The sequence below is a fragment of the Schistocerca serialis genome, chromosome 10 (genome assembly GCF_023864345.2).
Source record: "Schistocerca serialis cubense isolate TAMUIC-IGC-003099 chromosome 10, iqSchSeri2.2, whole genome shotgun sequence".
Taxonomy (NCBI): Eukaryota; Metazoa; Arthropoda; class Insecta; order Orthoptera; family Acrididae; genus Schistocerca; species Schistocerca serialis.
Window position 1 is genome coordinate 105,489,325 of NC_064647.1, and position 72,089 is coordinate 105,561,413.

Here is a 72,089-nt window from a genome sequence, read left to right on the forward strand (position 1 = left end):
TGTTAATCCTGATCCATTTATTCTTCCTCATAAAGTTATTGCATCTCCTTTCGTTTATTCCGTAGGTGAAATTCCCATTTATGTTAAATTTATTTCTTAGAATCATCATTCCTTTCTGAAATTGATGAACAAAGATTAATGTCTTGCATTTAAATCCTGTACCCACTAAATAATGACTGGTTTATGGTGACACAATTAACCATACAGCATAACATGACAGAAAACGTAATATGTCCAAGACATTGACAGTGTTCGGATGCAAAAAAATGTACACAGAATAATACAATGCAGTAGCAAAAAAATGTGAAACAGTCACGATGTTGAGATGTCATAAGGCAAAAAAAAAATGTCAAAGTCGACTGGTGTGTGTTATATCTTAACTATTTCATAGTGCATACAAACAAAACTGGAGTACAGTCATATACACAAAAAAATGGAAAATGTGCACGGTCTGATGTGTAACGACAAGAAAAGCGACCTGCTAACCTTACCTTGCCGGGCACTTGCCAAGAAAAAAAATACGATAATCATCAATAAGTAGTCACATAAATATAATTGCAGAAATAGTCGTAAATGTGTAAATTCATCTGGAAAAATATGCACGGTCTGATGTGTAACGACAAGAAGAGCGACCTGCTAACCTTACCTTGCCGGGCACTTGCCAAGAAAAAAAAATACGATAATCATCAATAAGTAGTCAGGTGAATTAATTGCATTAGTAAATGGCATCATAGTGTGTTGAATCATACAGTGGTTTCACTCAATAAACGGTTTAATGTTTGAGATATGGTGATTGCCTTTCGATTTTCTAGTTCTCAAAGTTTCGACATGTACAACATTGGGGTGACGGATGCTGCGAATCCGATATGGACCTGCGTATAGAAGTTCAAATTTACTGCACTTACCTTTTAATTTACTGGATAAATAGTGTGTACGTACTAGTATCTTCTGTCCAACGTGAAAGTCGCGGCGTGTACAAACCTGTTTTTGCTGTCTTCTCCGGCGCTCTGCGGCACGTTTGATGTTGTTCAGCGCAATGTCAATTATTTCGTGGTGTCGTAGGCGACGATTTTTGGGGAATTCTATTAATTCTTTAATTTTGTTCAGTGGTTCAACGTTTTTCAGTATAACAGTCGGAGATAGCATAGTGGATTCATTTGGAATGGAATTAATTACATCTTGGAATGAGAGTATGTGTGTATCCCAATCAATATGTCTTTTGTGGCAGTATATTCTGCACAGCTTACCAATTTCCTTCATTAATCTTTCACAAGGGTTCGAAGAAGCGTGGTACTTGGATATATAGATCGGAGAAATGTTTCTAGCTCGTAACATGCGTGTCCATACACTACTACGAAATTGAGATCCATTATCAGAAATTACTTTCATTACATGCCCTACATGAAATAGAAAATGTTTTATAAATGCATTTGAAACAGTTTTAGCAGTAGCTTTGCGTAACGGAGTGAAAGTAACAAATTTTGAAGTGAGCTCAACAGCGACAAAAATGTAGCAAAAACCTCTGTTAGTTCTCGGAATCGGACCAAAAATATCTACTGCGGCCATGTGTCTTAATTTCACAGGTATAATGGGATATAAAGGAGGAATATGTGAAGTGGTGTCTGATTTAGCTTTCTGGCAAATTTTACAAGACGCTAAAACTCGTCGTATACGTTTTTCCATGTTGGTAAAATAACAGTTCTGTCTCAGTATAAGAAAACATTTTCGTGCTCCGTAATGTGCGTAACTTAAATGAGTGTACCAAATTAGTTTGTTAACCAGTTCGTCAGGAATGCATAATAACCAAATGTTGCTGTCAGGATGAGAGCGGCGAAACAGAATGTCATTGCGTACAGTGTAGTGGTTCCTAATCGTAACATTTTTCCTATCTTGCCAAAGGTGTTTAATTTCTTTCCACACATTGTCCTTATTTTGTTCTTGTGCTATGTCCTGTAATGACGATGAAATAAAATTTTCAAATGCAACCTGCTGAATGTACATGACACTGAAATTTGTTTCACAGAAGTTGGTTGCTACGTCTTGCAGATTGTTGCCGAGAGAACGCGATAGTGCGTCTGCTATAACATTTTGCGTACCGGGAATGTGAACTATTGTAAAATTAAATTCCTGTAAATATAGTTTCCATCTGCTTAACCTGTCGTGAGTGAATTTAGCTGAAAGTAAAAATTGTATCGCTCTATGGTCTGTGTAGACGGTGGTATGTCTGCCGTAAAGAAAGTGCCTAAATCTCGTGAAAGCCCATACAACACATAATGTTTCAAGTTCTGTGACGGAATAATTTCGTTCAGCAGGTGACAAAATGCGACTTGCAAATGCGATGTTTTTAATTACTGTAGAACCATCTTCTTCTATTTCCTGGAAAATGTGTACGCCTAAAGCCGTGTTGGAACTGTCGGTAGCAATGGAAAAATTTCTAGTAAGATCTGGATGCGATAAAAGTGGTGCATTCAACAAAGCATGTTTCAGGTTCATGAATTCAGAGTGTGCTTGCTTATCCCAAGACCAAATACTGTTTTTACCTGTTAATTGGCATAGTCTAGGCGTGTCTAAAGCAGAATGATGAATAAATTTACGAAAAAAGTTAATTAAGCCCAAAAAACTGCGTAATTGCTTCTTCGTCGTAGGAACAGTAATGTCACGTAGAGCTTGAAGTTTTTCCGGATCAGGTGCAATGCCTTCTGCTGAAATTACGTGTCCAAGAAATTTTATAGAAGTTTTGCCAAAGTGCGATTTACTGAGGTTAACTGTGAGTCCTTGTGCATGAAAAGTTTGTAACAGTTGTTCAAAAATCATATTGTGTTCAGACCAGTTAGCTTCTGCGATAAGAATATCGTCTACATACGTCGTAATTCTGTCTTTAAGTTCTGTCGGAAGTATTGTGTTCAAACCGCGAATAAAAGCTGCAGAAGAAATAGTTAAGCCGAACGGTAGTTTGCAAAATTGATAACAGTCGCCGAAACAGAGAAAAGCTGTATATTTTCTACAATTCGGATGAAGTTGAATTTGCCAAAATCCCGATTTCAAATCTAATGTGGAATAAATAGCTGTACCGTGAAATTTCTGTAAAAGTTCCTCTAATGTCTGTGGTCGATCTGTTTCATTAATAATAATGTCATTAATGTGACGTGAATCAAGTACAAGGCGAAGTGAGCCATCTTTTTTCTTAACAATATGTAGCGGGTTTATGTACGGACTAACTGCTGGTTCTATAATTCCTTGGTCGAGCATATCCTGCAATTCTTTTTTAACCTGTTCTCTGTGAATGTATGGAATAGGATAATGCTTTGCTTTAAATGTGTCATGCGGTTTGACTTGAAATTCATACATAAAGCCGGACATAGTACCAGGAATGTTGTCAAAAACTGGAGCTTGCTGTAAAAGAATTTTGTGTAATTGCGTTCGTTCGTCGTCTGTAATTGCACTACTCTCTTTAACTTTATCGGAAATCATTTGTATTACGTCGTAGTCCATTTCGTCTGGAGTATTATAGTTGTGTACGTACGTATCCGTTAACAATGTGGGATTACAGTCTATGTCACGTGTTGCGGAAATGACCTCTGTGCGGTTAATTGTTTGTTCTTCCGCAGATAATGAGTGCTGAAATTCTAAAGCAAGTTGTACATTTTCATCCTTTAGCATTAAATAAGAATTCTGAAAATCAATGACTGCTTCGTGTTGTACCAGAAAATTCGTGCCTAAAATAACGTCTGTTGTCAATAAAGGAACAATCCAAAAATTAGAGTGAAACGTGTGACCTGCGATACAAAATGATAAATGTGTCTGTAATTTAACGTCTACTCCTTTACTCGATACTGCTCCTTTCACTTTTGTTTTGCCTAAAGGTAATGTCGGATAAGTATTCCCTTTGTTGCACTCATTAAAAGTCTCCTCATTTATTACTGATATAGGTGATCCGGAATCAATTACTGCTGAGAATTTCGATGAACCAATTTTAATTTCGATAACAGGATGTGAAATGGTTTTCTGAATAACTGGTCTTTCCTGTAAAAGAGTGTCTCTGATGTCGTCAAAAGTAATTACATTTTCGTGAACAACATTTTGCGTGTCTAAGGTAGTGCTTGTATTATTGCAAGATGCGTCCTGTACATTATCTAGTCAGATTCTATCTGACGTGTTATTATTATTAGGAGGATTCTGTGGCATTTCGACTATTTGAACTGTCCTATTACTTCTTCCAGGCGTGTTACGCTCTGGATGGTACCTACTGTCGGGTTCATTCATGAGAATATGTTCTTGCGTATGATTTTGCTGTTGGTATGACCGACTGTTGTTAGACGTTCGCTGAAAATTGTCTTCATTATTTTTACGTCTGTCGTAATAGTCATTCCTATACGGTGCATTACGATAGGAATTGAAATACTGTCTTCTTTGTACGTAGTTGTTTCCTTGCTGACGTACGTTACTATTTGTTGGACCAGGGACTATGCGTCCACGCGGCGAAACATTAAAGCCTGGTTGACCTTGTGTATTCCATTGTTGGTTAGGTATCCTAATCGGCTGGTTTTGATGTTGTTGTTGTGAAACACCTCTATTGTTACTAAAGTGTTGTTCCTGTTGCTGAAAATTTTGACGGTATTGATAATTAGAATTTTGCCTGTTATTAAATTTCTGGTAGTTATCGTTCCTAAAGCGTCTGTTATCTTTCCGATTGAAATTACGTCCCTGATCATAATTGCAGTACTGTTGTTGACCTTGGTTGTTATTCGAAAAGTTTTTGTTTACAAAAGAATAATCGGATTGCTGTACTTCCAAGAGCTGTAAAAGATCTCTGAATGCTGAAATGTTTTCTTTTTGCTGGCCCGTTAGAAGTGACACTCGTAATGACCGTGGTAATTTAGAGATGCATAGTTGTATAAGTGCGGATTCACTGTACGGTTCACTTAGGTACTGGTTTTGTTGTACCATGTGCTCAAAAAATTGCGTTACACTGGGAAAATTTGAGTTTTCATAGTTTGGCAAACTAATTAGTTGATCTTTAATTCCGCGCTGTGTCGTCTTCGACCAGTACGCTGACAGAAAAGCATTCTGAAATTCCTCTACCGAGTAACACTGTCTCGCGATCGGTCTCATACGAGTTGCCGGTTCGCCTTCCAAAAAACTGCAAATAAATTCAAGTTTATGTGTTACAGGCCAAGTCGGTGGAAGAGCAAAGCTAAACTGTTGAATCCAATCCAGTGGGTGAATCTGCGTTCTATCGTTTTTAAATATTTTGAACTTTCTTACTGACAGAAAATGTTTATAGTCGAAATTATCATCTCTGTGTAATGAAACAGGTTCAGGATCGTAAGAGAATCTATTGAACTGCGGTTGATCGGAATCTAAGTCCCGTACTCTCTGTAGATTACCCAAATTATACGCGCTGCGTGAGTCTGACACATGTTCATAAAGTGGCGTCTGTTGTGGTATGTTATTAACTGACATGTTTTTCATCTCTGTTACTTCTTGTTGTAAATTTGATAACTTCCGACGTAACGTGTTGTTAGATGAATCAATTTCATTAATTGTCAGCTGTAAATTTTGAAATTCAGGTGTTTGGATAAAAGAAACCGGTGCAGTGTCGTCTGATTTATTGTCATTAGTATTTTCGATAACATCAATACGACTGGCCAATTCATCACATTTTTCAGTCAGTATTTTAACCTGATCATCGGTTTTAGAATCAGACGCATTAATCTGTTTTTGCAACTTGCGCGTAGTTTCGCTCAGTTTTTTAACATCAGCTTTGATGACATCGCAATCCTGTGTTAGATCTAGTTGTTCGAATCTATCTGCCACTGTTTGAATATTTACTGTGTGTGTATCCGTTTTTGCTTTAAGATCAGAAATTTCATCCCGTAATTCCGCGTTCAATTGTTCTATGGTATTAATCTTGTCGGACACTGTAGTAATATTTTTGTCTACATACGTCTTCGCTTTCGCGAATATTTTACGTTTGTCCTCTTGTCTCTGTGCAGTGATTGTTTCCATGACTTGTCGTTTTACTTTGTTTTGATCTTGAATAAATCTGCGGAAACGCGTATCACTGTTCTGTATGTGCTGACTAAAGCGCTCGTTAATCTGAGTGTTCTGCTGTTCGAATGTCGCGTCTATCTTTGCGTCCATAGTGCGCGAAAGTTCTACCGTCATTGCTTTAAACTCGTCCCGTAATTGTGCAGCTTTTTCAGAGCATTGTTTAGCGACTCCGCTAATTTCGTCTCTGAGTGTTTCTGTTGCGGCTGTTTGCATTTCTCTTAATTCTTGCGCAACAGACTTAATTTCTTCGCTATTTTTTTGAGAACAAGCCTCAATTTCCACGCGCAATTGTTCCTTAGTGTCATGGCACTGCGCGGCAACGTCTCTAATTTGTTCACTAAGCTGTCTGTTATCTTCCCTAAGTTGTTTGAAATTTTCACTCTGTTGTTTATTATCTTCCCTAAGTTGTTTGAAATTTTCGTTCTGTTCACTAAATTGTTGTTTGAACTCTTTACTTTGCTGTTGTATCAAACTTGTCATAATTCGTACCAAGTCAAAATTAGCGTTTATATTCTCTGTGCTGTTTAGTGGTGGATCTAGAACTCTCTCGCTTTCTGTAACCATTTGGTCATTCTGAAATTTACAAAAAGGTTTGTCAGTCAAATGTATACTATCAGTCATTGTTTCGGAATTAAATACATCTGTCCTACTTTGTGTGATCTGTTCATTTTCATTAGACAGATTTGACTGTACATTACTTGAATTTTCCAAATCGGGTGTGTTAAGCTCTACAGCGCTCATTACCATAGAGCATTCTGCGTCATCAATTGTCGTCAAGTTAACAGACGAGACAATTGAGTTCGTTTGTTCATCATTAAGGTGAAAGTCATCATTAGTGGTTGGAATGCACTGATTGTTAGTGAACGCAGGATTGTCATCATTACGTTGCGTATCACAATTACTATCGGTCACGTTGTTTAAGTCGGTAATTTCATTCACAATACTTCGCGATACACTATTCACAGTCTTTCGCGGCATTTTTACAATAGTCAAAATTTTTCACAAAACAAATAAGCACAATGCAAAAGCAACACACAAATACAACAAAGCAGCAAATTGCCGTTGACCTGTAGAAAGAAAGTCACAATATTATTAAAAGCGTTGCGCCAAATCCTAATTATCTAAGCAAATAAGAGCAGATATCTGACTGTCGCTCAAAAGACTCTCAACGAAATACGATCCTGGACTGGGTGTCGCCAAGTGTAACCTCCCCACCGCAATTTTTAAAAGAAGATGTAGCAATACTTAATAGAAATGGGAGCCAAGTGTAACCTCCCCACAAAAATTTTAAAAGAAAATAACGATACTAATTAGAAATGCTGATGGACATGGCTCTATGCGTAACCTGCCCACAATGAAATGTATTGACAATGGCAACAAAAATGTGAAATACGCAATCTGACTCAAATATAAATCCTTCAAAAAATTAAAGTCCATTCAGTGACAAGAAAATTCAATTAAACCGAAATATCGGTCTTTGGCCCTGTGTAAAACAATCAGAATTAAAGTCTTACCTCAGAATAAATGGATGTCACATATCTGCTCTTGTTGTTGCGCACCGCTTGGAGGAACTGCATTGCAAATAATAATATTCTCTTTTTTTGTGATTTTAGTGGAATTTTTCTTCAAAAGAAGTGGAATGAAATGGGAAGTGCACCGAAATCTTGAGTTCAATAAAAAATTAAATTTTTGACAAAATGCTTTTGAAATAAAAAATTATTATTGAGGGACTTGTTGGAGAATAATTACAATAAATAAAATTTTTCATTATCTAATGATTATATTAATTAACAGTATACCTTATTCCTCATCTTGACCATTGTTGCCGACCGCTCTGCATGACGACTACAGACTGAGTACTGCTCTCAACTAGACAGAGCTACAGACTCGCAACGACTGACTGACTGCTACTCTGCATAGCGACAACTAACTCGCAAAGACAACTACTGACTGAGAACCGCTCGCAACACTCGCGCGGTCAAGCGCATACTCTCTGGTCACAGATGCTACAATGCCTCGCCATCGCTGCTGCGTTACATACGTGTTTCAAAGTCAGACTCGGTAGATACATGCAATGTAATGCTAATGGCGCCTTGCTAGGTCGTAGCCATGGACTTAGCTGAAGGCTATTCTATCTCTCGGCAAATGAGAGAAAGGCTTCGTCAGTGTAGTCGCTAGCAAAGTCGTCCGTACAACTGGGGCGAGTGCTAGTCCGTATCTCGAGACCTGCCTTGTGGTGGCGCTCGGTCTGCGATCACTGACAGTGGCGACACGCGGGTCCGACATGTACTAATGGACCGCGGTCGATTTAAAGCTACCACCTAGCAAGTGTGGTGTCTGGCGGTGACACCACATTCCTCCGCCGCAAATCGGCGAACGGTCGTGTTATAAGGCTTCCGCCCGCCGTGGGGAGGACCCCATGTTGACGTATGCGATGAGGTGGGGAGCCTAACAACAGGTGAGGCTGTGCCACCCGCACCCGGCCATTCGGTCCGAGGGGAGCTAGGAAACGCCTGAAAACCTAGTCCAGGGTGCACGTCAACATGCGGTGTATGCGCCCGTAAAGAGACAGGAGGGGCCGAAGGGTCGACCTCCATTGCGTCGGGGTACCCTACGCGCGAAGACGCCATGTGGTCCGGAGTGGGCAAGAGTTCCATGGCGGAGGACAGCTGGTCACGGGAAGCAATCGGCGGCGCGTGACCCAGGGAGGCGCTTGGCGGTTGCAGCGAAGCGTCCACTGCGGGCGTCGCCGGCGGGAGAACAGGCGGCGGCGGCGGCGCGTCGCCATGGGGCAAAATGGAAGGCAGCGTCGGTAACACCTGGGGATGAGGCGAGCCAGTAGATGGGTCCCCAGGGCGCTGACCGGACGGCACTGTCGCTGAAAGCAGACGGGGAGCGGCAAAACCCGTGCGACGACAGAGGCGCAGCTGATTGAGATGCCGACGCACCTCACCAGAGGCCCCCAAAACCAAATACATCGCGCGGCCGAGGCAGCGAAGAATGCGCCCTGCGAGCCAACGCCGTGAACCTCGATAGTTGCGATAGAATACAACGTCGCCTGGAGCAAAAGCAGGAGTCTGCCGCTGCACAGGAACCTGATGTGGCGGATGCAGCAAAGACATCAAGGTTCGATGAGGACCACCGTGGAGCAACTCAGCCGGCGAGCGACCATCTCCGGGCTGAGAGCGATACGAAGACAAAAAAAGCAACAACGCGTCCTCCCGAGAATGCGACTCTTTTAACTTCAACATCTGTGACTTGAAAGTCCGGACCAATCGTTCAGCGCCACCGTTTGACTGAGGAGAAAACGGCGCGGATGTCAGATGTTGAATACCATTGGCCTTACAGAATGACTGAAATTCTGCGGACATGAATTGTGGGCCATTGTCGGAAACAATAGTGTGTGGAAGACCTTCTATGCAAAAGATAGCAGACAACGCTTGGATGGTGGCAGTTGACGTCGTGGAAGACATCCGGACAACAAAAGGAAAATTACTGAAAGAATCCACCACAACCAACCATCGAGCATTTCAGAATGAACCAGCAAAATCGATGTGCAAGCGTTGCCAAGGGGAAGTGGCTTTCGGCCATGCAAAGAATTTCCGCGGCGGTGCGGATTGTTGTTCGGCACACGCCATGCAAGAAGAGCACATATTCGTAATCGCAGCATCGATTCCGAACCAAGTACAGTGCTGACGAGCAAGTTGTTTCGTTCGCACTATACCCCAATGTCCTTGGTGGAGAAGCTTTAAGACAGATGACTGTAACGAACGTGGGACCACGACCCTGGACTAATCATTATCAGAACGCAACAACAAAACACCACGTCGTACAAAAAGCCTCTCCTTGTGAGCAAAAAATCGGCGAACCAGCGGATCCTCAATCCACGACTTCGACAAGGGCCATTGAGTAGCAACAAAACGCAAAACGGTAGCAAGGACAGGGTCAGCAGCTGTGGCGGTAGTTACACGACGAAAATCAATCGGAAACGATTCGACCACGTCATCAGTTTCCGAATCAATGAACATGCAAGCAAGTTCGGAAGAATCGAATGCTCTATCCTCAGCAACAGGCAAACGGGACAACGCATCGGCGTTTCCGTGCTGAGCAGTGGACCGATACAAGATATCGTAGCGGTACTGCGAGAGGAAAATAGACCAGCGAATGAATTTCTGCGCTGTACGCGGAGGTACAGGCTTGTTCGGATGAAAAAGCGACGTCAAAGGTTTGTGGTCTGTGATGATGGTAAAGTGACGACCATACAAGAAATCATGGAACTTAGTAACACCAAATACGAGAGCCAAAGCTTCTTTCTCGGTCTGTGAATAGTTTCTTTGCGCAGACGAGAGCAATTTGGACGCAAAGGCAATAGGGCGATCATGCGATCCATCTTTGTGCGCAAGCACAGCACCGATCCCGAAATCCGATGCATCTACCATCAACAAAAGGGGTTTCTGGGGATCGAATGGCGTAAGGTAAGTATTTGAAAGCAACGCCGATTTCAACTGGCGAAAAGCGCGTTCGCATTCCGTCGTCCAGACGAACGGAACACCTTTACGGCGTAAGCGATGAAGCGGAGCTGAAATGGAAGAGGCATGGGGAACAAAGATATGATAATAGTTAATTTTTCCCAGCACACTCTGTAGCCGCTTCAAATTCTGCGGCGAAGGCAAGTCTTGTATGGCACGGAGGTGCTCTGGACTCCGATGTATGCCTTGGGCATTGATTACAGGTCCCAGATATGGTAAGTCACGAGCAAAAAACACACATTTGTCCTTCCGCAAGCGAAGACCATTTTGTCGCAATACCTGAAATAATGTTCGAAGATTGGCTAAATGTTCATCTTCTGTCTTTCCGGAGATCACAATATCGTCCAGATAGTTCGCTGCAGTAGGGACCGACGCACAAACAGTTTGTAAATATTGCTGAAACAATGCAGGGGCAGATGCACACCCGAATGGCAGTCTTTTGAATCGGTACAAACCCAGATGCGTGTTAACCACTAAGACGCCCTGGGATTCGTCGTCCACTGGTATTTGCAAGTACGCATCTGCTAGGTCCAACTTCGAAAAGTATTTACCCGGGCACAGTTTATCAAAAAGATCTTCCGGGCGAGGTAAGGGAAAAGTTGCAATCACTAGTTGTGGATTCACAGTTGCCTTGAAGTCCACACAAAGTCTCAGTTTCCCGGAAGGTTTTGGCAAAATTACTAAGGGTGAGGCCCAGAGAGAAGCCTGCACACGTTCAATCACACCTTGTGATTCTAAATCGTTTAATGTTCTTGCGACGTCATCACGCAATGCGTGGGGAACATTGAGCGCTCTGAAAAATTTCGGTTGCGCGTTTACTTTCAGTTCCAAATGTGCTTCATAGTTCTTAGGGCAACCAAGGCCCGGTGCAAAAATGTCTGCAAATTCTTCACATAGACGAGGAACACTGGCGGAAGGCACAGTCTGATTCACTGATAGGACCTGATTTACGATAGACATGTTAAACAACTGAAATAAATCTAAACCAAACACGTTCACTGCAGAAGAAGAACGAAGGACGTAAAATAACACAAGTTTTGTTTGTCCCTAGTATGTTGCAAGAAGGCTGCACTGTCCTAACACAGGGATATTCTGACCGGAATAGCTAGTTAACTGAACATTTGCGGCACGCAACGGAGGTTTGCCCAGCTGTTTGTACGTGTCGTGATTGATCAATGAAACTGCAGCGCCGGTATCGAGCTGGAATGTTATCATGTGGCCATGAATGTCCAAATCTACAAAAAGTTTATTGTCCTGTTGATGACAAGAGCGACTGTCTCGTGCAATTGGAACTGATACTGGTACAGAAGCACTCGCGACTTGACGGGATTTCCGGCGACGTCGACGCACACTAGTTGTGGGACGAACACAGGCTCTGTTAGAGAAAGTGGCACTGGACGGAGTGGAATTAACTACATGAATGTCCATGGGTGAAGGTTCACGAGCCTGAGTATTCTTGGTTCGATTCCGGCGCGAAGCAAAGGGCCTGGAATCGTTGTGAGTGTCCGATCTGAGCTTTTTCTGGCAAACACTTTGAACATATCCTTTTTTATTACAGAAAAAGCAAATAGCTTGGCGTGACGGGCAATTCTCACGCGAATGTCTAGTTGCACACCGCGGGCATGATTGCACTGCATTTGTATGCTGGCGCGGCACACCTGGTTTAGAGCGTAGCGGCAGCTGCGAGGACGTGCGCGAGGGCTGTTTACCGTTCCGTGCAGCGCGCCCGGCGGGCCGGTTAATGTGACACACGGCCAGCGAAGTTGCAAATGATTCCCGAGCAAAGTCAAGTGTGTCTTGCCTATCCAATATGTCTATCACTTGTTGAAGGGAGGGATTGACTAGTTTCAAAATCTGTTCCCGTATACGAACATCAGAAACATTCTGTGCTATTGCATCACGTACCATAGTATCTGAATAAGGGAGTCCACATTCACACTCAAAAGCACAATCCCGAGTAAGGCCTTGCAATGTTGCAACCCACTCCCTATTAGTCTGACCGGCCGTACGTTTTGTACGAAAGAACGTATACCTTTCTGCAACGACATTGACTGTTTCTTTGAAATAGGCATCTAATGCAGACAAAATTTCTTCGTAGGACAGAGTTGCTACGTCGCGTCGGGGAAACAATTTCACTATCACACGCTAGGTGGACACACCGACACAGTATAATAAGTGAGGCTGCCGCTCTTTACCTTGAATTCTATAGGCGGCGAGATGGAATCCAAATTGGCGTGACCACTCCGTCCAGGATTCCAGTGCAGCATCAAAAGGACGAAAAGGCGGTGCAACAGCATGTTGTGGCCGCGGTAGCGGTGAAGCGGCGGCTGCCGCATCGCTTTGCATTGCACGTTGACCCTGGACGAGCTGTCCAAGGGCATCCAATAACGCCTGCGTCTGCTGATTCTGCAAGCGATAAAATTCGAACAGTACATCTGGAGATTGTGGCGAAGCCATGACACAAGTAAATTAGGGCAATACGAACGCTAATTCCTCTTTTGAGACCCGTCGCCAAATATGTGTAGTGTCGGCAGACTTGCCAACACTACGTACACTAATAGAAAGAGGCGGTCAAGATGCACGCGCTAACTCACGCAGGGTGGCGTGAGGTCTGAAACAGAATACGTAATGAATGCTATAAAGAAAAGTACGTAGCTGCTGGAATACTTAACTTTAATCCATCATTTGTACATCGCTCTTGACGATACAAGTGAGACTCTGTAGATACATGCAATGTAATGCTAATGGCGCCTTGCTAGGTCATAGCCATGGACTTAGCTGAAGGCTATTCTAACTATCTCTCGGCAAATGAGAGAAAGGCTTCGTCAGTGTAGTCGCTAGCAAAGTCGTCCGTACAACTGGGGCGAGTGCTAGTCCGTATCTCGAGACCTGCCTTGTGGTGGCGCTCGGTCTGCGATCACTGACAGTGGCGACACGCGGGTCCGACATGTACTAATGGACCGCGGCCGATTTAAAGCTACCACCTAGCAAGTGTGGTGTCTGGCGGTGACACCACATAACTGCCATCTGGTTTCTGTACAAATTGTAAATAGCCTTTCGCTCCCTGTATTTTACCCCTGCCACCTTCAGAATTTGAAAGAGAGTATTCCAGTCAACGTTGTCAAAAGCTTTCTCTAAGTCTACAAATCTAGAAACGTAGGTTTGCCTTTTCTTAATCTTTCTTCTAAGATAAGTCGTAAGGTTAGTATTGCCTCACGTGTTCCAACATTTCTACGGAATCCAAACTGATCTTCTGCCAGTTTTTCCATTCGTCTGTAAAGAATTCGCGTTAGTATTTTGCAGCCGTGACTTATTAAATTGATAGTTCGGTAATTTTTACATCTGTGAACACCTGCTTTCTTTGGGATTGGAATAATTATATTCTTCTTGAAGTCTGAGGGTATTTCACCTGTCTCATACATCTTGCTCACCAGATGGTAGAGTTTTGTCGTGACTGGCGCTCCCAAGGCCATCAGTAGTTCTAATGGAATGTTGTCTACTCCCGGGGCCTTGTTTCGACTCAGGTCTTTCAGTGCTCTGTCAAACTCTTCACGCAGCATAATATCTCCCATTTCGTCTTCATATACATCCTCTTTCATTTCCATAATATTACCCTCAAGAACATCGCACCTGTATAGACCCTCTATATACTCCTTCCACCTTTCTGCTTTCCCTTCTTTGCTAAGAACTGGGTTTCCATCTGAGCTCTGATATTCATGCAAGTGGTTCTCTTTTCTCCAAAGGTCTCTTTAATTTTCCTGTAGGCAGTATCTATCTTACCCCTAGTGAGATAGGCCTCTACATCCTTACATTTGTCCTCTAGCCATCCCTGCTTAGCCATTTTGCACTTCCTGCCGATCTCATTTTTGAGACGTTTGTATTCCTTTTTGTCTGCTTCACTTATTGCATTTTTGTATTTTCTCCTTTCATCAATTAAATTCAGTATCTCTTCTGTTACCCAAGGATTTCTACTAGCCCTAATCTTTTTACCTACTCGATCCTCTGCTGCCTTCACTATTTCATTCCTCAAAGCTACCCATCCTTCTTCTACTGTATTTCTTTCGCCCATTCCTGTCAATTGTTCCCCTATGCTCTCCATGAAACTCTCTACAACCTCTGGTTTAGTCAGTTTATCCAGGTCCCATCTCCTTAAATTCCCACCTTTTTGCAGTTTCTTCAGTTTTCATCTACAGTTCATAACCAATAGATTGCGGTCAGAGTCCACATCTGCTCCTGGAAATGTCTTGCAATTTAAAATCTGGTTCCTAAATCTCTGTCTTACCATTATATAATCTATCTGAAACCTTCTAGTATCTCCAGGGTTCTTCCATTTATGCAACCTTCTTTCATGAATCTTGAACCAAGTGTTAGCTATGATTAAGTTATGCTCTGTGCAAAATTCTACCAGGCGGCTTCCTCTTTCATTTCTTAGCCCCAATCCATATTCACCTACTACATTTCCTTCTCTTCCTTTTCCTACTGTCGAATTCCAGTCACCCATGACTATTAAATTTTCGTCTCCCTTCACTACCTGAATAATATCTTTTATCTCACCATACATTTCATTAATTTCTTCATCATCTGCAGAGGTAGTTGGCATATAAATTTGTACTACTGTAGTAGGCGTGGGCTTCGTGTCTATCTTGGTCACAAAAATGCGTTCGCTATGCTGTTTGTAGTAGCTTACCCGCATTCCTATTTTTTTATTCATTATTATACCTAGTCCTGCATTACCTCTATTTGATTTTGTATTTATAATCCTGTATTCACCTGACCAAAAGTCTTGTTCCTCCTGCCTCCAAACTTCACGAATTCCCACTATATCTAACTTTAACCTATCCATTTCCCTTTTTAAATTTTCTAACTTACCTGCCCGATTAAGGGATCTGATAATTCACGCTCCGATCCGTAGAACACCAGTTTTCTTTCTCCTAATAACGACGTCCTCTTGAGTAGTCCGCGCCCGGAGATCCGAATGGGGGACTATTTTACCTCCGGAATATTTTACCCAAGAGGACGCCATCATCATTTAATCATAAATACATTGGTAAGGGTCGCTTTTATAATATTAGTTGTTTTCTTATACAAACCCATTTCTTCCAGGACTGATAATAGAGATTCTCTATCAATCGAATCATATGCTTTTTTGAAATCAATGAAGGAGATTACGTATGTCTTTGCCCTTGATTTTTGGTATGCTATGATGTTTTTGAGGTTTAGTATTTGTTCCGAACATGACCTACCCTTTCTAAAACCTTCCCGGGATTCCCCGATTTGCGGGTCCAATGGCGGCTCTGCCCTGTTCAAAAGGACTTCAGAAAGAATCTCGTATGTTATATACAGCAGTGATATTCCTCTGTAAGGAACGTAATTGCATTTTTGCACCTGTTTTCCATACTTCGGTCACTGTTTGGTTTGCTCCGGACGCTTTGTTTTTTTTTTTAAGTTCTGAAATGACCTTTTGTAGTTCTTCAGTCGTCGGTGGTTTTGAATGCGGCTTCTCACGGTTATTATATATACGAACGGTAAGTTGAGTAAACGTCAATAATAATCTAATATACACTGTGTGGCGCGTGCCCCCGGACTCCAACCGCGTGCTGATGTAGTCGACGCCGTGGGGCTGCTACTGCCACAGCTCTCGCGGCAGAGTAGAGACACGATGCGATGTAACGTCAGTCACCGTAGATCAACGGGAGAAAAAACCTGAAAAACTTCCGAAAAGACGTTCCTCGCGTAGTCGTTGTATCGCAATTACTAGTCCGCAGCGTTTCCACTTAAGCGAACTGGTATAACTGATGCTTTTTATTATTAATATTGTATTGTTAATTGTCCGGATTTGCAGTAGTTATTAATTCTTCTCTTGTTCGCATAGCACACACAACTGATTGCGAGGAAATATTTTAGTTAACGGTTTTTTCTGACGCTGTTGTCTCTTTGCTATGGAATTGTTGTGCTGGTATGCAGCGAGATCCAGAGATACTCTTTGATTCAGTCTTTGTAAGATTGCGTTGCAATACGAAAATGTTTTAAAGTTCACTTCTCAACTAATGACGTGAGTATTTGCACTTCAATTAAATAGTCTTTCATGAGTAGTCGTCGATTTAGTAATTTATCAAACTATTTAATGATGTATTGCACACCGGGTATTTAACTGGTAACGAACAGTTTATTATTATTTTGTCACTAAATACTTATAACTCCCGCACCACACGCACACGGAATAGCTTAGTTAAGTCAGACCGATTGAGTTATAGTTTCTTGGCAATTACCACAACTCAACACTTTAGCGTAATTGTTTTATCTTCATGATGTCGTGTACTTGGGTCCTACTCAAGACTAATTGCGTGTATTCTTTCATAGAATGTTCACTTCTCCTTAAGATCCAACTAATGTAAAGTCAAGTCCAATGTTCACTAATTCCGTTATTAGATTTCAATTAACCCGTAGTGCACGGTTAAATGAGTCTATCTGTTCCTGTCTCAGCTCATAAAATCAGTTTCTTGAGCCGTGAATCCCGTCACGCAACAAACACTTCTAAACTCGAAAACAGTCTCGTCACGATTCGCAATCTCAATAATTCAGATCAGAACTGCTCTCGTACGTCTGCACTGGATGAGTTCTAGCAAGCGACTTCTTCTGTGGAAGAGCATTGTAGGCGCATTTAATTTCTTCGTTGCGCTTACAACTCTCTTCCACATAAAAGTTATCTCTGATGACATTACTTTGGACTTAACTTTTGAGATATTAATTTCACATTTGTCACACGGATATTTGTCCATTGCTGAAATACGATGTTTCTTCTTTCTCTTTCGCTAACAAGTATGCTCAGTGGTGTACAATGTAGTTGTTGACAAAACTCTTTGGTGTTAGCTCATCGGCAAAGATGTCGTAACTGCCAAGATAACTTTCCCTACCTCATGTTCTTTCTTAATTGACTTTAAGGCGGTCGTTGGGGCGTTACAACTGATCAGCCAGAACATTACGACCACCGATTGTAACCATCGACCTACTATCGATATAAACCCATCCAGGAGATAGCAGCGTCACCTGGCGAGGAATGAATGATAGTCAAACACACGCACGGTGCATGTAGTACCAGTGAGCGTGCTGTAGAAAGGGGAAGGCGAGCGATCTGTCTGAGTCTGACCGAGGGCGGGTTGTGATGGCCAGGAGGCTCGTCGCGAGCATTTCGGAAACTGCTCGACTCTTCGGGTGACCGAGGAGTGCTGTGGTGTCTTTAGCACGTGGCGAAACCAGCGTGGAACCACGTCCAGACGTCGTGGGGCGGCCATCCCTCATTACAGATGTCGGACGTTGGACGCAGGGCCGACTGCGTTTATACTCCGCAAGCCACCCAACCGTGTGTGGCGGAGGGCACTTTACGTGCCACTGTCATTACCTCCCTTTCCTGTATGGTTCGCGGGAAGAACGACTGCCGGATAGCCGCCGTGGCTCTCGAGTCTCTCTAATTTCACATTCGTGATCTCCTCGGGAGGTATAAGCAGGGGGAAGCAATATATTCGATACCTCATCCAGAAACGCACCCTCTCGAAATCTGGACAGCAAGCTACACCACGATGCAGAGCGCCTCTCTTGCAGACTCTGCCAGTTGAGTTTGCTAAACATATGCGTAACGCTATCAAGCTTACCAAATAACCCTGTGACGAAATGCGCCGCTCTTCTTCGGATCTTCTCTATCTCCTCCGTCAACCCGACCTGGTACGGATCCCACACTGATGAGCAATACTCAAGTATAGGTCTAACGAGTGTTTTGTAAGCCACCTCCTTTGTTGATGGACTACATTTTCTAAGGACTCTCCCAATGAATCTCAACCTGGTACCCGCCTTACCAACAATTAATTTTATATGATCATTCCACTTCAAATCGTTCCGCACGCATACTCCCAGATATTTTACAGACGTAACTACTACCAGTGTTTGTTCTGCTATCATGTAATCATACAATAAAGGATCCTTCTTTCTATGTATTCGCAATACATTACATTTGTCTACTGCAGATCTTCCTGCATTTCGCTACAATTTTCTAATGCTGCAATTTCTCTGTATACTACAGCATTATCCGCGAAAAGCCGCATGGAACTTCCGACACTATCTACTAGGTCATTTATACAGGATGTTACAAAAAGGTACGGCCAAACTTTCAGGCCGGGATGGTTCCTTTGAAAGGGCACGGCCGATTTCCTTCCCAATCCTTCCCGAACCCGAGCTTGCGCTCCGTCTCTAATGACCCCGTTGTCGACGGGACGTTAAACACTAACCACCACCACCACCACCAAACTTTCAGGAAACATTCCTCACACACAAATAAAGAAAAGATGTTATGTGGACATGTGTCCGGAAACGCTTAATTTCCATGTTAGAGCTCATTTTAGTTTCGTCAGTATGTACTGTACTTCCTCGATTCACCGCCAGTTGGCCCAATTGAAGGAAGGTAATGTTGACTTCGGTGCTTGTGTTGACATGCGACTCATTGCTCTACAGTACTAGCATCAAGCACATCAGTACGTAGCATCAACAGGTTAGTGTTCATCACGAACGTGGTTTTGCAGTCAGTGCAATGTTTGCAAATGCGGAGTTGGCAGATGCCCATTTGATGTATGGATTAGCACGGGGCAATAGCCGTGGCGCGGTACGTTTGTATCGAGACAGATTTCCAGAACGAAGGTGTTCCGACAGGAAGACGTTCGAAGCAATGGATCGGCGTCTTAGGGAGCACGGAACATTCCAGCCTATGACTCGCGACGACGACACGTGCAATGGACGAGGCAATTCGCGCAGTTGACGATAACCCTAATGTCAGCATCAGAGAAGTTGCTGCTGTACAAGGTAACGTTGACCACGTCACTGTGCGGAGAGTGCTACGGAAGAACCAGTTGTTTCCGTACCATGTACAGCGTGTGCAGGCACTACCAGCAGCTGATTGGCCTCCACGGGTACTCTTCTGTGAATGGTTCATCCAACAATGTGTCAATCCTCATTTCAGTGCAAATGTTCTCTTTACGGATGAGGCTTCATTCCAACGTGATCAAATTGTAAATTTTCACAATCAACATGTGTGGGCTGACGAGAATCCGCACGCAATTGTGCAATCACGTGATCAACACAGATTTTCTGTGAACGTTTTGGCAGGCATTGTTGGTGATATCTTGATTGGGCCCCTTGTTCTTCCACCTACGCTCAATGGAGCACGTTATCATGATTTCATACGGGATACTCTACCTGTGCTGCTACAACATGTGCCTTTACAAGTACGACACAACATGTGCTTCATGCACGATGGAGCTCCTGCACATTTCAGTCGAAGTGTTCGTACGCTTCTCAACAATAGATTCGGTGACCGATGGATTGGTAGAGGCGGACCAATTCCATGGCCTCCACGCTCTCCTGACCTCAACCCTCTTGACTTTCATTTATGGGGGCATTTGAAAGCTCTTGTCTACGCAACCCCGGTACCAAATTTAGAGACTCTTCGTGCTCGTATTGTGGACGGCTGTGATACAATACGCCATTCTCCAGGGCTGTATCAGCGCATCAGGGATTCCATGCGACGGAGGGTGGATGCATGTATCCTCGCTGACGGAGGACGTTTTGAACATTTCCTGTAACAAAGTGTTTGAAGTCACGCTGGTACGTTCTGTTGCAGTGCGTTTCCATTGTGTGTTTCATTCCATGATTAATGTGATTTGAAGAGAAGTAATAAAATGAGCTCTAACATGTAAAGTAAGCGTTTCCGGACACATGTCGACATAACATATTTTCTTTCTTTGTGTGTGAGGAATGTTTCCTGAAAGTTTGGCCGTACCTTTTTGTAACACCCTGTATAATACAACAAGGGTCTGCCGCTGTTGTTAGATCCGTTACTCTTGCTGCAATGCCAGGTTGTGAAGATTTAAGTGAGTTTGAACGTAGTGTTATAGTCGGCACACGAGCGATGGGACACAGCATCTCCGAAGTAGCGATGAAGTGGGGATTTTCCCGTACGACCATTTCACGAGTGTACCGTGAATATCAGGAATCCAGTAAAACATCAAATCTCCGACATCGCTGCGGGCGGAAAAAGATCCTGCAAGAACGGGACCAACGACGACTGAAGAGAATCGTTCAACATCACAAAAGTGCAACACTTCCGCAAATTGCTGCAGATTTCAATGGTGGGCCATCAATAAGTGTCAGCATGCGAAGCATTCAACGAAACGTCATCTATGTTGGCTTTCGTAGCCGAAGGCCCAACATTGATGACTGCACGACAGAAAGCTTTACGCCTCACCTGGGCCCGGCTACACCGACATTGGACTCTTGAGGACAGGAAACTTGTTGCATGGTCGGACGAGTCTCGTTTCAGATTGTATCGAGTGGATGGATGTGTACGGGTATGGGGATAACCTCATGAATCCATGGAAATATTTTTAAGCTGGTGGTGGCTCTGTAATGGTGTGGGGCGGGTGAAGTTGGAGTGATATTGTTGTGTACATAGTTCCACGTAGTCAGCGTGTACACAACTTTCCCATTAGAGCGCAGGCGCAGCGCTCGTCCGTCTCCGCACTACGAGATGGCGCTGTGTTAGAGACGGACCAAATTCTGCTTCCGCTGATCCGCGTATTAATATGTAACGCAGCCAATGAGATTGCTGCTAACGTAGAACCTTCTCTCCTCGCGGATCACACTCGCGCAGTGATACATGAACGCGCAAGGTATTAAAACAAGTGTACAGACCTCCGATTACTCAGTCTGCATTAGTCTTCATTAGTCTGTAGTCAAGTTTCAGTCTGCGCCTAATAAGATTACCGTATTCCTGTACATAGCCATGAAGATAAATGAATAGACACTTTGTCAAGTATCAGAGATGTGTGAGAGTAAGATTAACGTACCAAGACCAAAGGAACTTCAGATTGTCAATTGTAAATAGCATCCAGAATCAAGTTAAGTAATGTTTATGCTTTTTATTATTTTAATAAATGTGTGTGAAAATTAATCAAGTTCTGTTTAAAAGTTGGTCACCGTCAATCTGCTACTCTAAGCGTGCAAGTGGCATTTCTATCGTCTGACCTAACGGCAGAAGATAAACGCGTCACGATAAGACCACGAGACATATAGCCACACTCGCCTACTTCGTTAGAGCGATAAGTCAAATAATCTGATGGTGTGTGTACTGAAGATCTTACAGTACGCACACCACAGATATGGAACCCCCGATACTTCTAGATAATACTCGTACTACACGTACGTAAGCATCCTGTCTGATCACCTCCATCCATTCACGTCCATTGTGCATTCCGACGGACTGGGCCATTCCAGCAGAACAATGCGACATCTCGCACGTCCAGAATTGCTACAGAGTGGCTCCAGGAATAGTTTATGTGGTTGAACACTTTCGCTGGCCACCAAACTACCCGGACATGAATATTATTCAGCATATCTGTGATGCCTTGCAACATGCTGTTCAGAAGAGACCTCCACCCTGTCGTACTCTTACAGATTTATGGATAGCCCTATAGGATTCATGGTGCCAATTCCTTCCAGCACTACTTCAGACATTAATCAAATCCATGACACGTCGTCTTGCGGCGCTCCTGAGTGCTCGCGGGGAGCCTACACGATATTAGGTAGCTGTACCAGTTTCTTTGGCTCTTTAGGGTATGTTAGTTATGCTATTATGAGTGACGCTTTTTCTAAGTTAGTGATTTGAAATTACAACCTCATACAATAAAATAAAGCATATCCAACGAATTAGGAAATAAATCTAGAAAAATTTCACAACAAATATATTTGCAGTCTTATACCAACAACGTCATGTTGACGCCGAAAAGTCAAAGTGAAAAACTGAAATATACTAAAAGTTAACAAGCCAAATATGGCTGTCATTAATACTCCCAAAAATGACAGAAGAAATAAACTTTTACAAAATCGCTTATACATCTCTGTTCTCAAGCATAATACTATGTCTGCTTGTAAAAATTTAGGTCAGAGCGTGTTTCCGAATTTATTGGTTTAACTTTACGCCTTCCATTTCTTAATGTTATTCAGCACGGTTAAACAAAATATGTTATGAAGGCTACATTTTCGGATCGCTTCCCTCATTTGTGATATGAATGTGACGAACTTCACGGCATCACACTCACGCATCTGAGTTTACAGCCTAGGCCAAGACCAAGACGGTCTGTGTCTCCTCAGTTTGGGAAGTGATTGCACAGCAGTGCCAAACACAGTTCGCTGCTCGTAGATATGCGACACCATGTTACGCTATGTTGCGCACCACAGAATTCAAGAAGATGTCAACTACTGGAGTGGACATGTTTTCAACCTTGAAATTATATTCTTTTCTTCTCTTTTTAGCGTAAAAATTATTTTTTTCTCTTTGCGACTGTCGTACACTGGTAGAAAAAATCGCAACATGTAAAAGTAATTAATTTAAAGTAATTTCGGGAATACGGTTGTCTAGGTAACATATTTAAATAATTAACATTGCAAAATCACAGTGTAATACATTGATTATTCCTTGCTACTGTGAAACGTCCCCTTTGAAGAATTATACACGACTGTCCTTAAACTGACATACAATATTTTTAGCGCAACGCAATCTGACTTTCAAAAATCCATGCAAAAGAATGGCCCTGACTAACATTAACCTATACCTTTCAGAAATCACTTACCTGACAAAAATCTTCATTACTCGAACTACTGCAGTACAGCGAGCGCCACTACTGCCAGCTAAATAAAAGATTCAAACTACGAAAGGCACTAACTACTGATAGGGATAGTTCGCAAATGAAAGATATTAATAGAGAACAAACAATGTATTTACCTTGATATCATCATATATAAATATAGCAGTTCATGACAAATTTCAAAACTCCCCCATCTCTCTCCCCACATCCACCACTGCTGGCGGCTCACCTCCAACTGCGCAACGCTACGCGCTGGTCACATCCAGCTGCCGCTGCCCAACACTACAATGGCAGACAACAATGCAAACTAGACACAGACTGCACACAGCACAGCCAGTGATTTTTATACAGAGGTGGCGTTACCAATAAAAAAAACTAAACAGCCTACTTACAACTGTAGTGTTATATTAAAGCTGTGAGAAAGGAGGATAGGCACTCCAAGGCGCGGAAGCAGAGACGATGCTGATGGCAGGCGAAACTAGGAGAGATATTGTTACATGAAGTAAACAGTAAGGGGAGAGCCTTGCGAAAATGCAGACGCCCCCAGATGCGGTCCCAAGTCGCTAGTTACTCTTCGAAGAATTAACATGTAACTTCATATGTCGTCTAGACGCTATGGTAGGTTGCCACCGTAGAACTTTTTTATCAACAGGCACGTACTGGCGTATAAAGCCAGCTTGATACCAGCCCTGAGAACAGCAACGTCAATAGGCTCAAGAGGGTTACAAAGAGAGCGAAACCGCCAAAAACTGTTGACTTAGCAGTCCCTACTCCTGGGATCCCGTGGTGCGAGGCTAAATGACGTATAACAATAATGCTGCAAGCCTTGTTTGGCAGAGCAGTTACGTTTAGCTTTCAGCTGAACAATGTTGACACCAAATACGGACTTAGTGCAACTGCATTAACATCCCCACCGTAGGCGCAGTGGAGGAGACCTAACTAAATCGTGATTGGCAGGCGCCTGCAAGATACCTGCGGGATTGGCTGGGTGGATTTAAGTGGGAAGACAGTGTCCCACGCGACTCTTTAAGACCCCTAGATTGCGCATTTTGGCGGAGTTCTCAGTCAGACGATCTGGGCGCCGAATCCGCGTCAGTCGACTCCAGCCTCGGTCCAGCTCCGCGTAAGTCTGCTCTCTCACTTGGAGTGCCTCAGTGAACAGTGTCACACTCAGTATGTTTTGTTTTGCAACTAAGTTGTTGCCGTAAGATGCTGCTAGTGTTTGCTACTGTTGTTACCATCCACTCCGGGGACTTCTGCACTGGCTTCTGTTGTAACCCCGTTATTCATGCTTTTTCTAACTCTAGAACTAGCCTCCAGTGTATTAGTTAGTCCTGTCTGGAATAGACAACTATTTCAAAACCCTGTTTGTCCAAGAGTCTCCACAACGAGTTCCCTACCAAGTCTCACCACCTGCATTTCTAGTAAACGCCTGTACCAGGGTTGGCTCAGACAGAAGAAAACAATCAAATGCCTACACCGTGAATTGTCCTTCTGCCTTCTGTTCTGTACCGCTCGGGAGCGCAGACTGACCAGTAACTCCTTTTTTCCCTCTCCCACTTATGACAGGGCACGACAACAGGTTAATGTAAGCGTAAGATAAGCCATTGAAAATGTGAAATGCTGGTAGATCAATAACCAATGTAACAACCAGTATATTGAACGCAATCATGCAAACTCGCATACATTGTCACGGTATATTGATAATTTTTACTTATGTACCGTCTGACAGCAACTGAATAAAACACAATTTTAGTGCCATAAGCGTTTCGCCTTTATTTTCTGCAAGGCATCATCAGTGGCCTGGAATATATACATATATTTACATTTTTGTCACTGTGCCTATAGGTTATAAACAGTTCTGGTGGTTGGTATTTCCTATTAAGTAGTGATGTTTCGAACTGTACTTACATGTTGCGTGGACAATTTCTTACATATTACGCTCCTGTTGCATTTTTGGTGTTGTTCTTCTTCTTATGAATACCAACTTGCGTTTTTTTCCCGACATTCCACAGCACTATGAACTGAACGCTTGTTTCAATGCAATGCTTTGGTTTCTGTTGCCGACTGTCAAATATTTTTGCCAAAGATCGAATGTTATTGCCAAACGTTCGAGTGTAATTATTGAAGTATCTGTGATCTGTTCGTGTATGCATTTGTGTGTGCGTTTGTGTATGTGTGTGTTTTGGTGTGATATAATTTTTTTGTGCTGCGTGTGCGTGTTTGTGTGTGTGTGTTATGGTATGGTTTTTTTTTCTTTTTTTGCTCTGCTTATGTGCGTGTGTGTGTGTGTGTGTGTGTGTGAGTATTTTGGTGTGGTATATTTTTTTGTGGTGTGTGTGTGTGTGTGTGTGTGTGTGTGTGTGTGTGTGTGTGTGTGTGTGTGTATGTGTGTGTGTCCAGATGTGTGGGAAAGAGCTTTTTTTATCTTATCATTTCCTTTATTAAGTGTAGTAGGGAGCCTGTGCTGATGTGTGTTTGCTCATTTATCACATGTTTGTTTTCTGCTATGGCTTTCTGGATATGGAAGTTTTCTAGCATTTGTATAAGATGTTTGTCATAGTTGCTTATTCTCATTAATTTCATTTCTTGTTCCATGTTTGTAGGATGATGGTTATGGTGGTTTAACCACATAAGCAGAGCCAAAAAAAATATACCACACACACATAGCGCAAAAAATTATATCACACCAAAACACACACAGACACACAAACGCACACACAAATGCATACACGAACAGATCATAGATACTTCAATAATTACACTCGAAAGTTTGGCAATAACAATCGATCTTTGGCAAAAACATTTGACAGTCGGCAACAGAAACCAAAGCATTGCATTGAAACAAGCGTTCAGTTCATAGTGCTGTGGAATGTCGGGAAAAAAACGCAAATTGGTATTCATAAGAAGAAGAACAACACCAAAAATGCCACAGGAGCGTAATATGTAAGAAATTGTCCACGCAACCTGTAAGTACAGATCAAAACATTACTAAATAGCCGGCCGGAGTGGCCGAGCGGTTCTAGGCGCTACAGTCTGGAGCCGCGCGACCGCTACGGTCGCAGGTTCGAATCCTGCCTCGGGCATGGATGTGTGTGATGTCCTTAGGTTGGTTAGGTTTAACTGGTTCTGAGTTCTAGGGGACTGATGACCTCAGAAGTTAAGTCCCATAGTACTCAGAGCCATTTGAACCATTACTAATTAATAGGAAATACCAACCACCAGAACTGTCTATAACCCATAGGCACGGAGACAAAAATGTAAATTAAATAGCTAACACACGTACATATTCCAGGCCACTGATGATGCCTTGCAGAAAATAAAGGCAAAACGCGTATGGCACTAAAATTGTGTTTTATTCAGCTGCTGTCAGACGGTCCATAAGTAAAAATTATCAATATACCGTGATATTACACGCAACTGAGGAAGACAGGACTACAAATGTTGAAGATGTCGCGTACATTGTGTTGTACAGGTGCCAGACGTCATGTTGTGGGATGGAGTTCGATGCCTGTTGCACTTAGTCGCTCAATAAAGGGATGGATAATGCAGTTTGTGGATGACGCCGAGTTGTCGTCCGATGAGTCCCATATGTACTCGACTGGTGACAGATCTGGCGATCGAGCAGGCCAAGGAAACGTGTCGACAGTCCGTAGAGCATGTTAGTTTACAACAGCGGTACGTGGAGGAGCATTATCGTATAGGGATACACGACCTTGAATGCTGTTCACGAATGGCAGTACAACAGGCCGAATCACCAGACTGACGTACAAATTTGCAACTAGGGTGCGTGGGATAACTGTCATATGAAATCGCACGCCCGACCGTAACTCCAGGTGTAGGTCCATTGTGTCTAGCAAGCAGACAGGTTCGCTGCAGACGCTCAACTAGCCTACTCGTAACCGACACACGCTACTCACCGGTAACGAGGCAGAAGCAGCTTGCAGCAGAAAACTCAACAGACCTCCACCATGCCCTGCAATGAGCTCTCGCTTGACACCATTGAAGTCACTAAAGGTGGTGGTTTGGGATCAGGGCTTATGGCTCGAAGTATTCCATGAAGTAACCGATTTCTAACAGTTTGTTGTATCACTCTGGTGCCTGAAATGTGTATTCTTATAGGACAACTATCCAAGGAGTTCCACCCAATAATATCCAAACAGCAGACTCTGTACACAATTTATTAAATTGCCAAGTCTAAACTCTTTTAAATAACAACAAATTGATATAACTTACAAAACTTAACAAATGGTTAAAGAGTGAGCTTTAAAAACAATACCGGCGGCTTGCCACCATAAAATCAAGAACCTTTTACAATAGTGCTTTTAGAGTTTACCCAAAAGACAAAATCCAATAATACGATAACTTGGAATTACAATTTAAAATGGTTTATATAAAAACTTTCAGAAGGATAGTGGCATTGGCACCATAAAATGAAAGATGCGCAACACACAACCAATAAATATAATAACGAAGTAATAATTTGATACAGCCAAAAGGCGAGGGCAACTCCCAACGCAATCACAGACGAGCGAGCTCTCAACACTTGGGAGCCTTCCCACTAGAAACGGTCCCCCAAATAAACCGCTGAGAGCTCCCCGACATGCCTCCCACAACTGCCTATCACTTACGCACCTTGGTTATGTTCTGCAACACACAACAGATAATATCATCACAAGATAAAATTCAGAAATACAATATAACATCCCGACAGCACATGATAACCACGGAGCCGTTAACTCGGGCGCTCTTAACAAGTGCCGGAAGCCAACAGACACAAATGTCAAACCATTCTCGCTTCCTAAAACGAAACAATAAAAGCCAAGCGCACATGAATAGTCAAACCACAGCCTTACAAGTGCCTTAACGACAGCAAACGCGACTATTCCACCAAGTTAATAATAACTCAGTAAAAAAAAAAAAAAAATGCAGAACATACCACTAAATGCTGTTACACAGCCAAACTGACGAGATCGTGTTGTTTAGGTCCCAGAAAACCACATATACCAAGCAGCTGTAATTCGCTGTGTATATACTGTACAAAAGCGCCCTTCTTAGGCAGACTCTACCTAACACATCGACTGCCAAATGTACCATACTTGAACGCAACTCTGGGCAGTACTCCAGTTGCGCAAATAAATTAGTACCAACAAATATCGTAACAAGCCACAGAAACAGCAAAAAAGTTCCAACAACAGCGTCCCACATCACAAAAGTTCACAAACCGCCGCTGGAGCTTCCAGGGGAAAATCTGAAGAGCCAACCGAGCACACACCCTAACTTGGCAGACGACTCCAAAATTCAGCAACTAGTTGTCTCCGGGTCAGAGTATCACAGGACCTCACTGGACCTCCACATCAGACAGACAGGCAGAACGAGTACGCCGATTCCAATCAATCACCACCGCATGGCCAGCACAGCGGCGAGTCGCCTCCGCCCCAGACCACTCTGCTCATATTGCGAGGCACAACCACCTTGGCGCTAGTCACTAGCAGGTCAGGCAGAGCGAACTTCACGTTCCGTGCAGTTCCCGGAAAAACCGACTACCCTCTCGCTTTCCGCCGGCCACCGCAAACACACGCCAGCGACGTCATAGCAAATCGCCACCGGAGCGCCACCCGCACCAGGACAGCCAACTATAATGGATTACAGTGCGCGCTCTGAACGAGATAACAGGATAGCGGCGCGCGCCATACCAGTGCCCCTTGGCGGTCCTGAGCCCGGTCTTTTTGCGACCGTACATACTCGCGACCACCGCTGCGAACAGTCATGTACAGTTGCTACATTCCTTCCAAAGTCTTTGTGCCATACCGCAGAAGAAACATCCAGCTTTCGTAGCCCTATTACACGGCCTTGTTTAAACTCAGTGAGGTGTTGATAATGGCCTTTAAGGCATTCTTCACTAACATCGACTCACCACGACAAACGCTGTGGCCGAGAGTTTCTAGGCGCTTCAGTCCGGAACCGCGCTGCTGCTACGGTTGCAGGTTCGAATCCTGCCTCGGGCATGTATCTGTGTGATGTCCTTAGCTTAGTGCATTACTGCTGGTTTATTGTAACCCTTGGACATTCACATTGGCGATGCAACACAGAGATTGCATCGGCATTGAATACAAAGGCAGAATGCCGACTTCTTTCCAGAGGAGTAACGCTTCAAACCGTCTGTGCTTTGAACCTTTCCTGGGAGACCAGTACTAGATTCCAATGCACAACTGGAGGTTTACTGTAACTCTTGGACCTTCACATTGACGATGGAACACAGAAATTGTATCGGGATTGAATGCAAAAGGCACAATGCAGACTTATGTCTAGGGGGAGTATCGCCTCAAACAGTCTGTGTTTTGAATATTCCTTGGCAGTCCAGTAGTAGATTCCGATGCAACACGGCAGGTTTACTTTAAGCCTTGGACCTTCACACTGACAATGCAACACACAAATAAATCGGGATTGAATACAAAAGGTACATTGCCCGCATCCGTCCTGGGGGAGTACGCTTCAAAGAGTCTGTGCTAGGAACCTTTCCTGGGAGACCAGTTGTACTTTCCGATTCACCACGGCAGGTTTACTGTAACCCTTGGACCTTCACATTGACAATGAAACACAGAAATTGCATCAGAATTAAATAAAAAAGGCACAAGGCCGACTTCTGTTCAGGGGGAGTAACGCATCAAACAGTCCGTGGTTTGATCCTTTCCTCGGAGTCCAGTATTATATTACGATGCACCACTGCATGTTTACTGTAACCCTTGGACCTTCGCATTGACGATGAATCACAGAAATTCCATCGGGATAGAATAGAAAAGGCACAATGCCGACTTCTGTCCAGGGGAGAAACGCTTCAAACAGTCTGCGCTTTGATCCATTCCTTAGTGTCCAGTAGTACATTCCGATGCACCACTGCAGGTTAATTGTAACCAATGCACCTTCAATTTGACGATGAAACACTGAAACTGCATCGGGATTGAATAAAAAAGGCACAATGCCGACTTCTGTCCGGGGGAAGTAACTCTCCACACAGTCTGTGCTTTGAACCTTTGCTGAGAGATCAGTACTAGATTCCAATACACAACTGCAGGTTTACTGTAACCCTTGGACATTCACATTGACGATTAACGATGAAACACAAATTGTATCTGGATTATATACGAAACGCACAATACCGCCTTTTGTCCGGGGGGAGTAACTCTTCACACAGTCTGGGTTTTGAACCTTTACTGGCAGTCCGGTAGTAGATTCAGATGCAATACTGCAGGTTTACTGTAACCCTTGGACCTTCACATTAACGGTGAAACACAGAAATGACATCAGGATTGAATACAAAAGGCACAATGCCGGCATATGGCCAGGGGGGGGGGGGGGTGAGGCTTCAAAAAGTCTGTGCTTGGAAACTCTCCTGGGAGACCAGTAATAGTTTCCGATGAGACACGGCATGTATGCTGTAACCCTTGGACTTTCACATTGACGATGAAATACAGTAATTGCCTCTTGATTCAATACAAATGCCACAATGCCAACTTTTGTCCTGGGGGAGTAACGCCTCAAACAGCCTGTGCTGGATACTTTCCTGGGAGACCAGTATTAGATTCGAATGCTCCACTACAGGTTTGCTATAACTCTAGGACCTTAACATTGACGATGAAACCCAGACATTGCATCAGCATTGAATAGAAAAAGCACAATGCGCGCTTCTGTCCCGGGGGGTAACGCATCAAACAGTCTGTGCTTTGACCCTTTACTTTGAGTACAGTAGTAGCTTCCAATCAACCACTGCAGGTTTACTGTAACCCTTGGACCTTTACATTGACGATGAAACACTCAAATGTATCGGGACTGAACACAAAAGGCACAATGACGACTTCTCTCCAGGGAGAGTAATGCTTTAAGCAGTCACTGCTTTGTCCCTTTCCTGGGAGCCCGGTAGTAGATTCCGATACATTACGGCTGGTTTGCCATAACCTTTGGAACTTCACATTGACGATAAAAAAAATGGTTCAAATGGCTCTGAGCACTATGGGACTCAACTACTGTGGTCATAAGCCCCCTAGAACTTAGAACTACTTAAACCGAACTAACCTAAAGACATCACACACATCCATGCCCGAGGCAGGATTCGAACCTGCGACCGTAGCATGACGATAAAACTTAGAAATTTTATCGGGATTGAATACAAAACACACAATACCGCCTTTTGTCCGGGGGGAGTAACTCTTCACACAGTCTGGGTTTTGAACCTTTACTGGCAGTCCGGTAGTAGATTCAGATGCAATACTGCAGGTTAACTGTGCCCTTTGACCTTCACATTAACGATGAAACATAAAAATGACATCAGGATTGAATAAAAAAGGCACAACACCGACATATGGCCAGGGGGCGTGAGGCTTCAAAATGTCTGTGCTTGGAAACTTTCCTGGGAGACCAGTAATAGTTTCCGATGTGCCACAGCATGTTTACTGTACCTCTTGGACCTTCACATTGACAATGAAACACAGAAAATGCATCGGGATTAAATAGAAAAGGGACAATGCCGACTTCTGTCCAGGGGGAGAAACGCATGAAACACTCTGCACTTTGAACCAATCCTTGGTGTCCAGTAGTACATTCCGATGCACCACTGCAGGTTAATTGTAACCAATGCACCTTCAAATAGACGATGAAACACTGAAACTGCATTGGGATTGAATATAAAAGGCACAATGCCCACTTCTGTCCAGGGGCAGTAACGCATCAAACAGTCTGTGCTTTGGCCCTTGGCTGGGAGCCCAGTAATAGATTCCGATGCATTACGGCTGGTTTACCATAACCCTTGGAACTTCACATTGACGATGAAACATAGAAATTTTATCGGTATTGAATACAAAACGCACAATACCGCCTTTTGTCCGGGGGGGGGGGGGGGGGAGTAACTCTTCACACAATCTGTGATTTGAACCTTTACTGGCAGTCCGGTAGTATATTCAGATGCACCACGGCAGGTTTAGTGTAACCGTTCTACCATGACACTGACAATGAAACACTGAAATTGCACCGGGATTGAATACAAAAGGCACAATGCCCCCTTCTGTCCTTGGGGGAGTAACGCATCGGACAGTCTGTGTTGGAACCCTTCCTGGGATTCCAGAAGTAGTTTCCGATGCACCGCTGCAGGTTTACTGTAACACTTCGACATTCACATTGGCCGGCCGGTGTGGCCGTGCTGTTCTAGGCGCTTCAGTTTGGAACCGCGCTGCTGCTACGGTCGCAGGTTCGAAACCTGCCTCGGGCATGGATGTCTATGATGTCCCTAGGTTAGGTTGAAGTAGTTCTAACTTGTAGGGGCTGAAGACCTCAGATGTTAAGTCCCATATTGCTCAGAGCCATTTGCAGCAACCATAGTGCTCAGAGCCATTTCAACCATTTGAACGTTCACATTGACCATGAAACACGGAAATTACATCGGGATTGAATACAAAAGGCACAATGCCCCCTTCTGTCCTTGGGGGAGTAACGCTTCGGACAGTCTGTGTTGGAACCTTTCCTGGGATTCCAGAAGTAGTTTCCGATGCACCGCTGCAGGTTTACTGTAACACTTGGACATTCACATTGCCTGGCCGGTGTGGCCGTGCGGTTCTAGGCACTTCAGTTTGGAACCGCGCTGCTGCTACGGTCGCAGGTTCGAAACCTGCCTCGGGGATGGATGTGTGTGATGTCCTTAGGTTAGTTAGGTTTAAGTAGTTCTAAGTTTTAGGGGACTGAAGACCTCAGATGTCAATTCCCATAGTGCCGAGAGCCATTTGAACCATTTGAACATTCACATTGACCATGAAACACGAAAATTACATTGGGATTGAATACAAAATGCACAATGCCGACTTCTGTCCAGGGAGAGTAACGCTTCAAACAGTCTCTGTTGGAACCTTTCCTGGCAGACCAGAAGCCAGACATTGCATCGGGATTGAATACAAAAGGCACAACGCCGAATTCTGTCCAGGGGGAGTAACGCTTCAAACAGTGGGTGCTTTGAACTTTCCTGGGAATCCAGTAATAGATTCCGATGCACCACGGCAGTTTATTGTAACCATTGGACCTTCACATTGACGATGAAACACAGAAATTCCATCGGGATAGAATAGAAAAGGCACAATGCCGACTTCTGTCCAGAGGGAGAAACGCTTCAAACATTCTGCACTTTGAACCATTCTTTGGTGTCCGGTACTACATTCCGATGCACCACTGCAGGTTAATTGTAACCAATGCACCTTCAAATTGACGATGAAATACTGAAACTGCATCGGGATTGAATATAAAAGGCACAATGCCGACTTCTGTCCGGGGGGAGAAACTCTTCACACAGTCTGTGCTTTGGGGCTTGCCTGGGAGCCCAGTAGTAGATTCCGATGCATACGGCTGGTTTACCATAACCGTTAGAACTTCACATTGACGATGAAACAGAAATTATGTCGGGATGGAGTACAAAGCGCACAATACCGCCTTTTGTCCGGGGGGAGTAACTCTTCACACAGTCTGAGCTTGGAACTATTCATGGGAGACCAGAAGTAGCTTCCGATGCATCACGGCAGGTTTACTGTAATCCTTGGACCTTCACATTGACGATGAAACATTGAAATTGCATCGGGACTGAACACAAAAGGCACAATGCCGACTTCTGTCCAGGGAGAGTAATGCTTCAAGCAATCTGTGTTTTGACCCTTTCCGGGGAGTCCAGTAGTAGATTCCGATGCATTACGGCTGGTTTACCATAACCCTTGGACCTTCACATTAACGATGAAACATAGAAATGATATCAGGATTGAATACAAAAGGTACAATGTCGTCATATGGCCAGGGGGCGTGACGCTTAAAAAAGTCTGTTCTTGGAAACTTTCCTGTGGGACCAGTTCAAAAAAATGGTTCAAATGGCTCTAAGCATTATGGGACTAAACTGCTGAGGTCATTAGTCCCCTAGAACTTAGAACTAGTTAAACCTAACTAACCTAAGGACATCACACACATCCATGCCCGAGGCAGGATTCGAACCTGCGACCGTAGCGGTCTCGCGGTTCCAGACTGCAGCGCCAGAACCGCGCGGCCACTTCGGCCGGCGTGGAACCAGTAATAGTTTCCGATACTGCCTGGCATGTTTACTGTAACCCTTGGACATTCACATTGACGATGAAACACAGAAATTGCATCGGGATTGAGTAGAAAAATCACAATGCCCAGTTCTGTCCAGGGGGAGTAACGCTTCAAATAGCCTGTGTTGGAATCTTTCCTGGGAGACCATAAGTAGCTTCCGATGCACCACGGTAGGTTTACTGTAATCCTTGGTCCTTCGTATTACGATGAAACTCAGAAATTGCATCGGGACTGAATACAAAAGGCACAACCCCGAATTCTGTCCAGGGGGAGTCACGCTTCAAACAGTGTGTGCTTTGAACTTTCCTGGGAATCCAGTAGTAGATTCCGATGCACCACGTCAGGTTTAGTGTATCCGTTGTACCATGACATTGACGATGAAACACAGAAATTGCATCGGGTTTGAATAAAAAAAGGCACAAAGCCGACCTCTGTCCAGCGGGAGAAACGCTTCAAACAGTCTGCGCATTGAACTATTCCTTGGTGTCCAGTAGTACATTCCGATGCACCACTGCAGGTTACTTGTAACCAATGCACCTTCAAATTGACGATGAAACACTGAATCTGCATCGGGATTGAATATAAAAGGCACAATGCCGACTTCTGCCCGGGGGGAGTAACTCTTCACACAGTCTGTGCTTTGAGCCTTTCCTGGGAGTCTATTAGCAGATTCCGAAGCACCACAGCAGGTTTACTTTAACCCTTGGACATTCTCATTGACGATGATCGATGAAACACAAATTGTATCGGGATTATATACGAAACGCACAATACCGCTTTTGTCCGGGGGGGGAGTAACTCTTCAAACAGTCTGGGTTTAGAAACCTTTACTGGCAGTCCGGTAGAAGATTCAGATGCAATACTGCAGGTTTACTGTAACCCTTGGACCTTCACATAAACGATGAAACATAGAAATGACATCAGGATTGAATACAAAAGGCACAATGCCGACATATGGCCAGGTGGCGTGAGGCTTCAAAAAGTCTGTGCTTGGAAACTCTCCTGGCAGACCAGTAATAATTTCCGATATGCCACGGCATGTTCACTGTAACCCTTGGACCTTCACATTGACGATGAAACACAGAAATTTCATCGGGATTAAATAGAAAAGGCACAATGACCTGTTCTGTCCAGGGGGAGAAACGCTTCAAGCATTCTGCGCTTTGAGCCATTCCTTGGTGTCCAGTAGTACGTTCCGATGCACCACTGCAGGTTAATTGTAACCAATGCACATTCAAACTGACGATGAAACACAGAAATTGCATCGGGATTGAATAGAAAAGGCACAATGACCACTTCTGTCCAGGGGGAGTAACGCATCAAACAGTCTGTGCTTTGGCCCTTGCCTGGGAGACCAGTAGTAAATTCCGATTCACCACGGCAGATTTGCTGTAACCCTAGGACCTTAACATTCACGATGAAACACAGAAATTGCATTAGGTTTAAACATAAAAGGCAGAATGCCCACTTCTGTCCAGGGGGGGTAACGCATCAAACTGTTCTTGGAACTATTCCTGGGAGACCACAAGTAGCTTACGATGCACCACGGCAGGTTTACTGTAATTGTTGGACCTTCACATTGACGATGAAACACTGAAATTGGATCGGGACTGAACACAAAAGGCACAATGCCGACTTCTGTCCAGGGAGAGTAATGCTTCAAGTAATCTGTGCTTTGACCCTTTCCGGGGAGTCCAGTAGTAGACTCCGATGCATTACGGCTGGTTTACCATAACCCTTGGAACTTCAGATTGACGATGAAACCAAGAAATTTTATCGGGATTGAATACAAAACGCACAATACCGCCTTTTGTCCGGGGGGGGGGGGGAGTAACTCTTCACACAATCTGGGTTTTGAACTTTTACTGGCAGTCCGGTAGTAGATTCAGATGCACCATGGCAGGTTTAGTGTAACCCTTCTACCATGACACTGGCGATGAAACACTGAAATTGCACCGGGATTGAATACAAAAGGCACAATGCCCACTTCTGTTCTTGGGCGAGTAAGGCTTCGAACAGTCTGTGTTGGAACCTTTCCTGGGATTCCAGAAGTAGTTTCCGATGCACCGCTGCAGGTTTACTGTAACACTTGGACATTCACATTGACCATGAAACACAGAAATTACATCGGGATTGAATACAAAATGCACAATGGCGACTTCCGTCCAGGGAGAGTAGCGCTTCAAACAGTCTTTGTTCGAACCTTTCCTGGGAGACCATAAGTAGCTTCCGATGCACCACGGCAGGTTTACTGTAATCCTTCTTCCTTCACATGACTATGAAACTCAGACATTGCATCGGGATTGAATACAAAAGGCACAACGCCGAATTCAGTCCAGGGGGAGTAACGCTTCAAACAGTGTGTGCTCTGAACTTTCCTGGGAATCCAGTAGTAGATTCCGATGCACCACGGCAGGTTTAGTGTAACCGTTGTACCATGACATTGACGATGAAACACAGAAATTGCATCGGGATTGAATAAAAAAAGGCACAATGCCCACTTCTGTCCAGGGGGAGAAACGCTTCAAACAGTCTGCGCTTTGAACCTTTCCTTGGTGTCCAGTAGTAGATTCCGATGCACCACTGCAGGTTCATTGTAACCATTGGACCTTCACATTGACGATGAAACACAGAAATTCATCGGGATAGAATAGAACGGGCACAATGCCGACTTCTGTCCAGGGGGAGAAACGCTTCAAACAGTCTACACTTTGAACCATTCATTGGTGTCCAGTAGTACTTTGCGATGAACTACTGCAGGTTAATTGTAACCAATGGACCTTCAAATTGACGATGAAACACAGAAACTGCATCGGGATTGAATATAAAAGGCACAATGCCGACTTCTGTCCGGGGGGAGGAACTCTTCACACAGTCTGTGCTTTGAGCCTTTTCTGGGAGTCTATTAGTAGATTCCGAAGCACCACGGCAGGTTGACTGTAACCCTTGGACATTCATATTGACGATGAACGATGAAACACAAATTGTATCTGGATTATATACGAAAGCAAAATACCGCCTTTGGTACTGGGGGAGTATCTCTTCACACAGTCTGGGTTTTGAACCTTTACTGCCACTCAGGTAGTAGATTCAGATGCAGTACTGCAGGTTTACTGTAACCCTTGGACCTTCACATTAACGATGAAACATAGAAATGACATCAGGATTGAATACAAAAGGCACAGTGCCGTCATATGGCCAGGGGGCGTGGTGCTTCGAAAAGTCTGTGCTTGGAAACTTTCCTGGGAGACCAGTAATAGTTTCCGATGACCCACCGCATGTTTACTGTAACCCTTGGACCTTCGCATTGACGGTGAAACACAGAAATTGCATCGGAATTGAATAGAGAAGGCGCAATGGCCACTTCTGTCCAGGGGCAGTAACGCATCAAACAGTCTGTGCTTTGATCCCGTGCCTGGTAGCCCAGTAGTAGATTCCGATGCATTTCGGCTGGTTTACCATAACCCTTGGAACTTCTCATTGACGATGAAGCATAGAAATTTTATCGGGATTGAATACAAAACGCACAATACCGCCTTTTGTCCGGTAGGAGTAACTCTTCACACAGTCTGGGTGTTGAACCTTTACTGGCAGTCCGGTAGTAGATTCAGATGCAATACTGCAGGTTTACTGTAACCCTTGGACCTTCACATTAACGATGAAACATAGAAATGACTTCAGGATTGAATACAAAAGGCACAATGCCGACATATGGCCAGGGGGCGCGGTGCTTCAAAAAGTCTGTGCCTGGAAACTTTCCTGGGAGACCAGTAATAGTTTCCGATGTGCCACGGCATGTTTACTGTAACCCTTGGACCTTCACATTGACGATGAAACACAGAAATTGCATCGGGATTGAATAAAAAAGGGCACAATGCCACTTGTGTCCAGGGGAAGAAACGCTTCAAACAGTCTGCGTTTTGAATCTTTCCTGGGAGTCTATTAGTAGATTCCGAAGCACCACGGTAGGTTTACTGTAACCCTTGGACATTCACATTGACATTGAACGATGAAACACAAATTGTATCTGGATTATATACGAAACGCAAAATACCGCCTTTTGTACGGGGGGAGTAACTCTTCACACAGTCTGGGTTTTGAACCTTTACTGGCAGTCCGGTAGTAGATTCAGATGCAATACTGCAGGTTTACTGTAACCCTTGGACCTTCACATAAACGATGAAACATAGAAATGACATCAGGATTGAATACAAAAGGCACAATGCCGACATATGGCCAGGGGGCGTGAGGCTTCAAATAGTCTGTGCTTGGAAACTTTCCTGGGAGACCAGTAATAGTTTCCGATGCTACACGGCATGTTTGCTGTAACCCTAGGACCTTAACATTGACGATGAAAGACAGAAATTGCATTGAATTCTAAGTCTATGGTCTGATGACGTCAGATGTTAATTCCCATACTGCTTAGAGTCATTTGAACCTTTTTTGAACCATGTGCAACCTCAAAAGTACCAAACACTCACGGCAGATGCAGCTTGTATTTGAAGCAATCCTGGTTGGCATCCTCACAGTGGGTTACTAGTGCCACTGTGATAAGACTGGCACGAAACATGAACAGACATCACCTGTCAAATGTATATATATGCCTACCAACTTTCATTTACGTCGCACAACTCCTTGGTGTTGTGATTTTTTCCGTCAGTGTAGTTCTGCTCATACATGCACAGTTGACCACATCTACTTTAGACAGTGGCTCTATTCTTCAGTGCATACTTACATCATTCTGGCGTTTAAAATCGAGTGCAGGTTCATCAAGCCAAAAGAGGTCTTGTTTGCAAGGGGAGGAAAGATAAACAAGGAGGTGCGTACAAAAAATAATGGAAATTTTGTTTTTTTGGGAAGAATTTTATTTATTCGTTTACATTAATGTTATCCTTTTCCGACAGTCCCATTTACATACTATACGTTTTTGCCATAGCTCTTCCCAATCCCTGAAACACTTCTGAAACTCCTCCTTTGCGATAGCTTTTAGCCCTCTCAGCGATATGTTATTAAAATCATCTCTGCTAGTAAACGAAGTCACTTCAACGCATTTTTATTTTTTGAAACAGAAACAAATGACATGGGGAAAAGTTTGCTGAATATGCAGACTGGAGTATCATTACAATATTCTTATTCACTAAAAATTCAGGAAAAAAATAACGAAGTGTGAGTAGGTGCATAATCGTGTTCCAAAAGGCAAAATTTTTTTCGCCACAAATACGGTCGGTTTTTTCGAATGGCCTCACGCACCGGCGTCGAACTTGTGTGTGTGTGTGTGTGTGTGTGTGTGTGTGTGTGTGTGTGTGTTACAGCCACATATGCTTATAGTAACATGTGATACACAACGCATATAAGCCTATACGAGGGTAAATCAATTATTATCCGCAATTTAGTTATATTTTTGTTTATTTTGGTAGTACTGTCGGTTTACGTCGATGACGCATGCTTTGGTTATTTGTTGTTATATCTCTGCAGTTTTGAAGGTGCTAGGTTAGTTTCGTTATCGCTGCCGTGCTGTTAATCATGGCTGCTCCGCCGTCTATTTGCACCAAAGAAGAGCAGCGTTCATTGATACGTTTTTTGAGGTCGGAAGGTGTAACAGGGGCCGAAATTCATCGAAGAATTTCGGTACAGAACGGGAAGTGTTTTGCCACAAGGGAGTGCCTGCGAGTGGACTGAAAAATTCCGAAATGGTCGCACAAGTGTTACGCAATGTGAAGGAGCCGGACGACCGTTTACCGTAACAAATGAAGAAACCACTGAGCGTTCACGTGAAATGATTCTCTTAGACAGACGATTAACTATTGACGAAGTGGCACATCGTCTGCAGATTAGTCACGGCTGTGCCTACGAAATCATCCAAAACAGATTTGGGTTTCATAAAACTTGTGCAGGATGGGTCCCAAAACAACTCACACAGTTGCATAAACAAATGTGCTTGGACATCTGCAAATAAACATTTGGATCGCTATGGTAAGGAAGGGGACAACTTCTTAGCCAGGATCGTTAATGGTGACGAAACACGGATCCTTCATTACGAGCCGGAGAGTAAACGGCAGAGTATGGAATGGAAACATCCAAATTCAGCGGGAATGAAAAAGTTCAAGACCGAACCGTCCGCAGGAAAACTGATGCTTACTGTTTTTTTGGGACGCACAAGGTCCAGTACTGGAACATTATGGGGAAAGGGTCACAACAATAAAAAGTGTACGTTACAGTGAGTTGCTTACTGCCAGGCTGAAGCCTGCAAATCGAAACGCCGAAGATTACTGTTAAAAGGTGTTGTGTTGTTGCACAACAATGCCCGTCCGCATACTGCTGCCCACACTGCTGAAACGCCCCAGAAACTCAAATTTGAAGTACTGGATCATCCACCATATAGTCCTCATCTTGCCCCTTCTGACTACCACTTGTTTGGTCCACTCAAAGAGGCATTAAGGGGCCGCCGATTTGCCTCGAACGAAGCAGTGAAAGAAGCGGTGCATTCCTGGCTCGCAGCTCAACCAAGAACCTTCTTTTATGAGGGCATCAGTAAGCTTGTACAACAATGGACCAAGTGCTTTGAAACGCAAGGAGACTATGTGGAAAAATGATGTTCTTGTAAGTTTCCTACTTGATTACAATAAAATTTTATGAGTACTTTGCGATAATAATTGACTTAACCCTCGTAAATGCAGTGTATCTATGTTTTTCGTGATATACTTTGGCATAGTCTGTTACATTACTCTACGTATTGTACTTTCATTCTCAGTGATGAATTCATAGAGTTTACTGTTTAACGCCATTGACTTTATATCGTCTAGTACACTACTGGCCATTAAAATTGCTACACCAAGAAGAAATGCAGATGATAAATGGGTATTCATTGGAGAAATATATTATACTAGAACTGACATGTGATTACATTTTCACGCAATTTGGGCGCATAGACCCTGAGAAATCAGTACCCAGAAAAACCACCTCTGGCGGTAATAACGGCCTTGATACGCCTGGGAATTGAGTCAAACAGAGCTTGGATGGCGTGTACAGGTACAGCCGCCCATGCAGCTTCAACACGATACCACAGTTCATCAAGAGTAGTGACTGGCGCATTGTGATGAGCCAGTTGCTCGGCCACCATTGACCAGAAGTTTTCAGTTGGTGAGACATCTGGAGAATGTGCTGGCCAGGGCAGCAGTCGAACATTTTCTGTATCCAGAAAGGCCCGCATAGGACCTGCAACTTGCGGTCGGGCATTATCCTGCTGAAATGTAGGGTTTCGCAGGGATCGAATGAAGGGTAGAGCCACGGGTCGTAACGCATCAGAAATGTAACGTTCACTGTTCAAAGTGCCGTCATTGCGAACAAGTGGTGACCGAGACGTGTAACCAATGGCACCTCATACCATCACGCCGGATGATATGTCAGCATGGCGATGACGAATACACGCTTCCAATGTGCGTTCACCGCGATGTCGCCAAACACGGATGCGACCATCGTGACGCTGTAAACAGAACCTGGATTCATCCGTTCGTGCACCCAGGTTCGTCGTCGAGTACATCATCACAGGCGCTCCTGTCTGTGATGCAGCGTCAAGGGTAACCCACCGATTCCATATTCTGCTAACAGTCATTGGATCTCGACCAACGCGAGCAGCAATGTCGCGATACGATAAACCGCAATCGCGATAGGCTACAATCCGACCTTTGTCAAAGTCAGAAATGTGATGGTACGCATTACTCCTCCTTACACAAGGCATCACAACAACGTTTCACCAGGCAATGCCGGTCAACTGCTGTGTATGAGAAATCGGTTGGAAACTTTCCTCATGTCAGCATGTTGTAGGTGTCGCCACCGGCGCCAACATTGTGTGAATGCTCTGAAAAGCTAATCTTTTGCATATCACAGCATCTTCTTCTTGCCGGTTAAATTTCGCGTCTGTAGCACGTCATCTTCGTGGTGTAGCAATTTTAATGCCCAGTAGTGTATGATGCTGTAATTTTTTTATGTGAGTAAACCACATTCTATTACATGAGTTTTTTCTTTCTTTCTTCTGATAGCGCAAAAGTGGCCGTGCCTGAAATTTGAATTATCCGTAATATTACACTGCAGACAATCACATTATGGGGTGTACGGATCTGCTCATAAAAGTAAAGGAATCTTATATGCGTAGTAGGATTAACACGTTTTTGACACGTAGCACAGTAGATGCGCCCTCCAAATACATATAAGAAAAATTCACAGTGCAATTCGTAGCATTGCAGACCTAGTAAAGGCACTTCATTTCGTGATATGGAGCCAAGAGCGGTAGCAAGTACCTAAATGTCAGCAACTGTAGCATAATGCATTCATAGCTCTGTGGCATCATCGGCAATCTAGTGGGCAACTGCCTTCCGAAAGAGTTTGGTTTGTACGTGGCTCAGTGCAATTTTTTTTGTTACTCTGTCAACGATTTTAATGTGAGAAAATCATGAAATTAATAGAACGATAAATTCATGATTCTTGTTAAGAAAACTTCGTACCTCTAAATGGCACAGCATGTCGCTTCTTAAATACACTCCTGGAAATTGAAATAAGAACACCGTGAATTCATTGTCCCAGGAAGGGGAAACTTTATTGACACATTCCTGGGGTCAGATACATCACATGATCACACTGACAGAACCACAGGCACTTAGACACAGGCAACAGAGCATGCACAATGTCGGCACTAGTACAGTGTATATCCACCTTTCGCAGCAATGCAGGCTGCTATTTTCCCATGGAGACGATCGTAGAGATGTTGGATGTAGTCCTGTGGAACGGCTTGCCATGCCATTTCCACCTAGCGCCTCAGTTGGACCAGCGTTCGTGCTGGACGTGCAGACCGCGTGAGACGACGCTTCATCCAGTCCCAAACATGCTCAATGGGGGACAGATCCGGAAATCTTGCTGGCCAGGGTAGTTGACTTACACCTTCTAGAGCACGTTGGGTGGCACGGGATACATGCGGACGTGCACTGTCCTGTTGGAACAGCAAGTTCCCTTGCCGGTCTAGGAATGGTAGAACGATGGGTTCGATGACGGTTTGGATGTACCGTGCACTATTCAGTGTCCCCTCGACGATCACCAGTGGTGTACGGCCAGTGTAGGAGATCGCTCCCCACACCATGATGCCGGGTGTTGGCCCTGTGTGCCTCGGTCGTATGCAGTCCTGATTGTGGCGCTCACCTGCACGGCGCCAAACACGCATACGACCATCATTGGCACCAAGGCAGAAGCGACTCTCATCGCTGAAGACGACACGTCTCCATTCGTCCCTCCATTCACGCCTGTCGCGACACCACTGGAGGCGGGCTGCACGATGTTGGGGCGTGAGCGGAAGACGGCCTAACAGTGTGCGGGACCGTAGCCCAGCTTCATGGAGACGGTTGCGAATGGTCCTCGCCGATACCCCAGGAGCAACAGTGTCCCTAATTTGCTGGGAAGTGGCGGTGCGGTCCCCTACGGCACTGCGTAGGATCCTACGGTCTTGGCGTGCATCCGTGCGTCGCTGCGGTCCGGTCCCAGGTCGACGGGCACGTGCACCTTCCGCCGACCACTGGCGACAACATCGATGTACTGTGGAGACCTCACGCCCCACGTGTTGAGCAATTCGGCGGTACGCCCACCCGGCCTCCCGCATGCCCACTATACGCCCTCGCTCAAAGTCCGTCAACTGCACATACGGTTCACGTCCATGCTGTCGAGGCACGCTACCAGTGTTAAAGACTGCGATGGAGCTCCGTATGCCACGGCAAACTGGCTGACACTGACGGCGGCGGTGCACAAATGCTGCGCAGCTAGCGCCATTCGACGGCCAACACCGCGGTTCCTGGTGTGTCCGCTGTGCCGTGCGTGTGATCATTGCTTGTACAGCCCTCTCGCAGTGTCCGGAGCAAGTATGGTGGGTCTGACACAGCAGTGTCAATGTGTTCTTTTTTCCATTTCCAGGAGTGTACTTATTATCCTGTCCAAATGCCTTCAAGTTCAATTAATGTCTGCAATCTGCGAGAACGGTAGTCTGTTGAGGTGGGAAACAAATCTCTCATTTTACGCCACCTACTCGCTTACATCTGAGATGAAGTTGTAAAGGGTTCACAACCCTGCTGGAGCAAATGTAGTCTCGATGTATTGCTCACTTGCTAGAACGACAATTCACAGGCACTGCCTGAGACATAAAATATCTTTACCCCTGTCAAAAGAGAGCTGCAGAAGAGTCACAGGTCAGAGCAGTCTCTACCGCAGTTGCAGTCGCTCGTTGCTACCATAGTGTAAATATCTCTGGAGTGAGCATTCACATGTGCAGAACAGATTTTGTGTTGTCAACATACATTGCCTACGTGGTCACGTGTTCTCGGGACGTCGTGTGTTTGTCCGTGTAGCGCTCTCTATATTTCGAATGTCACTACATCCCTAGTACAGACGGATTATTTTCGTACGTGTCGTGGATTATTTATATATGTTGAACAGACATTTTAACAGTATCCATTTGATACCGGGAATAAACCAGCTACGTAACTTTTAAGGGCAAGTGAAATTGCATTCTGCTTCTTTGCGATAGGTGTCACAGTTCAGATGCACTCGATTTTTGGTAGTTTTCGGTATGATATGGCACTTTATAGTATTACAGAGCCTGACGTACGTTTTGGCAGTGATAGTCTTGCAAAACGACTTGACAGTACGCTAGTACCTTTGCAAGTGTCCGAAAAACATTGAATTCGCCACACATTAGCGATTATATCCCACCTAATTCGTCCTTTTTTTCTACATCGCAGAAAACTTCTTTTGGAAAATTTTGTGTTATAATTCTCTGTACTTCTCAGTACATTCACTCTCCTTCAGTTTCCAACCCCGTATCCTCATCACTTTCTTCTGTTTTCTATTTTTCACACACTGATTCATTTTCCATTGTCCTACCAGTAATATATGGTCTCCATCTGCACTCACACTTGGAATTACCTTCACATTTGTTACTTTCTCTCCCCATTCCCTATCTACTAGAACATAATCAATTACACTCTTCGTTCTTCCATCCCAACTGTATCTGGTGATAACATGACTTTCTCTCTTCATAAACCAGCTGTTTGCTATTTTCATTCCATTTCTCTGGCACGAATCCAGGAGTCTTTCCCCTTCTTCATTTCTGCCTCCATATCCAAAACATCCCAATACTTGCTCAAATCCCTTTCTGTCTTTGCCTACCTGTGCATTAAAATCTCCCATCACTATATTAGCACTCTCTATATGGTTTTCTAACACATTTTCAAAGTCCATCTTCTCTTCTTCGCTACATCCCACTTGAGGTGCATAAATCTGGATTACTTTTAGTGTTTCTTTTTGGAATCTCAGGTTTAAGATTATGATCCTGTCTGATATATATCTCACATTTTCAATACAGCTTTGTACATTCTTATTCACCATCACTGCCACACCATTTCTTCCATACCTGTTATTCCCACTCCAGTACAGTTTTCCTCCTCCTCTCTAATTCTTCTCTCCTTTTCCCTTCCACTTTGTTTCGCTTACTCCCAATATGTCCAACTTCCTCTCTGTTAATACATCTGTCATTTCCTCCATTTTTCCATTGAGGGTTAATATATTAAGGGTGCCAATATTTAGGTTGTTTTTTAGTCCAGTTGGTTTCATCTTCTTGTACTGATGAATATCATCAGGTCTCCCATCATTTGCACCAGTACTTGAAGAAGCAGTGGGGTCAAATCCTGAGTGGTTCATTCCGAGGCTCGTCTGTGTTTTGAATGCAATATATGAAGACTTTCCTACTGGCTTGCTAGGCCTAACGCAAGGAAGGATTTTCTGTTGGGGTTGTCTCCCTTAGCCTTTGGAGTTTCTCCTCCACCACAAGGCAGTGGTTCCCTTCTCATTTAATCCCCAGGAGGAGGGTTGCCTCATCTGCCAGCTACGCCGTTCCGAGGTCCTCCTTCTCAGCCGTCGCTGCCATTAAGGTCTTCACCCGTAACCCTGGGTATGGGTTCCGTGTTATACCCCACGGGATTGGGTCCCTGTCTGAACTCAGCCATCCTAGCACTCCGGCCTACTGAAGTGTAGGATGCCCACCCCCGCGACGTGGACGCGCCAGGCAGGAATTACCCCAGTGGAGGAATAGGGAAGGGCACCCTACCTCCCTGGAGCCAGGTTAATGATTGTGTATGGTGCCACAATCAAAGGGCCAGACAAATGTTATCCATTATTATTAGATAGGCCAGCATGCACTAAGCTGTGCCATTTACGAGCAGATATATATAGACAGCGTTACCCGGCGACACCATCACGACGCAAGAATTTTTCAGTTTATTTCTCACGGACAGATTCAGATTGATTTCACAGGGTCATGGCGTAGCGCTACTTACGTCAAAATTTATCAGTTTTTCACGAGTTAAGATTTATCAGTTTTCATACGTCAGAATTTAATTATCATAATTTAATTATTTTTATTTATTTTTTATTTTCTGTTCGGGAAGGTTACACATTTTTTTTATTTATACGAGACGGCTACAAAGTTTTAAAGATAATCGCCGATTCCTGGAGCGGGGCAGACCAGTTTTCTGTCGAGATTCATTTCGTATCAGGCCGTACGTTTTCAGTAGGGTGAACAATCCGAATTATGCCATCCTACACCAGGGTCGACATGAACAGAACCTGGCATGCCTATGTTAACTTTGTCTCTTCACCATTAGGGTGAACCAGGTTTATCAGGCTGTATATATGAACATTTTCGAAAATCTGTGCCTTCCATTTCTCTGATTTTCATTTACATAAAGGCCCAAACCACAAATTTTCATTGCTAGAGGAACGACCACTGGTTACACTGGCGCACATTTCTTCATAAAAACTGGAAGCTCTTGACGGAATGCCCGATCATAACGTCACGTTCCATGGTCTCTGCATTACAGTTTGCAAAATGGACACTAAGAATCTCTGAACCCTTAAAAGTGTTACCGACCACATCTACTAAAAACAAAAGTTGATATTCGCAGTAACAGTGTCCATTTTCAGTAGGTTACCATGAAATTTTGTTTAAAGTAACATAGTCTCCGTTGTAGTCGTGGAAGGCCACCATTTCCTTCAAATCCCATCGAAAGAGACAACAGTTGATATTTCCCCACATTTTGTAGATGTCTTGCAAAATCCAGTGCCCAAATGCGTAGGTGGAAAATAAATACCAACTTTGAAACATAAAGACTTACCAAAACTAGTAGATCAAGCCTGAAATACACAGGCTTAACAACACTACAAGATTTTGTACCTGAAGTGAACAGGCAGTTTTACCTGAACGTCAAGCCAGAGAGTGTGCTTAATGAAAATAATGATAACGACGACCATGAAGTATTGTGGTAGCTCATAGTTGTGTGCCTGACGTACTTATTAACTGTTCTTTATATTCTGATTCTAATTCCACATTAATTACAGACTATATAACAGTTAAAAAAACATTATTGCCACTAGCATATACATGAAAATTTCGTGGATTAATAAAACAATAACAATCTTAAATATTAATTAAAATTTCATAACATAAAGTGGTTACATTATTTTTACAGGGAATATAGGATTTGGCTGAAAAACATATCAAACCTATGAGACAGGTGGTTTCGGTACAATTTCGATTTCCACAAACGTCTGGTTTTCTCAAAACTTTGTCTCTGTGCTTTGGTTCATTGTGGTACTGAGTGCTGCAGTGCCTCACTTGCTTTTAGAGCATCAATATTAAGGAGTCGTCAATTGTATGTTTATTTTCACATCATTTTTCGGGGCCACATTATCCCATTTTCAAGTGCTAAAAACAAGGGAACTAGAGAAAACAATCCTCCTTATATCGACAGACATATAAGGATTACAGACTTCTTGAGTTATAACCTACCTCAAAAAAATTTTTTTATGCAGTTAGGCCTCGTCAGAACTTAAAAATGACTTACACATGTGCATTGTCAACTCAAACCATAAAACGTAAAACATCACAAACCGGTGCATCCACCGTCCCGAGGTAGAATTGCAAATTGAAAGTCGCTGCCATTATCTACCAACGATGATATTTACTCAGAGCCTAATGCTGATGATACATGTATAGCTATCACACCCGACAGACAAGAATTACCTGGTGAAATTATAAATGATGTGTTTCAGAAAATCATTAAGTGTTTCTCTGCAAGTGGGCTCTCATTAAACTTTGACAAAACACAGTTTATACAGTTCCACACAGTAAATGGAATAACCCCATTAATAAATATAGACTTCGATCAGAAATCGGTAGCTAAGGTAGAATATTCAAAATTTCTAGGTGTATGCATTGATGAGGGGTTGAACTGGAAAAAACACACTGAGGATCTGCTGAAACGTTCGAGTTCAGCTACTTATGCTATTAGGCTCATTGCAAATTTTGGCGATATATATCTGAGTAATTTAGCTTAGCACGCCTATTTTCATTCTGTGCTTTCGTATGGCATCATATTCTGGGGTAACTCATCATTGAGTAAAAGTGTGTTCACTGCACAAAAGCGTGTAATCAGAATAATTGCTGAAGCTCATCCAAGATCATCCTGCAGACACTTACTTAAAGAGCTAAAAATCTTCACTGTAGCCTCACAGTATATATATTCACATATGAAATTTGTTATTAACAATCCGAACGAATTCAAAAGTAATAGCAGTGTGACTACAACACGAATTCAAAAGTAATAGCAGTGTGACTACAACACTAGGAGAAAGGATGAGCTTCACTACTCAAGGTTAAGTCTAGCTTTGGCTCAGAAGGGGGTAAATTATGCTGCCACAAAAGTCTTTGGTCACTTACCTAATAGCATCAAAAGTCTGACAGATAGCCATATAGCATTTAAAAGGAAATTAAAAGAATTTCGTAATAGCAACTCCTCCTACTCATTAGAGGAATTTTCGGATATAGTAAGTGGGTAATTTCCCAACCTCCACAAAAAAAAAAAAAAAAATTAAATATATTGAGTGTCATGTAATATTTTGTCTAATGCAATATCTTGTATAGACACCTTTTATTAACCTGACACGTTCCACATCATTACGAAGTGTCGTATTCATGATCTATGGAACAAGTACTAATCTAATCTAATCTAATCTGTGCACCAACGATACTGCTGTCTGCCATAAAATCTTTGAGAACTGCCTGTCTGGTCCTAGCCCATTCCAACTTCAAATTACCTCTACGCTGCAATTTGAACGGAAATAATCCTATGTCACTAGGTTAAATACGTAGGTGAGTCCTTCTTAAGGATGCTATCGTCAAAGATTGCCAAGAAATGCCATTTAGACAGTTCCGTCTTTCCATTTAAAACGCCGACGCTCTCCTTTTTTAAGGCACAATAAATCTCGACCTCCTCTGAGTTTGATAGCAACCACCCTTTCTCTTCAGCGAGCAACACATTCATGCTTTCCGTTATATCCCCCAACGAATGCTGCTCATTCTTGAGTTGCTTTGCAACAGCTGACGATCCGTTCTCTCTATTATTACGTCCCGTCTGCACCACATGTATCCCTTCACAATCTTCAAAAATGGTTCAAATGGCTCTGAGCACTATGGGACTTAACATCAGAGGTCATCAGTCCCTTAGAACTTAGAACTACTTAAACCTAACTAACCTAAGGCCATCACACACATCCATGCCCGAGGCAGGATTCGAACCTGCGACCATAGCAGTCACGTGGTTGCGGTCTGAAGCGCCTAGGACCGCTCGGCCACCGCGGCCGGCTCACAGTCTTCACCTTTTACTTCATACACTACCGATTTCCTCATCCAGTTCTCGCCTGTGTCGATCTTAGGCCTCAGCTTCTGTCCTAATTTGTTGTTCGTCTTGTAAGTAATTCCAACCCCTTTCTTATTAAGAAAAACTTCGCTAACTATTGTGAGATGGTCCCCCAATACGACATGACTATATTAGTCTGGATTTTTTATCATTTTGCTGGTTACTGGGCCTAGCACATGACAATGGGATGATGCGGTCCCCAAACATGTTGTGGCAATAATCACACCATTGACAATGTAATGTTTATGTCTTAAGTAAAGTGTGATATTTATGTCTAACAAGTTATATCAAGTGGTGTGCTGACTGCGAATCTGATTACGTGTATCTGTATATTTACCTGAACCAGTTTCACACAATCTGCCTACTAGCAAGAAAGGAATACCAGTAAACCCAAAGTAATTAAAACCTATGCGCAATAATGACAAATTAGAGATAAGCACCTTCAGATGTACTGTAAATCTGAATAACTACAAAAGTGGCCCTTGTGCGAAAATCCATAATCTGTGTGAAATAAATTTCTTTCCTCGTATTGATGTCACCGTGGATACCGCGTTGTTCTGCTCTCAGCACTACTAAACTATCTACAGTTACAAAAGCCAAAATGCAAGAAATTTGACTGAGACACATTTACAATTTGTTTAAATAAAAACGACTTGGAACTGGGAGGCGGAACAAGACTCAGGAGAATGACTGTAATATATTACTTGAAAATGTTGCTATATTGTGAAACTGACTTGCAATTGTCAAGTCATATCATAAAAATTACATTTACGCAAACAATGGTCGTTACAAAAAATACAATAAAAACATGGCGTTACATACAAAGCTGGTCTCATTCGAATTCGTTCTAGCGCATAAACACGTGAATACTGATTACCTTATTGCAGATCGATGTAAGAATATGTAGAAAGATTCTTTACGAAAATTTCATATTTTTATTTGTAGCATTTTCTTAATTAATTTTATCTCAAATCTTGTTTGCTCCATAAATCATTAATACACAACACTGAAATTATTACACTGAATATGTAATACCAAGCGACTGCCCTCTCCGAAGCATCGCAACAGCCACTGCCAGCCTCTTGCTCCTCCACATCTACATCTACGTATATAGTCCGCGAGCCACCAAGCGGGGTGTGGCGGAGGGCACAATTTTCGCCAAAGTCATATTTCCCGTCTATGTTCCACTCGCGGACCGCGCGAGGGAAAAAAGACTGTCTGAACGCCTCAGTACGAGCTCAATTTCCCTTATCTTTGAATGGTGGTCATTGCGCGATTGGAAAGTTGGTGGTAATAATATATGCTCTACATCCTCGGCGAAGATCGGATTTCGGAATTTAGTGAGCAGCCCCTTCCGTTTAGCGCGTCGTCTATCTGCAAGTGTGTCCCACTTCAAACTTTCTATGAGATTTGTAACGCTCTCGCGATGGCTAAATGTACCAGTCACGAATCCTGCCGCTCTTCTTTGGACCTTCTCAGTCTCTTGAATTAGACCTAACTGGTAAGGCTCCCATACAGACAAACAATACTCTAAGACTGGACGAACTAAAGTATTGTAAGCAATTTCCCTTGTTGAAAGATTGCATCGCTTCAGGATTCTACCAATAAACCGCAATCTAGAGTTCGCCTTGCCCGTTACTTGTGTAATCTGATTATTCCATTTGAGATCAATTCGAATAGTAACACCCAGATACTTGACGGATGTTACCGCTTCCGAAGACTGGACATTTATTTTGCACTCGTACATTAATGGGGATTTTCGCCTTGTTATACGCAGTTGGTTACACTTACTAATATTGAGAGATAACGGCCAGTCATTACACCACGCATTTATTTTCTGCAAATCCTCATTGATTTGTTCACAACTTTCGTGTAATACTACTTTCTTGTAGACTAAGCAAACAGTCTAATGCCGCTGTCAATACCATCAACCAGACCGTTTATGTCAGGGGTCTCCAAACTTTTTAGTCCGCGGGCCACATTGACTCCTCCACGAAGTCATAAGGGCCAAGATCTCCCTCGTGGGAGATCTACCGGTAGAGCACTTGCCCGCGAAAGGCAAAGGTCCCGAGTTCGAGTCTCGGTCGGGCACACAGTTTTAATCTGCCAGGAAGTTTCATATCAGCGCACACTCCGCTGCAGAGTGAAAATCTCATTCAGGTTGTGGGAATAGCTAGCACTGAAACGAACTACGATTTTTATTTAATTACATAATTTTGATTGGTGGACGTACCTGACCGAAATTCTGGCGTATTTTATTCTGGCGAATTTTACCGACAAAAAAGTATGTCACTGCACGTTCTTCACGAAAGCGCCCTGCAAAGTTAACGGAATCTCAAAATCATTGTTAGCAGCACTATTACTGCAAGACGTAACAGAGGTAGAGTATGTCAACGCATTGTTATTTCAAGCGGCGCAACAATAAGTTTAGTTACGTAGTCTTGTAGCGAGTAGCTGAGCCAATGTCGCGGTGTATTGGTCGCGATAGGCCTCGACACTCAATTGTTGGCAGTACGAGGTGCATTCAAGTTCTAAGGCCTCCGATTTTTCTTTCTAATTAACTACTCACCCGAAATCGATGAAACTGGCGTTACTTCTCGACGTAATCGCCCTGCAGACGTACAAATTTTTCACAACGCTGACGCCATGATTCCATGGCAGCGGCGAAGGCTTCTTTAGGAGTCTGTTTTGATCACTGGAAAATCGCTGAGGCTGGTGAATGTGCGGCCACGGAGAGTGTCTTTTTGTTGGAAAAAGCCAAAAGTCACTAGGAGCCAGGTCAGGTGAGTAGGGAGCATGAGGAATCACTTCAAAGTTGTTATCACGAAGAAACTGTTGCGTAACGTTAGCTCGATGTGCAGGTGCGTTGTCTTGGTGAAACAGCACACGCGCAGCCCTTCCCGGACGTTTTTGTTGCAGTGCACGAAGGAATTTGTTCTTCAAAACATTTTCGTAGGATGCACCTGTTACCGTAGTGCCCTTTGGAACGCAATGGGTAAGGATTACGCCCTCGCTGTCCCAGAACATGGACACCATCATTTTTGCAGCACTGGTTGTTGTTGTTGTTGTTGTGGTCTTCAGTCCTGAGACTGGTTTGATGCAGCTCTCCATGCTACTCAATCCTGTGCAAGCTTTTTCATCTCCCAGTACCTACTGCAACCTACATCCTTCTGAATCTGCTTAGTGTATTCATCTCTTGGTCTCCCTCTACGATTTTTACCCTCCACGCTGCCCTCCAATACTAAATTGGTGATCCCTTGATGCCTCAGAACATGTCCGATCCCTTCTTCTGGTCAAGTTGTGCCACAAACTCCTCTTCTCCCCAATCCTATTCAATACTTCCTCATTAGTTATGTGATCTACCCATCTAATCTTCAGCATTCTTCTGTAGCACCACATTTCGAAAGCTTCTATTCTCTTCTTGTCCAAACTATTTATCGTCCATGTTTCACTTCCATACATGGCTACACTCCATACGAATACTTTCAGAAATGACTTCCTGACACTTAAATCAATACTGGATGTTAACAAATTTCTCTTCTTCAGAAACGCTTTCCTTGCCATAGCCAGCCTACATTTTATATCCTCTCTACTTCGACCATCATCAGTTATTTTGCTCCCCAAATAGCAAAACTCCTTTACTACTTTAAGTGTCTCATTTCCTAATCTAATTCCCTCAGCATCACCCGACTTAATTAGACTACATTCCATTATCCTTGTTTTGCTTTTGTTGATGTTCATCTTACATCCTCCTTTCAAGACACTGTCCATTCCATTCAACTGCTCTTCCAAGTCCTTTGCTGTCTCTGACAGAATTACAATGTCATCGGCGAACCTCAAAGTTTTTATTTCTTCTCCATGAATTTTAATACCTACTCCGAATTTTTCTTTTGTTTCCTTTACTGCTTGCTCAATATACAGATTGAACAACATCGGGGAGAGGCTACAACCCTGTCTTACTCCCTTCCCAACCACTGCTTCCCTTTCATGTCCCTCGACTCGTATAACTGCCATCTGGTTTCTGTACAAATTGTAAATAGCCTTTCGCTCCCTGTATTTTACCCCTGCCACCTTTAGAATTTGAAAGAGAGTATTCCAGTCAACATTGTCAAAAGCTTTCTCTAAGTCTACAAATGCTAGAAACGTACGTTTGCCTTTCCTTAATCTTTCTTCTAAGATAAGTCGTAAGGTCAGTATTGCCTCACGTGTTCCAGTGTTTCTACGGAATCCAAACTGATCTTCCCCGAGGTTGGCTACTACTAGTTTTTCCATTCGTCTGTAAAGAATTCGTGTTAGTATTTTGCAGCTGTGACTTATTAAGCTGATAGTTCGGTAATTTTCACATCTGTCAACACCTGCTTTCTTTGGGATTGGAATTATTATGTTCTTCTTGAAGTCTGAGGGTATTTCGCCTGTTTCATACATTTTGCTCACCAGATGGTAGAGTTTTGTCAGGAATGGCTCTCCCACGGCCGTCAGTAGTTCCAATGGAATATTGTCTACTCCGGGGGCCTTGTTTCGACTCAGGTCTTTCAGTGCTCTGTCAAACTCTTCACGCAGTATCATATCTCCCATTTCATCTTCATCTACATCCTCTTCCATTTCCATAATATTGTCCTCAAGTACATCGCCCTTGTATAGACCCTCTATATACTCCTTCCATCTTTCTGCTTTCCCTTCTTTGCTTAGAACTGGGTTTCCATCTGAGCTCTTCATATTCATACAAGTCGTTCTCTTATGTCCAAAGGTCTCTTTAATTTTCCTGTAGGCGGTATCTATCTTACCCCTAGTGAGATAGGCCTCTACATCCTTACATTTGTCCTCTAGCCATCCCTGCTTAGCCATTTTGCACTTCCTGTCGATCTCATTTTTGAGACGTTTGTATTCCTTTTTGCCTGTTTCACTTACTGCATTTTTATATTTTCTCCTTTCATCAATTAAATTCAGTATTTCTTCTGTTACCCAAGGATTTCTACTAGCCCTCGTCTTTTTACCTACTTGATCCTCTGCTGCCTTCACTACTTCATCCCTCAAAGCTACCCATTCTTCTTCTACTGTATTTATTTCCCCCATTCCTGTCAATTGCTCCCTTATGCTCTCCCTGAATCTCTGTACAACCTCTGGTTCTTTTAGTTTATCCAGGTCCCATCTCCTTAAATTCGCAGCACTGGTAGTTATCCGAAATTTTTTTTGTGGCGGTGAATCTGTGTGCTTCCATTGAGCTGACTGGCGCTTTGGTTCTGGATTGAAAAATGGCATCCATGTCTCATCCATTGTCACAACCGACGAAAAGAAAGTCCCATTCATGCTGTGATTGTGCGTCAACATTGCTTGGCAACATGCCACACGGGCAGCCATGTGGTTGTCCGTCAGCATTCGTGGCACCCACCTGGATGACACTTCTCGCATTTTCAGGTCGTCATGCAGGATTGTGTGCACAGAACCCACAGAAATGCCAACTCTGGAGGCGATCTGTTCAACAGTCATTCGGCGATCCCCCAAAACAATTCTCTCCACTTTCTCGATCATGTCGTCAGACCGGCTTGTGCGAGCCCGATGTTGTTACGGTTTGTTGTCACACGATGTTCTGCCTTCATTAAACTGTCGCACCCACGAACGCACTTTCGACACATCCATAACTCCGTCACCACATGTCTCCTTCAACTGTCGATGAATTTCAATTGGTTTCACACCACGAAAATTCAGAAAACGAATGATTGCACGCTGTTCAAGTAAGGAAAACGTCGCCATTTTTAAAACAGTTCTCATTCTCGCCGCTAGCGGTACAATTCCATGTGCCGTACGGTGCTGCCATCTCTGGGACGCAGTTCGCTTGCAGAAGCGGAAGTGTTAAGACGTGCTACGCGGTCGCTCTTCCGTGTGACGCTTGTGTTTACCTACTAGTGCACGCGCGTAACAGCTTTCGTTTGATACGGTTTTCTGTTAGTCACATTAACACCTGACATTACTATCGGTGACGGCAAGCCCCGCCATGTATGGTGGGGTGTATGGAGAAGGGGGTGGTGACTTCGACGCCCCTATGGGACAACATCAACAACAACCACCTGCCCAGCGGCTACATCCAGATGCAGCACCCTTACCAGCTCCTCCAGGAACTACATTGGACAACACGACGGCTGTGATCAGCCACTCGTTAGCAGTTGTTCGGGGAGAATCTGGAATACAGCCGGCAGAAGAGCATATGGATTTATCGGAACAGGATTCCTCCAGCTTCTCCGCTACGAGAAACAAGCGACAAAGTGAGGTCAGTCTGGATTTAAGAAATTCCAAAACCTTCATAGCAGACGCTAATCGGCTCTTACCTGTAACTGACGTTTCAAATGTAGCTGACCCCCCTGTAGCAACTGCTTCTGGGCTCACTCCTAACCAACATGCTGCAACTAACACCCCTCCTGTGGGACCTGCACCTACTCCGAGGTCTCTCAACTTTTACAAACATGCAGATAGGGGACCATTCGTAGTTTATATGGAATGTTTGGACAAAAACTTAGGCGGCTTGCACCCTATGGCACTAGGGAAATTATTGCATATTTCCTTGCCAGAAGTGAAGAATTCTATCCTTAACATCTCTTCAGCAGGAAAAACAAAAGTTAAGGTGGAACTGAAAACCCCAGACAAGGCTAATTTCCTAGTTACCAGTGAGGTATTAAAGTCAAAAAATATAGAAGTTTACATTCCTCCCTTTGTTGTCCATAAGCTGGGAGTAATCAGGAAAGTAGACACCAACCTTGAAGAAGCGGAGATTTTGGAAGTCGTACAATCTCCCTTCCCGGTTGTAGGCGTTCGGAGGTTTACGAAGAGATATGGTAAAGACCAAATCGTTAAATTGCAGACTTGTTTGTTAACCTTCGACTCTCAAACCTTACCGGAAGCCGTGTCTATTCACGGAACAAGATGTCCCGTAGACCTTTATGTACCAACTGTCAGGCAGTGCTTTAATTGTCTTCGTTACGGGCACATCAGCAAACAATGTCGATCTCAGATGAGATGCATTAAATGTAGTGGTCCACATAATGTCGAATCCTGTGTCTCACCTATCACTATTTGCGCTCATTGCGGGGGACAACATGCATCCACGGACCATTCCTGCCCGAAATACCATATACGGCGACGAGCTCAAGAATTAGCTACGTTCAATAACATTGACTTCAGGGATGCGCTGTCTATTGCTCGTATGCCAACCTATGCATCCGTCACCGGGGTTCAACAACATCACTTGCCGGCTCCGATCATTCCTGCTCCAACAAATTTGAGCTCTCCGGACTTTCAAAACCCACAACTCTTCCCGCCGCTGCCCGCCGCAAGCATGCAGAGTCAACAACGCGGAAGTGGGGACGCAACTCAGTGTGCAACTGTGCCCCATCAGACACACGTCGCTTACCGGCCTCCCCGGCGGCAGGCGCAAGTAAACAACCCAAGTAACGTTCGTGAGTGGTCTCAGTACCACAGCCTGTTGTATCCCATGCAACATTCATTCACTCGTATCAGCCAAAATCCATACCAGCCTGCTGCTCACAGATTAGCAACCCCACAAGCGCCGAATCAACGACAGCCTCAAGGTCATGCTGAACTTATAGATAAGATAATAAATGTGATTGATATTGTCATGCAAAACATGAGACAAAATAGTGCTATGAACAATTCCGATATCCGGCATCTCGTTACTGGCATATTTCAATCTCTCTCTCCCTAAATTATGGCGGCTTTAAAAGTATTGCAGTGGAATGCGAGATCGGCTAATTCTAATAGAGAAAGCTTGCAACGAGAACTGTTCTTAAGTCAGCCTGATATCGTTCTGCTATGTGAAACTTGGTTCAAATTCGAACGAACTGTTCGCTTTCAAAATTATTCTATAGTAAGGGAAGACCGTCTCGATGGGTGGGGCGGCGTAGCTATACTGGTAAAAACTTCGCTGCCGCATCGACCACACCCGTTACACGTACCTGTCACCAACCTTGAATTAGTTGCTGTGGAGATACGAACTGCCCACAAAATCTTTACAGTTGTCTCGTTGTATACCGCTCCCCACCACAGTATCGCGGAAGATGACTGGAGACAATTAATAAGTCAGCTTCGTCCTCCCTTTATCGTAGCTGGAGACGTGAATGCCCACCATGTAGCGTGGGGAGGAGACGTGACAGACGGGAACGGCAGGACCTTGATAAGCGTTATCGAAGATAATAACCTAGTGAGACTCAACGATGGCTCTCCTACTATGATAACTTCACCTCTCCGTAGACCCTCCGCAGTTGATGTAACTCTTTGCACCCCCTGCTTTATTGAAATATCTAATTGGTGCGTTAAAAAGGATTCAGTGGGATCCGATCATCTCCCAATAGAGTTTCACATTAACATCATCGTCGATACTACGCACATCTGTTACTCTAATAGTACGTGGAAAATCAAGGAAGCCAATGGGGCCTCTTATAAGGAAACGGTTCGCCGGGCACTCGCAAATACGAGACGTGACTTACGGGACGACGATGCATACCCAGTTTTACTCAATGCTATGAACGTCGCAGCTGGCATCAACATCCCTAAGAAAAAAGAATTTACAGTAATGAAGCACCGTTCTCCTCCTTGGTGGAATTCTGAATGCTCTCGGGAAGTTGCGAAGCGACGTCTCGCCTTGAAAACCTATCGTCAGAATCCTTCGTTGGACAACTTCTTGGCTGTACAAAAAGTGAATGCGCGAGTTACCAAATTCCTGAAGAAAACCAAGAAGGACAGTTGGAAACAATTTTGCCTGTCCCTAAATAATGAAACCAGTATGGCAAGCATCTGGCATAAAATAAAAGCTTTTAGAACAAGAAGACTGTCTTCCTCCCCTCCTGCTACCACGGTCTGGTTAGAGGAATTCATAGATACAATCGCTCCTCCCACGGTGCCATTTTTAAACCATCGGTTCCCTGCTGAAGAAGACCGCTACCATGTTCTCCTTCGTCCTTTCTCTAAAGAAGAACTCAACGAAGCTGTTAAAGTATCGAGCGACAGTTGCCCTGGCACTGATCACATACATTACTCTATGCTTGCATACTGCCTATAGAAGCGAAAGACTTTCTCTTGAAGATTTTTAATCAGTACTGGATGAAGAAAGACCTCATATCAACATGGACGACGCAAGTAATAATTCCAATTCTCAAACGTGGTAAAGATCCAAATGTCGGTACTAATTATAGACCTATTGCCTTGTCGTCGTGCGTTGCAAAAACACTGGAACGAATGGTAAAAAGGAGACTAGAATGGTGGCTTGAAAAAAGTAATTTGTTGCCTCGGAGTCAATACTGCTTCAGAAAAGGCAAAGGGACCATGGATAACCTGTTTTTGCTTAATATGGATATCACGTCAGCCTTTCAAACGAAAGAGACAGTAGTGGCAGCTTTTCTTGACGTTAAGGGTGCATATGATCACGTACAGATACCGATACTCTTGGACAAGCTGGCAGGATTCGAAATTCCTTCACGGATGATCTACGGTATCAGTACCCTGATTACTCAAAGAACGATCTACGTCCGTTTCAAAGGCACCATGATCGGACCTTTTTATGTCTCCCAGGGCTTGCCGCAAGGTGCAATTTTAAGTCCTCTCCTGTATACTCTATATACGCACGACCTAGAACGCATACTTACGCCCCCCACAAAAATCCTACAGTATGCTGATGATATATGTGTTTATTCTACTGCTGCTTCATATCTTCAGGCCAAAACGGCATTAACCACAACCATCGCACACATCGATGAGTGGCTCTCTATCCATGGGCTGGAGATCTCGGCTGAGAAATCAGCAGTCGTTCCCTTCTCCAAGTCGACGACAGCACGCACTGAAGATCACATTACCTGTGGCAAGTACACCTTCCAAATAAAATCTCACGTTCGATTTCTGGGGATGATTTTTGACTCTCGGTTAAGCTGGGCGCCCCACATCCGATCCACCGTTACCAAGTGTGAAGAAGGTTTAAACGTAATCAGATCACTCACTCGTGTCTGGTGGGGAGCGCACCAGAGTGTTTTACTCACCATGTACCGAGGGATAATTCGATCTCGATTAGACTATGGCTGTCAATTCTACCACACTGCGTCAAAGATTCATCTCTCCAAATTAGATACTCTTCAATATAGAGCCATTCGTACCTGTCTTGGAGCCATGTGATCGACGCCCACCAACGCCCTTTTAATAGAAGCAGGGGAGATGCCCTTGAGCATTAGGCGCCAAATGTTATCAGACAAATTCTACATTCAAGGCATGGCCATTATGGACAGTTCCATCTATCAAAGTAGAGACTGCATTTATCGACTGTGGATTGCATCCCACAGAAGGAATAAAGTGCCAGCCGTTTGTGCCAGCTTTCACACTTGGTCACCTGTCATACATTCTGTACGGCGTTCAGCGCATCTACCTGTTTTTGAATATGATCTTCAAACGCTCTGCTCTCAGATCCCAGTCCATTATTTAAGTACGACCTGGCTGGACGGTACGGATGTCAACGTTGGCTTCAATCGTCTCGTTCAAGCACAATGGCCGGGTTTTCTCTGTGTATATACCGATGGCTCCAAAATTCCGCAAGAAGAGTGTACAGGATGCGCTTTTATCTGCCCTCAGATCCAGATCCGCAAAATCTTCAAACTGCCTACGAGCACTTCTATTTTTACGGCGGAGACAGTGGCAGTTTTGGAAGCACTTAAGTTTGTCTCTAGCACTTCGTTCCCCAAGATATTGATAGTATCTGACTCGCAAAGCGTTCTTAAAAACATTCAGTACAGTCGATGGAACAAAACGACCAACAGTTATATCTTGGATGTGATATCTGAATGTATTCGCAGCACACGCACGGGCCGGACGATCCATTTGTTGTGGGTACCTTCCCACTCTGGTATCGTCTATAATCGCCTGGTATCGCCAAATAAGCGGCAACGTCAGGCACCGTCCTGGATCTGCAGCTTCCTTATACAGACTACTTACGTGCAGTCAAGGATCACGCAAGACAACAATGGCAGGAAATGTGGAACGTTTCTCAACAGACAAAAGGCGGTTATTACGCAGTGCTACAACCTCGGATTCCTTCACAGCCGTGGTTCATGAGGACACATCTGGACCGATCCACGATTTCTACCATCATAAGACTCCGCTTCAATCATGCCTCTTTCCCACAGCATCTACATCGGATCAACGTTTACAGTTCACCAGCATGTGAGTGTGATCCTGAGTCGGAAGCTGATGTCAACCACATCTTATTTATGTGCCCCAAATTTGACCGTGAACGGTTGGTCTTTTTGAAGATATTGCTGAGTATGGGCTACCATCTTCCTCAATCAGCTTCTTCTCTTTTGTGTACTAAAGACGTTCGTCTATATAAAGTGATCGTTAACTTCATCAAGAGTACTGGTCACAATCTGTAGGTTTTAATGGTGTACGTCAATTACAAATATGTCTTGCTGATGAAGATACTTCAGAATTGGTGTGAATTGTAAGCCAAGACACTTTTAATTATTTTTCAATTCAATTCAATTTTTAAAACATTAAGTACAAAACTGTAACAGTTAAGCTTTTTATTCTTGTAAATATGCATTTCTGTATTTGTTTATTCAATTACGTGTACATTGTCACTGTGTTGCCGATGGCTAAATTGAGTACACACTCAAAGGCCAAATAAAAAAATAAAAAATATATATAAAAATCTCTGGGACGTATTGACAATGAACGCGGCCTCATTTTAAAACAATGCGCATGTTTCTATCTGTTTCCAGTCCGGAGAAAAAAAATCGGAGGTCGTAGAACTTGAATGAACCTCGTATAGGTACCACCTCAAATATTTGGCGAGCCGAATACCGGGGATGTCCGGCCAGCTAATGCGGGCCGGTTTGCCGGCTCTCGCGGGCCGGATTCGGCCCGCGGGCCGTAGTTTGGAGACCCCTGGTTTATGTAAATCGTAAAAAGAAGCGGACCTATTACGCTGCCATGGGGCACACCTGAAGTTACGCTTATTTCTGTTGAAGTGACCCCATTCAGGACTGCTCTTTATCTGCCAGAAAACTTTCTACCCAACCGCATATGTCATGGGATAGACCGTAAGCATGTACTTTTTGGATCAAGCGACTGTGCGGAACTGAGTCGAATGCCTTTCGAAAGTCGAGAAATATGGCATCAACCTGGGAGTCGGTATCCAGAGCCTCTTGTATATCATGCACGAAAGGCGCCAGCTGTGCCTCGCATGACCACTGTTTGCTAAAACCGTGCTGGTTTCTACAGATGAGCTTCTCAAAGTCTAGAAAGGTCATCATTTCTGAACACAAATTATGTTCCATAATTCCACAACAAATCGATGTCAGTGAAATTGGCCGGTAATTATGTGCATCCGATTTTCTACCCTTTTTATAGATTGCTATGACCTGGGCCTTCTTCCAGTCTCGTGGAACTTTCTGCTGTTCCAGTGATCTGGACCTTACACTTGAATTATCACATTTTAGACTTCTATGTAACTTAATTTTTGATTTGTCTACTATAGACTTCTAGCTTTTATGATATATTAACATTGTTTTCTGCTTTAGTAATCTACTGCCCCACATAAAATCTGTATAGAGGAATTGATCATGTATAACCTTCAGCTATCTGAATATTTTTGTATTTTCATTTGTGTTGGGGATAACTTTGGTATCAATTATGATTAACAGCCTGCAAGGTATAATTGTATTGCTATATGTTAATATTCATATTGTTTTATTATTCACGTGTAATTTGAAACCTTATTTACAATATCATATAGAGGAATCTAGTTATGTTCAATTTACAGGCACATGCATAGCCTCCACACACAGGAATTGCATGTGAGAGAATCGGGTTTTGGGAGACACCATGTTTTTTTTAAAAAAACTCACTATTTATACTTATTTCCTTTTGTTCTAAGTATAATTATATTCTTTTTATTAATTATATTAACTTTGGTAACCACTTATCTCTAACAATTGATGATTTGTATGTTATCTCAACTTAAATTTAATTTTTAAAATTTGAATAGAGGAATTCTATTATGTTTAAACATAGCTACCTGAATACTTCCTGTGTCTAAGATTGTTTATGCAAGAATTTACCAATACCATTATATCTTAATATTCATTAAGCTCTTATGTTTCACGTGAAATTCTAACATCATTTATAATCTCACATAGAGAAATCTAGCTCAGTTTAATTTTTGGGGCATATGTATAGCCTTGCACTCTAAAATTGCATCAGGGAGAACTCGGTTCTTGGTAGATACCATATAGTTTAGAATTCTTTTTCTTTGTTTCCTTTTGTGTATATATTTTTATATCTATTTTGTTTTATTTTATACTTAATTAATTATATTGGTTTTTATTAATTATTTTGCATATTAACATCACTCACTGTATTAAAGAGTGTACCAACACACAGAGCAACAGCCAGGGCAGAAAAAGGTCCACCTCCACGTGGCAGGGACGGTAACGGAATGGGTGCTTGTCAAGCTAATCTAACTTGCAAGCAGCCATTACGGCTAAGAGACCTAACACTGCCTGGCTTGTCACTTGTTTTAAGTAGCACACGGCCCACCTTAGTAACTCAGGTGGTGGGCTACTCTGTAGTGTTTAAATGAAAAAAAAAATGAAATGTTCCAGTCATCTCCTGAGCAACAACAACTGCTTACTACTGCGCAACGTAACATAAGCTCTTTGTTACATATACCGCGCCTCAGCAATAGCTGCCTCGCAGCGTTCTTTCACACGTACGTCTTCGTAATCGATATACCGCTTATGCTCTTGGATAATACGTTAAATTTTACAATTTTAATTACATGTACCTATTTCAACAACTGGTCTGAATATCCTCAATATTGCTTGAATAACAGTTGTATAGTGTTTGCTCATCAGTTAATCAGGATCAGTTGTAGTACAATAGTTTATTTCTGAAATTCAAATCAATTTTTAGTTTTTTTAAGTAATAGTCCATGTCCCGCTAACATGGTGAGGAAGTACTTCATCTATGTGGAAAACTGCTTGGGACACTGCGGCGGCGCGGTTCCTTACGTCCCTTTACGACGAACCTGCACCTACCTGTGAACATTGTCTCAGCATTTCATCAGTAGGGAAGCCGAGCGAAACGTACTGTACTTAGACGTGAACCAGGCTGCAATTAAAGCCACTAATCTACGTTTCGGGAGAAAGTTTTCACAAGAAATGAAACGTTGGAAATTTTGTCCTCAATTAATATATTCTGAAACTTAGGTGAACAAGTATCACTGCCAAGCCCGTGCTAGTCTTAACACAGTCACTCACAATCCCTTTCACTCACGTTAGCAAGTTTATGGTGTTGCATTTCCCGAAAACGTAATAGCTACAAAAATACTGATTGTTTTTGATTGAGAATGCTCGCCAAATATTAAGTCTGTCGGTACCAAATGCAGTCACAGTTTTTAGCCACCGACCTGCTCAATACGCCACGTGGAATATATGTCTGTTCTCGTCACAAAATTCACTTAAAAATTCCGATATTTCTAAACACACATCGGAATAATTATGCCGTCACTTTCCAATACTTTTGATGTATGAAACACTGCTAGATCCGGCAACTTATCATTTCCATCGGAACTACTACTACACACGTCCGATCTGATTCATAGCTAGGCTTCCACTCTTCTCTAGAATACTCTAAGTCTTCTCTACCGGCAGAGAATGGCGCGCGAAGAATATTGCTTTACCATTGGTCAGTTTACTCAACAGCCAATAGCAAAACAACAATCTCCCGCGTCAGTCCGCGCTTTTCATCAATAACCAATCGCAAAATAGTAAACCTAACGATTGCCCTTTTTACCGACGTAATTATCTAATATGCTGAAGTTTTGCTTATGCATAAAGTTATTTACTATTGTTATTTATACCTGAATTAACTTTCCCTTTACCATAAACTTACTTTACAAATCTATTCTACAAAAATCGCCTTTGTCTATATCCATACTTCTTCGAAATGTTCCCACACTAAACCCTACTACTTTATTCGTTCAACAATTATCTTCATATTAACCTTAAACCACACTCACACATCATTCGTACTGCTAAAGCACATTTATAACATTTTACCTACACAAAAAGACATAATAACACTTTATGAAAATACTAGAACAGTTTATGAAAAACATTCTATTACTTTAGTGCACTCTAGTGGGCACAATCGAAACTAAAATCACAGTCCCCCTATCCAATATTGTCCTCTATCGGCTGATACATAAACTACGTGCGCGTCCAGTCTCGCGTCACCATTTGTCACTATCCAGCTCTGAGACACATCTCCCACTTAACCGCCCGCAAGGCAGGGTCGGTATACGGTATACAACGCAAAATAAACATGTCCAAGACCCACGAAACAATACAGTTAATCAGGCAACACAATTCGCATGCCAAATTATACAAATCGTGAACTAATTCAACCTAACATAATCTCAAGACTTGACAAACATGCGCCCCAGTCGGCAACAGCACCAGAAGAGTCTCCTCCAGCGCGGTGGGACCCCAAGTCTCTCTCCCTCCAAGCCGGGCTCACAAAAGCCACAATTATCCTCCTCTCAACAAGACTCCTCATATTTAGAAAAAAAATCTGCACGAAAGGGAGAACACCCAGCCATTGCCACAGTGACCAGTGAGAATTTCGCTTCATTTACAGGGGAACCCTGCAGAAATTTCCCATTCTTGGCTTACAGATCGCGTCTTAACATGCAAGAGGTTGGTATCGGCTGCTATGCATGTTCCACTCACCGGTGGAGCCCGCCATGCCTAACAAGGAAAACTCTCTATTGGATTCCCGTCACATTTAGTGGCGAGATGGCCCAGTTGGGTAGCCCGTCAAAAACTGAACACAGTCCAAGCATGGAAACAGGCGTGCTGAAGTGTGAAAAGAAAAAACAAGATAAAATCAGTGAACAGTCCAATCGTAAAAAGTGCAATGTCGAGAAAGCTCCAACAGCCGCGGTGTCGTGGTTAAGTGGTCACCGTGTAATCCGGACGAGTTCACAATAAATGGCCACAGCCCATTGGACGTGGCTCAGGATGCCCCGTTATCGTGAACTTTTTTCTAATATGCTGTATCTTGCTTTTCATCGACCAGTAGGTAGAAATTACAATGAAATGAACACCCTTAGCTGCTTACAGGCGTAGACATACGTCAACGGAGAGAGATGAAAATGTATGCCCTGACTGGGACTCGAACCCGGGATCTCCTGCTTACATCATGGCAGACGCTCTATCCATCTCTTTTTTTTTTTTTTTTTTTTTTTTTTTTTTTTTTTTTTTTTTTGATCTTTGGGTTTGGTCGTTGCGGACGTTACGTGACATCCGTTGAAGTTCGTTTGTTGATCCTTCCCCTCAATTTTTTTTTATTACAGAGGCCAACCAGCTCTCTGCCAGAACACGATCCATCTGAGCCACCGAGGACACAGAAGATAGCGCGACTGCAGGGATTTATCTCTGGCACGCCTCCCGCGAAACCCACATTCTCAACGTATTGTCCCGCACTACAGTCGTAGTGTCCCCGCCCATTATACTCATTACTCGCGGCGCGTTGCCGATTCCCGTAAGAGTTCGGGCACTGTTTGTGCATTCGCACGGAAGAAGAAGATGGTCAAGTGGCCGGTGAGTCAGTAAATATATAGTTCGGACATGTCCGAATGAACAGATACCATCTTAGTATATATATAGCAGTAGATAGAGTTTTTGGCGTACAATGCAGGAGGTCGAGGATTCGATCCTAGGTTGGGGCGCGTTTTTTTTATTTGCTAATATAAACAAAAAAAACGATTAAGCCAACCGCTTGAGTAAAGCGGGAATCCAGATTCGGGTACCAGTCCAGCAAAAAAAAAAAAAAAAGTAAAAAATAAAAAAATAAAAATAAAAAAAAAATCGTAGAGCACTTGCTCGCTAAGGGCAAAGGTCCCGAGTTCGGAAAAAAAGTGGTCACGGTGTTGGACTGTAATCCGGACGAGCCGGATTCAAAACTCGCTCATGCCGCTTGTAGTAAGCGGTATAAGATAAACATCAACAATGCTGAGGGAATTAGATTAGGAAATGAGACACTTAAAGCAGTAAAGGAGTTTTGCTATTTGGGGACCAAAATAACTGATGATGGTCGAAGTAGAGAGGATATAAAATGTAGACTGGCAATGGCAAGGAAAGCATTTCTGAAGAAGAGAAATTTGTTAACATCGAGTATTGATTTAAGTGTCAGGAAGTCGTTTCTGAAAATATTTGTACGGAGTGTAGAAATGTATGGAAGTGAAACATGGACGATAAATAGTTTAGACAAGAAGAAAATAGAAGCTTTCGAAATGTGGTGCTACAGAAGAATGCTGATGATTAGATGGGTAGATCACATAAATAATGAGGAGGTATTGGACAGAATTGGGGAGAAAAGGAGTTTGTGGCACAACTTGACTAGAAGAAGGGATTGGTTGGTAGGACATCATCAATTTAGTACTGGGGGGCAGCGTGGAGGGTAAAAATCGTAGAGGGAGACCAAGAGATTAATACACTAAGCATATTCAGAAGGATGTAGGTTGCAGTAGGTACTGGGGGATGAATAAGGTTGCACAGGATAGAGTAGCATGGAGAGTGACATCAGACCAGTCTCAGGACTGAAGACCAGAACAACACCAACAACAACAACATTACGGACTGCCCGTATGATCATTGAAATGTTTGTTCTGTTTCTGTAGTCTTGGCAGTTGTCATAATAGACATTGGTTGTGTCATGTGGTAAGAATGCGTTACCGTCGCAAGTAAACGTGATGAATAGTGAGACATGCGAAATATCATATAAACGTCTCACAGAAATGAAAACAACAAATAAACAGGTGTGAACTATGTTACAACAAAGGAATTCAAGAATCAAAACTTCCAAAACGGAACGCACTTCAAAAACGTCAAAAACATATGTTTTGAGAGAGCACAGAGAAACTGATTGTGAAGCTGTTGCATTCATTTGTTGCAGCTTATGTGACAAACTACACTCCTGGAAATTGAAATAAGAACACCGTGAATTCATTGTCCCAGGAAGGGGAAACTTTATTGACACATTCCTGGGGTCAGATACATCACATGATCACACTGACAGAACCACAGGCACATAGAGACAGGCAACAGAGCATGCACAATGTCGGCACTAGTACAGTGTATATCCACCTTTCGCAGCAATGCAGGCTGCTATTCTCCCATGGAGACGATCGTAGAGATGCTGGATGTAGTCCTGTGGAACGGCTTGCCATGCCATTTCCACCTGGCGCCTCAGTTGGACCAGCGTTCGTGCTGGACGTGCAGACCGCGTGAGACGACGCTTCATCCAGTCCCAAACATGCTCAATGCGGGACAGATCCAGAGATCTTGCTGGCCAGGATAGTTGACTTACACCTTCTAGAGCACGTTGGGTGGCACGGGATACATGCGGACGTGCATTGTCCTGTTGGAACAGCAAGTTCCCTTGCCGGTCTAGGAATGGTAGAACGATGGGTTCGATGACGGTTTGGATGTACCGTGCACTATTCAGTGTCCCCTCGACGATCACCAGTGGTGTACGGCCAGTGTAGGAGATCGCTCCCCACACCATGATGCCGGGTGTTGGCCCTGTGTGCCTCGGTCGTATGCAGTCCTGATTGTGGCGCTCACCTGCACGGCGCCAAACACGCATACGACCATCATTGGCACCAAGGCAGAAGCGACTCTCATCGCTGAAGACGACACGTCTCCATTCGTCCCTCCATTCACGCCTGTCGCGACACCACTGGAGGCGGGCTGCACGATGTTGGGGCGTGAGCGGAAGACGGCCTAACGGTGTGCGGGACCGTAGCCCAGCTTCATGGAGACGGTTGCGAATGGTCCTCGCCGATACCCCAGGAGCAACAGTGTCCCTAATTTGCTGGGAAGTGGCGGTGCGGTCCCCTACGGCACTGCGTAGGATCCTACGGTCTTGGCGTGCATCCGTGCGTCGCTGCGGTCCGGTCCCAGGTCGACGGGCACGTGCACCTTCCGCCGACCACTGGCGACGACATCGATGTACTGTGGAGACCTCACGCCCCACGTGTTGAGAAATTGGGCGGTACGTCCACCCGGCCTCCCGCATGCCCACTATACGCCCTCGCTCAAAGTCCGTCAACTGCACATACGGTTCACGTCCACGCTGTCGCGGCATGCTACCAGTGTTAAAGACTGCGATGGAGCTCCGTATGCCACGGCAAACTGGCTGACACTGACGGCGGCGGTGCACAAATGCTGCGCAGCTAGCGCCATTCGACGGCCAACACCGCGGTTCCTGGTGTGTCCGCTGTGCCGTGCGTGTGATCATTGCTTGTACAGCCCTCTCGCAGTGTCCGGAGCAAGTATGGTGGGTCTGACACACCGGTGTCAATGTGTTCTTTTTTCCATTTCCAGGAATGTATTATGTTTTTATCGTTTCCTCGGGAGTGATCACATTCACATTCGTACGAACAGCATATTCGGGCAAGGAGGCCTATCTCACTCACTTACCAGGCGTACTAATTAGGTCCTATCGTATGACACACGTACGGTCACGAATGCCGTCTATGGCACACCAGACATGTTGCCCGGTGGAGGATTAGGCTGACTTGTGGCCTTGTCATCAAACGTTTGCGGCTCCCATTCGAAAGCTACTTCTTTTCGGCTACTAATAGAGTAGCTGTGCAGAATTAACTGTCATATACGTCCCTACCTCACACCTCGACACAGACACGAATTTAAATACAATCAGCAAAAAAAAAAAATTGGCGTGAGGGAGGTTTGAAAACGGGTCGCCCTGTGGGCAGTCCAACACCGTGACCATTTCACCACGAAGCCTTTGATAGTTCTAAAGTGGAAATGAGTGTACGACATTGCGGGCCGTGAGTCCCCAATTTGGGGAAGTTCGGCCGCCTAGGGCAAGTACCGAGTGATCAAAAAGTCAGTATAAATTTGAAAACTGAATAAATCACGGAATAATGTAGAGAGCTACAAATTGACAGACATGCTTGTAATGACGTGGGGTTTTATTAGAACCAAAAAAATACAATAGTTCAAAAAATGTCCGACAGATGGCGCTTCATCTGATCAGAATAGCAATAATTAGCATACCAAAGTAAGACAAAGCAAAGGTGATGTTCTTTACAGGAAATGCTCAATATCACCACCATCATTCCTCAACAATAGCTGTAGTCGAGGAATAATGTTGTGAACAGCACTGTAAAGCATGTCCGGAGTTATGGTGAGGCATTGGCGTCGGATGTTGTCTTTCAGCATCCCTAGAGATGTCGGTCGATCACGATACACTTGCGACTTCAGGTAACCCCAAAGCCAATAATCGCACGGACTGAGGTCTGGGGACGTGGGAGGCCAAGCATGACGAAAGTGGCGGCTGAGCACACGATCATCACCAAACGACGTTCGCAAGAGATCTTTCAGGCATCTAGCAATACTTGGTTTTCTTTTGTTCTAATAAAACCCCATGTCATTCCAAGCATGTGTGTCAATTTTTACCTCTCTATCTACAGTATTCCGTGGTTTATTAAGTTTTCAATTTTTTACCGACTTTTTTATCACCCAGTACTTGTTGCATTCGAAGCCACATTGGGCGACTTGCGCGTCGGAGATGGGGATGAAACGATGATGAGGACAAGACAACACCCAGTCCTTGAGCAGAGAAAATCTCGTGCCCCAGCCGGGAATCGAACCCGGGCTCCTTCGCGTGACGTTCCACCACGCTGACCACTTTTTTTTTCTTCTTCTTTTTTTCATTTTGTTCGTTATTGTTCGTTGCATTTGATCGTAGCGGACGACTCACGGCATCTGTTGAAGTTCGTTATTGATCCCTTCACTCAGTATTTTTATTACGGAGACCAGCCGTCTTTCTGGCCGAACACGCTGAGCTACCGTGCCGCCGACCACTCAGCTAACGGGGGCGGTCTTTGATTGCTCTGTTTGCTCCATACTGCGCCTGTTGCCCTTGAACCATTCAATGGTTCTATTTTGCTTGTTTTTCACGGTTCAGTACACCTTCTTCCTGTCTTCGTGCTTGATCCGTCTTCAGTTTTTGACGAGCTGTCCACTGAGCCCTCTTACTACTAAATCTGAGGGGGTTGCGATGGAGAGTTTCCCTTGCTAAGTCTGGTGGCAGGCAAGACGCATTTGATTGGATAACACGATATGGAGGGAAAGGCAAATATGGAGGGAAAGGCAACAATTTTCTCATGGTGCCCGAGCGGCCGAGGCAGCCCGTTCTTAGATCTGCGTACAGCGAGGTGAATTCGTCATACATACTCATAATTATACTGTCGGAACTTGCAACGCACCTGGTGTTTATAATTACAGAGCAGCTACTCACGGATGTCCAGCGTGAGCTGTAAATATCGTATGGCAGCAATACAGTTCTTGCTGGATATGCTGATGCGTTAATGCGGAACCAATTTACGCTGGAAAAAATTAGTTCCAATTTAGGCCACGAGGTACAAATATGGCGCTGTGAATGCAAAAAACACGTACAGAAATGTTGCCATACGTCATGAAATAGGAACAGTTCGTTGGCAGGAAAAGGCAAATGAGTGAGAAACGCATTATGCTGATTTTATTCGTAACCTCCGGGTACAGAGGTAGTAAAACGACGTGATCAACAGTTGCTCTCAGCACTTCCGGTAGAATCTGACCAACGTGTTCCCGTATTCTGGTCTTCAGGTCAGGTAGGGGCCGAATGAGTCCCTCATAAATGGATTCTTTTAGATGTTCCCAGAGCCAAAAATCACATGCATTCAGATTAGATGATCTTGCAGGCCATGCATCTGGGAAACCTCTGGAAGCTTGCATTACACAGACCTCTCACTGGGTGAGCGACTGAGCTGTTGCCTCATCTTGCAAGGAGATAGTGGT